Source organism: Panthera onca, chromosome B4 (genome assembly GCF_046562875.1).
Source record: "Panthera onca isolate mPanOnc1 chromosome B4, mPanOnc1 haplotype 2, whole genome shotgun sequence".
NCBI lineage: Eukaryota > Metazoa > Chordata > Mammalia > Carnivora > Felidae > Panthera > Panthera onca.
In genome coordinates, this window is record NC_138345.1 from 95,747,275 (window position 1) to 95,819,363 (window position 72,089).

At 37.4% G+C, this 72,089-nt stretch overlaps 2 protein-coding genes across 2 annotated transcripts in view; both read left to right on the forward strand.

Moving 5' to 3' along the window:
• The first annotated feature begins 410 nt into the window (after positions 1-410).
• On the forward strand, positions 411-42,353 carry RAB21 (RAB21, member RAS oncogene family). Its single transcript, XM_060656969.3, has 7 exons — positions 411-839; positions 12,542-12,601; positions 13,351-13,458; positions 17,196-17,259; positions 23,895-23,949; positions 24,415-24,503; positions 39,344-42,353. Exons 1-7 carry the CDS (start codon positions 690-692, stop codon positions 39,484-39,486), a joined length of 669 nt encoding a protein of 222 aa, XP_060512952.1. The 5' UTR covers positions 411-689; the 3' UTR covers positions 39,487-42,353.
• A 28,772-nt stretch (positions 42,354-71,125) lies between these two features.
• The window catches only part of TBC1D15 (TBC1 domain family member 15), a 75,257-nt gene continuing 74,293 nt past the window's right edge, over positions 71,126-72,089 (forward strand). Inside the window, exon 1 of the mRNA XM_081796213.1 lies at positions 71,126-71,250. Coding sequence (XP_081652339.1) covers positions 71,221-71,250 — 30 coding nt within the window. The 5' untranslated portion in view covers positions 71,126-71,220. The remainder of the gene's footprint in view (positions 71,251-72,089) is intronic.

Sequence of the window (72,089 nt, forward strand, 5' to 3'; positions counted from 1 at the left end):
AGGAGCCCTGACGGTCTGCGGAACTGAAAGAAGTTCAACAGCTATGATTTGGAATCCCACCAAGAGTGTCAAGAGATTGAAGGGCACCTTGGTAGATTTGGCTTACAGCGACCCCGGTGTGAGGGGTCATCAGCCTGGTGAACATTCCCTGGGCACGAACGATAACGTTCTGCCTTTCCACATTCCAGCAGAGCTGGGCTTCCTTCAAGTCATCTATCCCTTAATCCCGCAGACTTCCACCAACTGCGGAGTGGTGGTGACCCGCAGACAACCTAACTCAACCGGAGACTGCGCGGAGCCAGTCACAGCCAATTCCACCCCGGGAAGAGGCTCCAGAAACCCCACCCACGTCCAGGCACGTTTTCCTGGGCCGAGTCCCAGGGGCCGCCCGCGGCCGCCACGGTCACGTGACCCGAAGTGTGACGTAGGAGGAAGGAGACGCCATTAGAGGGAGGCGGAGAGGGAGTGCTCTTCGCCTTTCCTCGGGTGCCTGACGTGGTGGCTGGGGGGCCCTTCATTCTCGGACTTCCCTCGGCCCTTCCAGGCTTCGCCCGGAGGCGAGAGTGGAGACGGCGCCCCGGGTTGACGGGTCGGTGCGGAGGGGCCTGCGCCGGCCGCGGCTGTGAAGGCGCTGCGGCGGCTGCGGGGAGCTCGGCGCAGCTCTAGGGCTCGGGCGGCGGGGAAACGGGATGGCTGCGGCCGGCAGCGGAGGGGCGGCGGCGGGCAGAGCCTACTCATTCAAGGTGGTGCTGCTGGGCGAAGGCTGCGTGGGGAAGACGTCGCTGGTGCTGCGCTACTGCGAGAACAAGTTCAACGACAAGCACATCACCACTCTGCAGGTGCGGGCCCCAGGGAGCGGAAGGTGGAGCCTTGGGGCCCCTACCCCTCCGGGGCTGTGAGGACTTTGCTGCCATGGTCCCCTGGATCTGGGCTTACAGATCTCAGGCCTGTCACCGTCGTCTTCGTTTCGGAATGCTTTTCTGAATGCGTCCTAGGGACACGCGGGGTCGGGGCATCCTGTAGACGTTAAGGACAGGCTGTTGGGAAGGGAGTGGAAGGGCCCTGAAAAGTCCCCCGTGTGGCTGCGCATATTGTGGAGTCCCCATCGCTTGGCTAGTTTTCCCCTTTGATTCACTTCCGCTTGTGCCCTAGGTGCCTTCACCCTACAGTCACTGACTGTCTGCCCTTTTTCTTTCTTTCGGAATTAGGAACTTAGCTGCGGATTTTATTTTGCGAACCTAGGTGCTTTGTAACTTCAGCGCTTACTGATGACTAAGTGTTTACGCAAGTTCCATTTTGTCCTGGCTTCGAGTAACCTGCTGATTGGCGAAAGAGTCATCTTTGGAGGGTTTTTGAAATGACCGCTTGCGGGCGTGGGTTACGCAGTTTCCTTGCTGCCTGCATGGGTCTGACTTAAGGGGCAGTCATACTGTGAGGTCGGTCGACCCACATGCACTGGGAAACGTCATGTGAATACTAGCCAACAGTTGGTCCCCAAACTAACAGCTTCGTTGCTGCTGCTACTTACTTTCTTTGCTTGTAGCATAGGGCCGGCTTTCTTCTGCAGTTACCTTAAGGTTGGTAGGAAAAGTGTTAAAATGTAATCATAGATTGGGAGTGAAGCCAGCCCTTTGAGGCAGTTGTAGCCTCCTCCCTCTTCCAAAGAAATCAGTTTGCACGTGTTAGAAAAAAATATCCAACTAATCTAACTTTCTCCATTTAGTTACAGGTAGTAAAATCGAGTGTACTTTTTTTTCCCCCTTATGTTTATTTATTTTTGAAAGAAAGAGGCAGAGTGTGAGGGGGAAGAGAGAGGGAAACACAGAATCGCAAACAAGTTCCAGGCTCTGAGCTGTCGGCACAGAGCCTGAGGCGGGGCTGGAACTCACAAACGGTGAGTTCCTGCCTCAGCTGAAGTCAGATGCTTAACTGACTGAGCCACCCAGGCGCCCCATAAATCGAGCGTACTTTTGAGCCTGATTGTCCAGGTTCATATTCCACCTCCATCTATTTATCTGTGATCTGTTATCTATTTAGTATGTTCTTGGGCATGTTAATTAACCTGTTTGAGCCGAAGTTTCTTCGTCTGTTAAAATGGCCATAATAATAATACCTAGCTCATAAGGTTGTCAAGACAAGTATACGTAAAATCACTTAGGACTTGGTCTGTTGCAAGCTCTCCATCTTTACTACTGGCCCAAATTGCACAATAGACTTTCATTAGTGATTGTGTAGTGTGTAAGAACATTGACACTATTTAATAGAACACACAATCTCCTAATTGTTGTGACATTTGATATTTGATGCTATTATTAAACTACTGAGTCTAGAATTCACAAGGATGCTCTGATGATTCCATGTTCTATTTTTACTCCTCTTACGTAAAGCACAATATCTGAAAAAGTGAATGTCAGGAAACTCCTTTTTTTTTTCTTTGCATCCTTGTACAAGAGCACTTACACAATTTTAGTAGTTGTTATTGTTGAGTGTTGCTAGTGAAATCAAGGGAATTTGTAGGATAAATACCTATGATTATTTGGAACTTAGGAATTCATTTAGGTAAAGTAATAACAATAGTTAACATTTAGTGAATTCTTACTGTACCGAGTACTGTACTTTTCTTCTGTCATTTAATTCTTATTATAGCCTTTGAGGTGGTAGATAGTTTTATTAGCCCCATTTTGCAGGCAAAGAAACAGGCTTGGTTAAGTTGAATAAATTGCTGGCTGTCATTTTGCCATAAGTCACGCACGGTACCCAAGCTGAAATTTGAACCCAGGTCTGACTTCGGATTTTGAGCAAGTAAGTCACACTGCCTCCGGATATTGGTAAATCACCCCTTTAGTGGTTATCTTTGTGCTACAAATCTTACATAAAAGAGGAAATCATTATAATTGAGCCTCCCTCTTTAAGATAATTTAGTCCTTCAACCCAAAAATCGCACCTTCATTATGCATTTCAAAAACATCCTTGAAGCTAAAAGCAGCCTAAAGGTTTTTAAATATTAGAGACCACTTCAACTATACTGGAAAGGATGAAGTTTATGGTAGATTTTCAGTATCAAAAACATAGCAGTCCTGATTTTAGTATTTATATAACTCTTATCATAAACAGTGTCTGGATTATATTGTAGAATTGAGGATTTTGTTGCATACCAATGTATGGAAGCAGTATTTAATCTCTTTCTCTTACATATCAGTTCCTCTCATTTTAATTTTTTTAGAGAATTGTGACCTATTAAATAACAACCATGTATAATTTTAATTTCTAAATGGAGAGGAAATCATGCATCAGAACATCAGAAGACAACAGAGGAAGAGTCCCTCTTTCTTTCTCAACAGAACTACCTACTACCTATCTTTTGACATACTTTGTGTTTTGCAAGGTACACTATCTTACAATCATGTTCAAACAGTTATGAGACCAAGGAAACCTAAGGTAGTTTATGGTTCACTGTTTCAGTCTTTTGTTTAATATTTCAGTCAAGTGATTGTTCACTCTTGTCTGACCATCTTGGAGGTGAGGTGAACTGGTACAGAAAGTGGGAAACTTACTATGTCCTAAGATGGCCCATTTCATTTTTGGACAGTTTTAATTTTCAATAAATTTTTCTGTGTATAAAGCCAAAATCTGTTTTCCTTGTAGTTTCCAGTTCTGTCCTCTGAATCTTGATCACATAAGATATCCCTTCTGATAGTTGAGGACAGCTGTCATATCCCTTGGTCTTATCTTTTGGGTAAACAGCTCTGGTTCCTTTAAAGGAATCTCTTATGACATCTTTCTAAACCATTTCACTATTTAATCATTGTCCTCTTTCCTTAAAATGTAATTCTTTGAGCTGTAGAAATGATTCCAAGTGTGCTTTGAATTTAGTAAAGTACAGGCTATCACCTTCCCTATTGAGAATCCTTTTCCAACACTGAAATAGAAAAGATTCTATGTGCTTGTGGACAGCTGCTACATTTATTAATATTGGGCTTGCTGTCTTAATCTTAATCCCCCTCCCCAAAAAGGCATTACATCCCTCAAAATCTTTTTTCTTTTATAGCTTTTTTTTTTGGGGGGGTGGGTCCCTAAGGTATTTGAACCATTAAAATAGGCTTTGATAAATTTACTCCAGTGGTTAAAGCCTGTTAATGTCCTTCTAAAGTTTGATTTTAAGTTCAAGAAACGTTGAGCTCCTGTGGGTCAGATACTTGGTTGGGTTCTGGGCATGCAAAGAAAAAGAAGGTTATGTTCCCTACTGTCTGGGTTAACTACTCATTTTAGCTTTGTCACCTGAAGATTTGCTAAGAATGTCTTCATTGTTTTCATCAGGTCATTAATAAAGACTTTGAAAAGGGGAGACAGAGGGAAAGAGAGACAAAGCTCTGCGGCAGGTCTCATTATAGTCCAGTGATGTGTGACCAGAGATGTATTTTTCTTTAGTTGTGCAGTCTTAGGGTGGGGCTTTTTCAGACTATGCTTGAGCCGTAGTCTTTCTCTTTGAGTGAGAAACAGTTACTGGTGGAGTGTTGTACATATTAATGATAATGGAAACAGAAAACAGCCTGAGATTTACTGTTATGGGCTATTAACTAGTGGGTACAAAGCCTTTAATGAAAATGTTCTTCCAGCATTATAAATCTAGCTTTTTGCCCTAGCTACATCAGTCTTGCCCACAGGGGATATCATGAGATGCTTTGTCAAATGCTTGCAGAAGACAAGATACACTGTGTTTCTGCATTAGGAAGCCATATGATGTGGTTAAAAGGGACAGGATTTTGAAGTTAGACTTGGTTTCATATTTTGGCTCCTACTTCATAAGCCTTTATGAACTTGGCAGGTTATTCTAACGTTTGTAAGCTGGCTCTTGATCTATAATATGGGAGAATCTCACTTATAGGGTTTTTTTTTTTAGTTTAGTTTTTTTTTTTTTTTTAAGATTTTATTTTTAGGTAATCACTACACCCAGTATGGGGCTTGAACTTACAGTCCCGACATCAAGAGTCAGTGCTTACTGAACAAGCCAGCCAGTGCTTACTGAACAATTGGCATGAATTATTTTGAGAACCCATGCTGTCTCTGAAAGATCACTACATTGTCTTTTAAAATTGTTTATAATTTTATACTTAATATAATCATATATGTACACATATATATGTTATTTTTTATATACATTTATTATTACTATACATATACATATATATTTGCTTATTCATTCTAGAGTTTTGGCTGGGATTGGCTTTTCTGGAAATTAACTTCTTTCTAGAAAATTGTGACATTGGCCATGCTTTAGTGTTTTAGCACTGCTCCCTTTTTTGCAGAGCTCCTCCTAGGTTACTAATAATTAAGACATAATCTTGTAGGTGAGCTCTCTAAGAACTCAAAATCTTTTACCTAGCTCAGGAAACTTGATCTTATATAATGAGTCCCCAAGCTCTCTTACATGATTAACCTAAGCAATTAAAGTCAATGATTATTTCATACATGTTATATATCAAACATTGTAATAGCTGGGGAATATAAAGAATAAGGTACTTTGACCATTGTTTAGCTTTCTTGATTTTATTCTTAAATGTTTGTGCCATTTTGATTGTAACTACCTTTTCTCTTTGGTGATCACTTCCTTTTCTTTCGTTGTATGCCCTTTCCCCCCCTTATTTGAAGGTGTTTTCAGATCGTGCACTTAGAGTGTTTTCTGGCACTTTCCACCAGTCCCTTATATAAAAAGTAACATTTTTATAATCTGAACGATCAGTCATTTTCCGTTTTAGAATCCTAACTCGAATTCCGCCTGTCTGCCTTGTGTAGTCGGGTAGGTGGCTGTCACTTGATGAGCAAAGCAGTGCTGTAAGGTTGGCTAGGCAGATAGTATCCTGATAGTTTGGCAAATGAAGAAACTAAGCTTTGTGTTCAATTTCTGAGGTCCCACAAATGGTAATGGTGTACGTGTTTTCTTAAACTTGAAGTCTACTACTTTTATCCCCCATGCACCTTAACCTCCTGAGCAAAACTTGGCATTCAGATTCTAGCAGTTGATTTTACACTTGGCGTCATAGTCTCTAGTCTAGGAATCTTGGTTTGCTTACTTGTAAGATTAATGTTTTGAATGTCTGAAACATCTTCCAAGTAGTTCTGGAAGCCACACCAGTGTTGAACAGTTAATTCATTTACATTATCTTTTGGAGAGGGACGGGGGTGGGGGCGGGGGGAAGAGAGAGAGAATCTTAATCAGGCTCTATGCTCAACGGCTGATGGGGGGCTTGATCTCATGAGAGTGAGATCTTGACCTGGGCTGAAATCCAGAGTCAGATGCTTAATGGGCTGAGCCACCAAGCGCCCTACGTTATCTTTATAAATTAACAATAGTTGAAATCTTCATGTCACCCCCTCTTGGCATTTTACTAGATACATGTAGGTTATGGAGGGTGGGTGATTTTCTTTTCTTAAAATAGTTTTTCTGAATTTTGGTTTTAAGTTCCTAATATATAATGTCTGATTGCCATTTTCTGTTTTGTGTTTTGAGCCACTCCTGAGAAGTAACTTTTTGACTCTTATTTTCAAAGTAGTCACTTGGACTGTAAACTGATTATGATTCTTGTATTTATGGAAATTAAGGACAAGAAATGAAGTATTCAAACAGCCAGCTTAGTTTTCTTTCTTTTATTTAATTGAAATACATTTGACATACAACATTGTATAAATTTAAGACATAACATGTTAATTTGTTACATTTGTATGTTGTGATAATGATTGCCATTGTAGCAATGCAGCTTAGTGTTCTGATAGCTAATTTTTATTGCCTTGCTACAGAGGACTATTTTATAAATTATCTGCCTGAATCTTTTTATGCCTTTAGTACTTACATATTAAGTAATAGATACTTTAAACACTTAAGTCTGAAACAGTGTTAGTGACTGTAACAAAAATAATGTCAGTGTTGCGTTTTATACACACACACACACACACACGCACACACACAGACACACTTACTAATGAAGGTATGTTGAACTTAAAAGATAATAAAGACAGGAAAGTATTTGCCTACAATTCAGTTACTTTGCTGCTTTAGGTATATTACTTTGCCAGCGATTAGGAAGCACAGCAAGTGATCTGGCTAATAACAACAACAAATACAAAAAAATGATTAAGTTATGAAAAGACAGATACAATTTTTCTTATTATTTTCTATAATTCTTTTTTTTTATTTTTTTTTAACGTTTATTTATTTTTGAGACAGGGAGAGACAGAGCATGAACAGGGGAAGGGCAGAGAGAGGGAGACACAGAATCGGAAGCAGGCTCCAGGCTCTGAGCCATCAGCCCAGAGCCCGACGCGGGGGCTCGAACTCACGGACCGCGAGATCGTGACCCGGGCTGAAGTCAGACACTTAACCGACTGAGCCACCCAGGAGCCCCTATAATTCTTTTTTTTTTTTTAATAGAGATTTAAAAAAAAAATATCCACTATGCTTTTGGATAAGATGTCTGGTAAATAAGTATCAGGTGCAAATGATGGATGTGTGCCTCAGGTAATGAAATTGTTGATTTAATACCCCTAAAGTTTGGAAGATGAGGTCATTGGAATTATAAGTAGTGGTGCCGTAACTCAGGGTTTGGAGGAATAAGGTGGGACATCTACCATTACTCTGATCCTCATTACTTTGTGCCTACCCTGGGAATATTTTTGTGAGTTGAGTTGGCATCCAGGAACACTTAGTGTCCCACGTGGAGGAGTGCCAGGTTAGGAATGTGTATGTTCTAGAATAAACAGCTTTGTGCAATGGAAAAAGTACTGTGGAGTCAGACAGGCTTCTACCCACTGCAGTACCCAAATGAGTTGTCTGACCTTGAGTGAGTCACTGTATTTCTTTAAATCTCGGGTTCACAACTGTAAAATGGCTGTAAAATAGCTACTTCCCACGGTTGTTACAAAGAGTAAATGAGAAAGCCCAGCTTAGTGTTTGGCACACAGTATATATGTACTATTTATTTTCTTCCTATATTTCTAGAACCTTTTGAATTGATACTGTAATGCCACTTTCCCTTCCCCTTTCTAGACTGGGGATTCTTCACTGAGATGTTGCCAGGGATTTAGAAATCCCTTGGGTTAAGTGTGTGAAATTGTTTTTTGGTATGTGTATGTGAGCGGTTTTCTTGGGAGTAAATCAGTTCATAGCTCTCATCAGATTCTCAAAGAAGTCCCGTGATCATTTCTCCCTTACACATTCATGTAACAGAATTAAGAACCGCTGCCCTAGATTAAGTATAACTACAAGTGGCATCTGAGTGGTCTGCCCAAATTAAGTATGCCTCATAGAGGTGGTTAAAAAAGATAAGACAAATGTCAGCCTTTTAATTTTTTGCTATTCCATCTTGATATTATGTAAAATCTTTCACCTTTATTTTCCAATCTAATTGTATTTGCTTTTAAAACAGATGATATTTGTTCTTTAAGAAAATGTCTGTACCATATTACAAACTTAGAATATATATAAAATGGGATGGGACAATTTATATTACACGAGGAATTTTCCATATAGTGGGATTTAAGTAGTTCATTATGAAGGAGAAAAAAAAGATTTAGTGAGGATCCTTGGATAATATAGTAGATATTTGAGTTAAAGTAATTAGATTTGGGGCACCTGGGTGGCTCAGTCAGTTAAGCAGTGACTTTGGCTCAGGTCATGATCTCACGGTTCGTGGGTTTGAGCCCCGCATCAGGCTCTGTGCTGACAGCTCAGAGCCTGGAGCCTGCTTCAGATTCTGTGTCTCCTCCTCTGTCTCTGCCCCTCCCCTGCTGGTGCTCCGTCTCTCTCTGTCTCTCAAAAATAAATAAAAATGTTTAAAAAAAGTTAAAAAATACAAAATAAAATAATTACATTTACAAGGAAACTTTTAGAAGCACATCTCTTCATAAATTGAGTTTTACCTTCATCGATTTATCCAGGTACATTGTAGATATGTTTATCTGTAATAACAGTATTTGTATGTCTGTTGTATTTGTGTGTCAGCCCTGGCTTCTGCCTTTTCCATAAGAGAAGTATTATCTCAGATCTCAGTGTGGAAGATATGCTAGCGTAGTGGTTATGAGTCGTGTCTGGAGCCAGTCTACCTGGATTTCAAATCCCACTCTGTCACTTCCTATGTGACCTTGGGCAAGATACCCTTCCTGTGTCTTAAGTTCCAACATCTGTAATATTTGGATAATTATATCTAACTCAGCGTACTATGACATTGAATGAGTTAATATTGAAAAGCTCTTAGAATACTGACCATTTCATTGTAAGCCTCATGAGCATGTTAAATAAAAATGTGTAATCTAGTTGACATATTTCTACCCATGAAAAGGTAATTTACAATATAAGCAAGGCAGTATATAGTATATATTAAAGATTAGGTTCCCTGTAATTCTTCAGGATAGAGAAACTCATTGTGGATTGTATGGGTGGTATGAGAAAGCTTAAAAATTCAAGGAAGAAGAGTTTGGGTCATGAACTGGACTTGGATAGATGGGATTCAAATAGAGAAAAAAGTACATCCAAATTAGAGGGGAATTTTATGGGCAAGCAGAATTGGAGGAATGTATATAAACCATATAAGCTGGAAAGTAAGTGGAAAAATACTAGAAGCTATGGACATGGACAATTGTGGAGGCCCTTGGATACAAAAATAACACTTTGAGATTTTTAGTTGTAGATTATGGTTCCCTAACTTTTATAAAGGAAAAGCTTATGAATGATCTCATAAAAAGTACTCAGCACAGTTCTTGGTGGAAAGTAAGCATTTGGTAATTGTTAGCTAGTATTAGCAATAGTAGTAGAAATAAAAGTGTAGAGTTTCACTGTATGGATGGACTGTCTGTGTACCTTTTAAAAGTTGCATACTGAGGGACACTTAGGCTATTCCTTTTTTCTTTTATAATCAATATTGATGAGCAGCTTTCCATAAAATTGTATATCCAGGGTTCCTTAGGAGAGACTCAACACTGTCCCTTAAACTCACCATGGGAAGGTGGTGGTAAGTTTCCGAGGAAATGGTAAAAAGGGAAAGGATGGAGCTTTATCAGCTCTAATTGATTCCTGTCTATTGAGAAATCCTCACAAAACTCATGACAAAAAAGTTATTTTGATATTAGCTGCCAGCAGGGATATAGTTCAAGCAAACCTGTTAAAAATGATATCTTACTAGAATACTTGAATGAGTTATGGTAAGATTTTTTTTAATCATGGAGACTTTAGGAAGATAATTTGGCATGTTGACTAGAGTGTGAGGTGAGACCAAAGTTGTTACAGTAGTATGAGATTGGTTGTCAGAGAACTCCAGAAGAAATATGAAGACAAGTCTTGGTAGTTTTGTTTTTGTTTTTTGGAATATGGAATGTCAGAGGAGGAAGAATACTTAGAATATTTCTAAGAGTCTAAACGTCAGTGACTTGAGAATGTGATCAAAATACTGAAGTTGGAATGGAAAGCCAATTTTGTAAGGAAGGTCAGTTTAATTTTAAATATATTTGAGACAAGAGAGGCATTTAAGTTGACCTATATATTAAATATTTGGGTGGGATTCAGATTTTGAGTTTCTTCATATAGCATTGATGTTGAACCCATGAAAATGGTTGATGTCAAGTAGGTCACACAACTAATAAGTTGCAAGGTAAGATTCAAATCCACAGTTCTGATTCAGAGTTCATATTCTTAGCCCCTATGCTCTAATGAGTGGGAGAGGTCCTTTATTTAAATTCATTGTGGAAATATGTATTTGGTCTTCTCATTTTCCAAGTTATTTCTTTTGTTATTTTGCCATTTATTTTATATATGCCCCTTTCTATGTAATCTTTGTTTCATTTAATAAAATATCTTTAGTGTAGTTAAGGTTTTGAAGGAAGGCATTCCTGGATTTGATCTCCACTCTGCCATTTGTATCTATCTGTGTATTCCTTTGTTAATCACTAAATTCATTGGCTTTTTCTTAGTTCTAAATTTCCTTGGTGTACATACAGCAGAAAGCACTTCCTGAAATCTAGGTTCCTCCTTCAGTAATAATTCACCATCTTAGCTTTTTACCTGTTTTACCTTATTTCTCTGTACTTTCTTTTATATAGATACACCTAAATGTGACTGTCTCTGCATAACTTTGGACTTGGTTCTCTGTTCCTTTTTTTAAATGTCACCTGACTCTGGGTTCTGATTATATTTCCTCTTCAATCACTCTAGATTCTGTTTTCTCTTTTCTATCTTTGTGGACTTGGTTTTTGTTTTTCTCTCCCAACTCTGTAATAGTCTCCTGTTTCCAGGTCCAGTCCTGTCCTTTCCAGTCCAACCTCCTCTCCTATCACAGAGTCATTCTCTTAAAATATAGATCTTATACTGCCCCAGTGCTTAAAATCCCTTCAATGATTCTCCATCATCAACAATATTATTCTTAACACGTATTCCTTAGGATGAATTAGGCATTTCTCTAGGGGAAAATAGGTCAAATGAGTTTGGGAAATGCTCGTATAGATGCAGTTAGTTTTTTTTTTTTTTTTGGCAGAATCTTAGTGTGCCAGTGTGTATTATGAATGTACAGAGGGAATGCAGAGCAATATGCTGCATATCCCAATTACATCTGACTGTAGTATACGTTAAAAAAAAAAGACGTCTAGAGTCTTGGAACAGGTGTTATTAAGACCCACAAAGTAAAGTCTCTACATCTAGACATGGAACCCTAGCACTTTTTTTTTTTTTTTTTTTTAATTCATTCAGCCTTTGTCTTTTTCTGTAGTCTCATCTCTGGCATTGACCGTACTACCTTGGAGTTCTCCATGGGGAGGGAGTTATATTTTTCAGGCTTTGGTGGCTTTACCCATCTGTCAGGGAAAACCCATACTACTCCTAAAGGGGAGACCATCACCTTCTCTCTGAAGCCTTCTCTCATCCAGGCAGGCTTTACATTTTCTTTCTCAGTACTGTCTTTAGAGTGTACTTGGCAAGACCCTCCCATTTTAACAATTGTCACATGATACTACTTTTCTTTACATGTTTATTTCTGCTGTATATAGACTGTAAGCTCCTTGAAGGCTGGAACCATTTCCTTTCATTTCTGTGACATTAGTACTTAAGATAATTATTAGATATGAATTAAATAATTGAATTATAAAATAATTGCGGGAATATTTCAAGTAATATTGGTATTCATACAGTTAAGTAAACTGCCAGTAAATATATGTTTTATCTCACTTAGAAATCTCTTAGTTCTTTCTACAGTGATTGCATAAGGTGACATTAAATGCAATGCTCTAAGAGAAATTTTTATGGGGAAGATCTAGGAAAATGTTTAATTACCATTTTTTCTTCTTATTTTTCATAACTTGTGTCCATAAAACAAAAAACTATTTTTTATATTAGGATATAACTAATGTTTTGTCTTCAGTGAAAGTAATGTTTAGTCATTAATAAAAAATCAGTGATTACTTTTTCTCTCAGATAACTTGTTTCATATTGAGATTATTCTTCCATCTATAGTTTTTAGGGTAAGAAACATATGAAATATTGTTTAATGTATATCTCTTTTCTTAGGCATCATTCTTGACAAAGAAGTTAAATATTGGTGGGAAAAGAGTAAACCTTGCTATATGGGTAAGTTAACCTTTTCAATTGAGTTTGTGAAGTCTTCTGCTATTCTTGATAATTTAATAACTAATTGGCTGAAAGAATAGGAATTTGAATTTCTTTTTTTAAGTGAAGTTTAGCTGAAACTTTTTTTTAATAAACTTTTTTTTTTTATGAAATCAGGCTAAGAATTATACAGTTGTATACACGAATACTGCTTATCATAACCTTTGAGTTGGGGGAAGAGTAAACTCAGGGATTCCATATCAGAGAAAGAACAGGGTGGGTGAACAGCCTGACTGTCCTATTTTCCCTCTGTGTTTTCATGTTCCAGCTTTCCAAGGGAGTGCCTAGTAGAGAGTAGGGTAATGCGTCAGACTACCTTTTGGCCAGTGGTCCTGGTGTATACTCTCTTTCTTGTTTTCTCCCTTTGTGGGAAACCTAAATTTAGGGCAAGGCCTGTTTCTGGCTTACAATGCCATCTTGGGCATTCTGATCCTCTGGCAATTGAACTGTTTTTTTTTTTTTTTAGTGGGTGTGGGAAGATTGATGAGGAGTAAGAGGGTTGGGAGGGAAGAAGTAACCTTTGTATAATGGTAAAACATTATTGGTTATAACTTCTAAAGAATTTTTGTAACCTGCTCTTTTTTCTTTAAACAGTGCTTTGAGATTATCTGTAACTTTGCCACTTTCCAGTTAATTAAAAGTTAACTATAGTTGCAATAGCAGATTTATTTTTTTCTTCTGATCTAATAAGTATTTGTTGCTTTATTTAGGATACAGCAGGTCAAGAGAGATTCCATGCATTGGGTCCAATTTACTACAGAGATTCAAATGGAGCTATTTTAGTTTATGATATAACAGATGAAGATTCCTTTCAGAAGGTATTCTATTTACTTATAGGTAGATGATTTGAAGAACAACACTGATTTTTCAAGTCTCCATTCACATGCCTTTGTTTACTAATGTGGTTAATCTTGGTTTTAAAAGTAAAATATAGTTTGTACATAAATGATTACCACTAGTATTTAATGCAGTATTTAATTGATTAACAGAGATATTAATAGTTTATTACATGCTTTCTCAGATATTAGGAAAGGGAAATAATTTGAAATAAAACCAGAAAAATTGAAGGGCTTTTTTTCTCCCTGTTAAAGAAAAATTACGTATATTTCTTGATTCCATATATAGTAGGCATGTGAATACTTGGTATGGTTGCATGGGCTTTCTAATTGTAAAGACAAAAAAAGAAGAGGGGCACCTGGGTGGCTCAGTCGGTTAAGTGTCCGACTTTGGCTCAGGTCATGATCTTGCTGTTCCTGAGTTCAAGCCCCGCATCAGGTTCTGTGCTGACAGCTCAGAGCGTGGAGCCTGTTTCAGATTCTGTGTCTTCATCTCGCTGTCTGTCCCTACCCCACTCATGCTCTGTCTCACTCTCAAAAATAAGTAAACATTAAATCACCTTTAAAAAAATTTTTTTTTGTACTCTGTATATCTCTCTCAAAAATAAAAATAAAACATTAAAAAAAAAAAAAGAAAGATGATAAGAACTAAATCGAATTAAGCTCTTTCTTCTCAGTAAGTGTCCTGGAAGGTATAAGTTTTAAAGGACAGTCTAGGTAGTATTTATTTTAAAGTTTTTTCTTTTTCTTTTTCTTTTTTTTTTTTTTTACCCCTCTTTTAAATATACACCACAAAAGTAGAATTTTTAAAGTTGTTTGGAACCAAAAATAAGTTACCATTAAACTTACCTCTGAATTTTCATCACAGTCAGGATGGTGACTAATTGCTTATTTGAACCTTTCTCTGAGATCCCCTCTTAGAATAAATGTTCAAGGGTATGAACTAAAAGGGGCAATTTCCAAGGCAGAACATTTTCTTTCCTTAAGTTTCAGGTTTGTTCCTGTTGAAATTACTTGCTGTTATAGATTCAGGTGTGTGTGTGTGTGTGTGTGTGTGTGTGTGTGTGTGTGTGTGTGTGTGTGTTTTCCATTTGTTTCCCAGTAGTTAACAGATGAAGCAACTATACAAGTTAGTCTTTGGATTATTACATGTGGAAAAATTTAATTCAAGGAGTAGAAAAATGAAATGATAAGTAATTTGTAGATTTAATGATACTTGAAAATTTTATTTTGGGGCTGTTATCTGTTATCCCTTCCTACCTTTTGGCATAAATAGAAATGGTTTGAGTGTTTTATTAAGAGAAGGTTGAGTCTTTTAAGTTGAAAAGTGACCAGTTATCTCTTGCTGTATAACAAAACCCCCAAAACCTGGTGGCTTAAAACAATGATTTATTAATCTCATGATTTTGTGGATTGACTGGGCAGGTCATGTGGTGGCACTCGTGCAGCTGCATTGAACTTGGAGTTTGGCTGGGTGAAAACCATCCAGGAAGGCCTGTTCTCCCCCATACGGCCTCTCACTCCATTTTCTTTTTTTTTTTTCTTTTTTCTTTTTTTAATTTTTTTTTTTTAACGTTTATTTATTTTTGAGACAGAGAGAGACAGAGCATGAACGGGGGGGGGGGGGGGGTCACAGAGAGAGGGAGACACAGAATCTGAAACAGGCTCCAGGCTCTGAGCTGTCAGCACAGAGCCCGACGCGGGGCTCAAACCCACGGACCGTGAGATCATGACCTGAGCCGAAGTCGGACGCTTAACCGACCGAGCCACCCAGGCGCCCCACTCCATCTGTTTTCTTATCCTCCAGTGTTCTCTCCACATGCTCTCTCATTATTCCATATTTTAGCCTAAGCTGCTTATATAACAACTGGATACCAAGAGTAGCTGCCAGGCCCTCTTAAGTCCGAAGCTGGCATAGCATTACTTCTGCCACATTCTCTTGGTCAAAGCAAGTTAAAAGTCTAGCCCTGCTTCACAGAGAGGGGAAATAGAATCTGTCTCTTGATAAGAAGATAAAGAATTTGTGACCATCTCTAACTCACCACAGAATGTATAGGGGTAATGAATAGGATGCCTGCAGAAGGGGATCTAATTGCAGATGAGTAACAATTTTTTTAAAAAATTGGTTAGATATAGTAGATTGTGGTAGTATCTGTAGAGGGAGTAGAGTAATACATAATTGGATTCTGGCATGGTTCCTTTGAAATGATGAGGATGTACATTGTATATTGTTAAATTTTTCTTATGTGAAATCAATTGTGGATGGAAGTTCATTGCTTCTCTGAAAATTTTATACAAATGTGATTGAAACAAAAAGATGTGGCTGTACTGAGAAAACTATGGTTCAGTGCTAAGAGAAAGATAAGGTGATAATATTGATTACCTTTGCTTTTGTAAAGGTTTGGGGTTTATTAAAGATAGTTCCTCTGCATTCTTGCAGAGAGCAGGAGTATGGAGCTGTTACATTTGTACTACATTTGTAGGACCAGATGCACAATAAGTGCTTACTTACCACGTATTTAATGTAATTTTTATAATATAAAGAAGTGTGTGAATTTTTTTTAGGAAAGTGTATAAGTTCTGTGTGATTTGATTACATACAAATTAAATTGCATTATAAAAAATGAAAGGAGGTATTCAAGTTTGTTCTTTATCCTATTTTATTGTAATCAATATATTTAAAATCATGAGTTCAAAAGATTAATTTACTTAATTTGAATTTACTCTCAACTGTGCCTACTGCTGTACTTCATCCATGGTGAAGAATTTATTACTGGAGTCTTTGTACACCCGTGGTTTTCTATCAGGAGGTGACAGTGACTGGAGACATCTTTGGTTGTCACAGCTGGAGGATAGTACTGAATGATATCTAGTGGGTAGGAGGCCAGGAATACTGCTAAATATCATACACTGCGCAAGATAGTCCCTCACAACAAAGAATTAATCTGAGCCAAAATACCAGTATTGTTGAAGTTGAAAAATACTGTCATACACTAAAGGATGAAAATTTATTTTGCCGCTCTTTTTGGTGTCCATATACATTTTCCCCCTTTTAAGTGTGTGATACAGAAGCTCTGTGCCCTCTATTTGGAACCAATAAAGACTTTTTAAACAAATTTTTAGATGTTTATTTATTTATTTTGAGAGAGCACGCACACATGAGCAGGGAAGGGGCAGAGAGAGAGGGAGAGAGAGAAAGAATCCCAAGCAGGCTCCATGCTGCCAACGCAGAGCCTGACGTGGGGCTCAAACTCAGGAACCGTGAGATCATGACCTGAGCCGAAATCAAGAGTCGGACACTTAACTGACTGAGCTACCCAGGCACCCCAACCAATAAGGACTTAATTTTAAGCCTGATGTTTTTAAGTTCAAAGTGACTCTACAAGCATCTGTTATTATCAGAGGCTGGAGTTGACATGCTTTTGCTCGGGTAACTAGCTTTGTTTGGATCTGTGCAAGATTTATGAAAATTTATAATTAGAGGTGTCTCTGTCTATACTATATGTAGATATAGAGAGAAATTGTTCCATTGGATATTTGTGTGCAGTTTGCAATATAATCTGTCAAAAAATGATCCTACATTAATCATTTCTAGTAACACCTAAATATATGGGCTGTTAGGCAAATTCTTGGTACTTTGACAGGGTGGGGCTTGGGATATTGTAATGGTGGTCATTGTAACAGGAATTGTTTTAATATTTACTCTTTTGTATACACAGGTAAAAAACTGGGTCAAAGAATTACGGAAAATGTTGGGAAATGAAATCTGTTTATGTATAGTTGGTAAGCATCATCACTTTTTAAAAAATATGTCCTCTATTTTCTGATGTTTTATTAGAGAATAGCAAATAAGTAATTCTCATTTTTAAAGTTATGTGAGAAAAGAAGAATGACATTTTAATATTCAAATATTTTAGAATAATTTAGGATTTGGAAGTGATCTTTCAGAAGATTCAAACTTCAGGGAAGGCCTTGGGGAACAGGTGGGAAACTAATCATGTAAGGCTTCAACTGCCAGCCTTGCTTCAGTTTGTTCTTTAGTTTTTCACTGTAAGATTTTTTTTTTAGAAAAAAAGAGTTTAGGATCTAATTTCAAATAAAATTAAAGCTAATGAATTCAGCGAGCATTCTTGTTTTATACATTTAACTATGCACATTTTTGAGTTAAGGACAAATTTGACTCCAAGGATATGAGTAGATTATGATACTAGTGTAGAGGAATATTCTTTTTTTTTTTTTTATAAAAAATTTTTTTTTTAACGTTTATTTATTTTTGAGACAGAGAGAGACAGAGCATGAACGGGGGAGGGGCAGAGAGAGAGGGAGACACAGAATCGGAAGCAGGCTCCAGGCTCTGAACCATCAGCCCAGAGCCTGACGCGGGGCTCGAACTCGCAGACCGCGAGATCGTGACCTGAGCGGAAGTCGGACGCTTAACCGACTGAGCCACCCAGGCGCCCCAGAGGAATATTCTTAATGGGAAAAATAAAGGAACTGTAGAACTCATCCTTGGACTTCTGGAATTTCTCTTTGGTTCCCTTTTTCTTTAGTTTATTATTTCTATGATCTAGTAACTAATTATTGAGCAGGAAAGTATACCAGACACTATCCTGTGTTCTTAGTAGATATTATCTCATGTAATCCTCATAACCTTATGAGGGATTTATAGAGGAAGCTGATCCCTGGAGATATTTAATAATGTGCCCATTATCAAGCAGCTATCAGAGATGGAGTACAAATTGAAATCATTCTGACTCCTGTGCTTTGTTATTAATTCTTGTGATGAATAACTTCATAGTGCTTTCTTTCTTTCTGCATGACTGGTAGGGTAAAAATGGCCTCGGAGAAACCAGGGTGGGTTTAGTGGAGGACTTAGAATGGAATGATTGATGTGGGTGTATTTGGCTTTTTTAAGAATATTTTTTTTAACTAGAATTTACATTTCTTACATTGTGTCACCATTAAATCGGTAAACTTTACAGTTCCAGTTCAGGATGCAAGTCTGGGGGAAGAGGACACAGAGATGATCTGGCCTGTTTTTTAAGTCTAGATGCTAGATGGTAGGCTAGATGGCAGGAGTATTTCAGAACAGAACCCTGGAGTAGTAGACTACATGGGAGTTTGGGCCAAAGCTGCAGCTAGTCATTACTGAGTTTGGCCTGGCTTTGTCTAGTAACTGGGACTTACTGGGAGTGGAAGTGGCCACAGTAGGTGAATGACTGAAGATTTGATTATTTGAGATTCTGGTTATCTCTCAGAAGAGGGAAAAAAATGACTAACATATAAAGTCAAAGAAGCCTCCAGTTTGTTATTTGACCAAGGTTACAAGTATTGTTTTTTTACTTTTTACTTTTTTAAATTTTATTTATTTATTTTGAGAAAGAGAGTGTGTGAACATGAGCAGGAGGGGCAGAGAGAGAGAAAGAATCCCAAGCAGGCTCCACACTGTCAGCACAGAACCCGACACAGGGCTTGATCCCTGGGGTCATGACCTGAGCCAAAATCAAGAGTGGATGCTTAACTGACTGAGCCACCCAGGCACCCCTAAAGTAACATTTTTTAAAACATAACTGGATAGGGGGCGCCTGGGTGGCTCAGTCGATTAAGCATCCAACTTCAGCTCAGGTCATGATCTCGTGATTCGTGAGTTGTGAGCCCCTTGTTGGGCTCTGTGCTGATAGCTCAGAGCCTGGAGCCTGCTTCAGATTCTGTCTCCTTGTCTCACTGCCCCTCCCCTGCTTGCGCTCTGTCTCTCAAAAATAAATAAAAACATTTAAAAAAATAGCTGGATAAATAAAGCTTATGAATAATTTGAACTGTGTATTGTTCATGTTCATACTATAAGAAGGTTTAGGAATAAATCTGGTAGCTTACTGCCCCTCGTAGAATCAGATAATCCTCATTTAATATCATACAGTGTTTAATAATTATTGGTATGAAGTATAAAAACCTCTCACTCCTTTTCTGTTGGCAAATGTGACATGGAATTTTGTTGTAATTCAGTGATGAAAGAATTTTGAGAGCCCACTTACCACAAAAGGAGAATTTCACAGTGTATCTGTTTAAACAGTAACTTAGAGGGCTCACCTGTTTCTTTTTCATCCTAACCCAGCTGCCTTTCCGTCACCAACGCCCACCTCCAGATACTTACTGTCTTGACTTTTTACTGCATGGACTAGTTTTTATTTGAATTTTATATAAATGGAATCGTATAGTATGAACTCTTGTATCTGGTTTTTTGTTTTTTTGGCTTTACATTATGTTTGCATGATTCCCCTCTGTTCTTGTATATAGTTGTAGTTCATTTTATTCTTTGCTCTCTGGTGCTTTATGAATATTCCACAATTTATCCTTTTGTTATTGGTAGCCATTTACATTCTTTTATCCCCTATTGATTTTCATTCTATTTTTTATAGCAGTTCAGTGTTTATTCTCTCTTCTGTTTTATTACTAAATTCAAAATAATAACACTACTTCCCAGGATTGTGGTGAAGAATAATAAACACTTGGCATAGAGAAGGCATTTGACAAATGTTTGTTCCTTTTCCTTTACATAACACAGTCCTTCAAATATTTGGACGGTTTACCTGAAGTGAAGGTCTTCACTTCACTTCTCTAGGTCTTCATTTGTTTTTCATTTGGTCTAACTTCTAGGCATTCTCATCATCCTGAGTCCTTTTTCCTAGGTTTGTTTCAGTATATAAGTGTGTTTTCTACACTTGAACACTAGAATCTAGACATTGTTGAGCCAGTGTATACTTACATAGCTCTCTTTAAAATTCTCCCGTTATCATTCTACCAACAATGGCCAAGATTGCGTACACTTTTTAGCATTAGCATCCATGTCAATTCAGTGTTTCTTTTACATAGATTATAGTTAACAAAAATCTGAATCACTGTTTTATAAGTATCGCTCTTCTGTCAAGCTTTTCCCATCTTGTTGTTGTATAATTAAGTGTAGGAACTTCAACTCATCATGTTTCTGAATCTTTATGTTTGATGATATCATCTCCTGGCTTTCTCATGTAAATTAAATAGTCCTTATCTAAACCACTTACAATGTGTTAACCAGTAATGGAGAACCCCATATTTGGCTAGCAAAGACTTTTTCCTCTCAATTTTAGTTAGTTCACTGATTAGCATTCTTAGCTGTGGTTGCTTTGCTTGATAGTATTTTGCTTCTAGTCTGTCCTTAACATTTGTATGTTTATTAAATAGTTACTTTTAATAATAGTTACCATTTATTAAGTTCTAAGTACTGTTCTAAGAACTACACATTTATGATTTCAGTAAGTCTTCTGGCAATATTACAAGAAGGTATCATTGCCATTTCCATTTCACACATGAGAAGTGGGCTAAGAGCTTGATACTTCCAAAGTACATAGCCAGTTAGAGGTAGACCTGGGATTTTAACTTAGGTCTGTCTGCTACATCAAGAATAAGTGAACAAAGGTGCCTGGGTGACTCAGTTGGTTAAGTGTCTGATTTGAGCTTAGGTCAAGATCTCATGGTTTGTGAGTTCGAGCCCCGTGTTGGACTCTGGACTGACAGCTCAGAGCCTGGACCCTTCTTTGGATTCTGTGTCTCCCTCTCTCTGCCCCTCCCCCGCTCGTGTGCTGTCTGTCTCTCTCAAAAATAAACATGAGAAAATAATTTAAAAAATAAAAATAAAAAAAAAGAATAAGTGAACAAAATAGATATGGTCCTTGTCTTCCCAGAGCTTATGTGTAGGAAGAGAGAGAAAAACAAGCTATTACTATATATTACAATAAATGCTATGAAAGGGGAAGTACAGAGTGCTGTGGTAGCACAAAAGCAAACCTAACTAAATTTGGGGGGTGGGGTGGGGATGTTAAAGGAAGATTTCCCAGAGTGTTGGATTAACTAAATAAGCTAGATGAAGCTAGTGGGGTGGTGGTAAAAAGTGTGTTGCCTATCATGGGCTTTAATTTTCTCCTAACACTGTTAATTTTCCATTTGATCATTCACTGTGATGAATATGGCGGATATTAATAACTGCTAATTACTGAGTATATACTACATACTAGGCCTTTTACATGTATTTTCACATCAACTGTGCTAAGTTTGTTAGCTACATTTGTACAAAGTGATACTAAGAGGTTAGTAATGTTCCCCAAATTATATAGTTATGAAGTGACCCAGGACAGGAAAACAAGTTTTATCAGGGTTAAAGCCTTTGAAGGCTTCCTTTGATTGATTAGGACACATACCATTGGGTCTCAGCAAAACAGGTTTCTAGCTCTTTATTGCTATTAGGCCATCTGCCCTTAGCAATGGGTATATCCTTTCCATGATCTTAATTCAAATGTGTTTTTATAAAAAATAAAAGTTTTTGCTTCTTAGCAGGGTGGCTTTTCACCTTCCTCTTCAATAGCTTCAGCCAATTTTTCCCCCTTATCTTTATAGTACTGTACTTTACTTGTTGGTAATCTTTCTTCAGGTGTTTCAAGTCTATTAGAAAGTTCCCTACATAGCTGTATAGTAATATTGAAACAGATACGAACCTCAAAGCCTTAATCCTTTAGATGTCTTGCTTTTTTTTAATGTTTTTATTTTTAAGAGAGAGACAGAGCATGAGCAGGGGAGGGGCAGAGAGAGAGGGAGACAGAATTTGAAGCAGGCTCCAGGCTCTGAGCTGTCAGCACAGAGCCTAATGCAGGGCTCGAACTCATGAACTGTGAGATCATGACCTGAGCCAAAGTTGGATGCTCAACCATTTGAGCCACCCAGGCTCCCCTAGATGTCTTGCTTTTAAAAGAACTGTAGGCACTAAAAAAATTTTGAGTTTTGGAAGGATGTCAGTCACCACAATGTGTTTTTTTTTTACTTAATCTGTGCTGTCACTCCCTATGAATACCGATTGTTCAAAGAACTAGTAGTAAACAAAAATTTTTTGTTTAAAAAAATAATTAGGTTATTAAGATAGCTATTTTAATGATAACCAGATTTATTAAAGTTAGGTAAGTTTAAAATGTTATTAGATAATATTAGATCATAGCAGTGTCTGAATAATTTCCCCCAAATATTCATTTGAGGCAGTACTCAAATTTTCTACTTTCTGTATCCTCATTTTTTAAGAACAGATGTTGAAAATCCTGGTGGAATTTGAAAACAGAGGCATTAAAGATTGAGAAAAACAGCTCATAAGGTTTTAGGTAATTGGGACAAAAGTCTTCTTGATCGGAGACTCGTGGCAGTCTTGTGCCTCTGTTGGAACCACAGACCACTAGGTGGTGCTTTTTGCTTTCTTCATAGCATAAAACAACTTCTGGTGACTGTCCGCTATATTGGCTGTAATATTTAGCAAATTTAAATTTTTATTGACAAGTAGAATGTAGAAAATCAGAATTAATATGGTTTTCTTGCTAAGGTAAACAATCCCCAAAGAAGGAACAGTTCATTATAGAATTTGTTGATAATCACTGATCTTTAGTATAATCTGTTTCCCTCTCCTGCTTTGGCTATGTTGTAAAATAGTGACTTGCAGCTGCCCACAATTGGGTGCTCAGTTTATTTGAGGTCCTCCATGTACAGAACCTCCGGGCTTCTACTTCTCAGTTGTAAGCATCTTTCATTGGGTGCTTATTGTGCTTTATCTGAAATCATCTAGATTCTCTAATGTCCCAAGAAAAGATGACCTTATTTACAAAAGTTTCTTTTCTTCCTCTATAAGTCAAAATAGAAGATATTTGTTTGAAGTATCCTTCCTTTAGTGTTGTCTGTCCAGCCAACTCACCTTAACCTCTATTCTGTATTTAAATAGGGAATCTGCATTTTGCAGTTTCTTCACTTTTATTCTGGTGGCTTTTTTAGCATAATTTCGGTTTCGTCCCATTGTTTAAGAAGAGTTAAACTTATTTTCAGTAATTTTAAATTCGCATGATATGCATATATTAAGCTCTCTCATGTTAAATAAACAGTGCAGTTTCCTCTCCAGTGGTGGTGAAATGCTTAAAGAGCCATAATACCAAATACCCTTAGGTTAGCCTAATATCTTTCATGAATAGTAAGATAGCCTTGCTTAATTATTGACTGTCTCTATGTTGACTGGGGACCATTTACACTTGGCTAAGAATCATAGGTTTCCAAGTGTATGTTGTCTCACTTATCTCCTAAATCAAAGAATAGTGCCCATCTCTTTGGAAAAGTTATTTTCTCTGCTTCAGGAGGGATTTGCATTGAGCCATTTGAAGGAGGTTGAGGCATTTACCTTGACAGTCATGATCTGCCCTTATATTATAGGGTTTAACTTTATAGTTTCAGGACATGTAGAAGTTTGATGGGAATTTGTATTTTTCCAGGTGATTAAAATGGCAATTGTGTATTTAGAATTGACTTAGTTCTGTTATAAAAATGAATCAATATTAAGAATTGGCATCTTTACTTTTTCAAACTAGGTAATAAAATAGACTTGGAAAAGGAGAGACATGTTTCCATTCAAGAAGCAGAATCGTAAGTGATCACCCTTTCTCCCTCCCTCCCGTCACTCCCTGGTAGAAGTCCTTTTCTTTGCACAGTGTATTTTACCATTTATGTAATACTGAAACCTCTTAATCTAAAATGAGCTATTGGAATCAGTGAAGCATATTTACATTGGTAATTTCTGGACTTTTGACATTTAAAGTTACTCCATTCTCACTTCTCTTTTTGATTTCAGTAAAAAATATAAAGAGTGATGCGAAAGAAAACTATCAGCAAATAGTGAATCACAAAAACTTGTATTTGGGTTCCAAATTAACTTAAACATTTCAAGTGTTGTTATTCTCATGTTCTTAATTAAAATTTGGTTCAGTGCATCTTAATTTCACTAAATGTGGGTTAATTAGTAATAAGTCACTAAAATTGCTACTTAAAACATGACAAAAACATGAAAAAATTTTTTGCATCAATCACTGACGTTACTCTTTTTTTTTTAAGGTATGCAGAATCTGTTGGAGCAAAACATTATCATACTTCAGCCAAACAGAACAAAGGAATTGAGGAACTCTTTCTTGATCTTTGTAAAAGTAGGTGTATTCAGACTTTGTATATTTTAGAAATAGCTCTTTTAAAAATATTGGTAATATTTTTTAAGTGATGTTTTACAGTCTCAATTAATGACCACACTGATGATTTATCACATCTGACAGCACTATTATTTACTTAATATTTTTTTCTTAAACTCATTATTTAAAGCTTAAATACCTATTTACCTCTATTTCAAGCACTAGTTAATGGATATGAAATCAGCAGATATGATATGTGCTAAATACACATTAAAATAAATACATAACTGTCAAAAATAAAAATAGAGGAGAGTATACAGATTAAAACAGATTTAAGAGATATAACAACCTGTTGCACTGGATGGACCTTATTTGGATCCTGATTTGACAAAGTAGTGAAAAAGGACATTTGTTAAACAATAGGGACTATATGAATACTCACTGGATATTTGATGATATTATTAAGGGGTGTCTGGCTAGCTCAGTTGGTAGAGCATGTGACTTTTGACCTCAAGGTTGTGAGTTGAAGCCTCACATTGAGTATGGGTGCCTGGGTGGTTCAATTGTTTAAGCATCTGACTCTTGGTTTCGGCTCAGTTCATGATCTCACGGTTCATGAGTTAAAACCTCACATCAGGCTCTGTGCTGCTAGTGCTCCCTCTCTCTCTGCCCCTTCCTCACGCTCTCTCAAATATAAAAAAAAAGAAAAATTAAAAGAAAGAAATTATTGAGGTTTTGCTTCAAGATGGTAACATCAGAAGATCTTGAACTTACCTTTTCTCATTGATACACTGAGTCTAAAGGTACATATGATACAATTTCCTCTTTAAAAAACATAAAGTCTTACTGAATGACAACTATACCTTGGACAAATAATAAGAAAATGACACTGAAGAAGGTAGAAGAGGCTGAAACACAATCTTGCCATAAACCACATCCCTGGTGTGATGACCCACAACTAAAAGGGAACTCAAAACCTATAGCTTCTCCGTAAGGAGTGAAGATTATGAACCCCACAGTGGGCATCTCAACTTTTAAGACATTAATGAGATGAGTCCCCCAAATATCTAACTTTGAAAATCAGCATGTCTCACATCCCAAGACCTACAATACTGAAAGTCTGAAAAACTGTTTTTTGGGTTTGTTTTTTTTGAGATAGAGAAGAGAAGGCTCAAGTGAGCAAGGGGCAGAGAGAATCCCGTGAGGGGCAAAGAGAGAGAAGGCGGGACTCAAGCTCACCCAATGCAGGGCTCAAGCTCACCCTGTGCGGGACTTGAACTCAGTGAAAAGTGAGATCATGACTTGAGCCAAAGTCGGCTGCTTAACCGACTGAGCCACTCGGGTGCCCTGAAAAACAGTTCTTAAAGGGCTGTGTGCTTGGACTCACCTGCCCCAGGGCCTAGGTCAGAGGCAGCTGATCACACTAACTTAAAGTGAGGGAGGCTTAGGGTACCTGGGTGGTTTAGTTAGTTAAACATCCAACTCTTGATTTCAGCTCAGGTCATGATCCCAGGGTCATGGGATCAAGCCCTGTGTCAGGCTTAGCACTGAGTGTGGAGCCTGCTTGAGATTCTCTCTCTCTCTCTCTCTCTCTCTCTCTCTCTCTCTCTCTGCCCCCTTCTCTGTTTATGCTCTAGTTCTCTCAAATAAAAAAAAAATGTTTTAAAGTGAAGGAGATTCACCTGCTTAAAAGTGTCAGCCCGCAGGGCAGGCATCTAATCTAACACACACATCTAGGAGCCTGCTGGTGGAATACTCTCCTGGGACGGAGGCTGGCGGGTGTCATCTTCATGCTTTTCCTTTGCTGCATTCCCACTTTGCTGTGCTCCAGAGTACCAGTATCTCTGGTAGGAGAGCTTTTGCACACATTTGGTGCCCCAATTTTTGCACCTGCCACCCAGGAAACACCTCTTAATCACCTGGCCTAAAGGCCAGGGGAGCTTATATTCTTAGTCCTATTGGACTATAATAATTGGTGTTACTCAAAAAGGAGCTCATACCCCTGTCTGGCACCCCAATTTTTGTAACTGCTGCCAGGGGACCCTTCTATATTACCTGGCTCTGGTGGCCAGTGGGGCCTATGTCTGTGGGTCCCACAGGACTGTAATCAACAGAGAAAGAGCTCTTAAACAGCCACCACCCACAGGACACAGCAAGAAGCAACAGATCCACAAGCTCAATTTTTTCGTGAAGGAGGCCCATTCACTAATCGTCATGACTGTGGCCTGAGGGGCAGGTTTTAGGTTTGGCACACATTTAGTGGCCTGTGGAACTGCATTCAAGGAATGTAGGCTGTGGGCACCATCTTTGTGCTCTTCTTCTACCTTGTTCTGGCTTGCTAGTATAACCTAGGAAAGAGCTTATACATTTGTCTAGAGCCCTAATTTTAGTGACTACTGCCCAGGGGACACTTCCAGATCACCTGGCCCTGGTAGCCAGTGGGGCTTCTGCTTGCAGTCCCAGAGGACTGTATATCTGCATACTTTTAAAAGCTGATACCTAAAGATCGGGCTTCCGGTCAGCCTGAATCTAGGTGCTGAGATCCTCCCATTTGGGACACTGATACATCTTGGCACATCCTCAACTACTGGGAGCTATTAAAAATACAATAGGCTGCTTGGAGAAGCAGCCTGTTCCATTTACTATGCAGAAAGCAACATGGAGAGTCACACAAAATGAAGAAACAGGAATATGTTCCAGATGAAAGAACAAGATAAAACCTCAGGAAAAAACCTGAATAAGACAGAGATAAGTAATTTACCTTACAAAGAATTCAGAGTAATGGTTATAAAGATCCTCACAATTTCAACAGGAGATGGAAGATACAACAAATAGAAGTCAGAGCTGAAGAAAACAGTAAATGAACTGAAAAATACACCAAAGGTATTCAACATCAGCCTAGATGAAGCAGAAGAAATGATCAGTCAACTCAAAGACAAGGCAGTGACACCCAGTCAGAGCAGCAAAAAGAAAAAACGTGAAAAAAGGTGAAGATAGTTTAAGGCATTTATGGAACAATATCAAGCAGTCTAACATTCGCATTCTAGGGATCCCAGAAGAAGAGAGAGAGAGAGAAGGGGGGCAGAAATCTTATTTGAGGAAATAATGGCTAAAAACTTCCCAACCTGGGTAAGGAAATAGACATCCAAGTGCAGGAAGCCCAGAGAGTTCCAAATAAGAGAAACCTAAAGTGATCCACACTGAAGATACATTCTAATTAAAATGTCAAAAGACAAGGAGAGACTATTAAAAGGGGCAAGACAAAAACAACTTGTTACATACAGGGCAATCCCCATAAGATTATCAGCAGACCTTTCAGCAGCAGTTTCACAGGGCAGAAGGAGTGGCATGATATGTTCAAAGTACTGTAAGTAAAAAACCTTCCAACCAAAAATTCTCTACCTGGCAAAAGTATCATTCAGAAGTGAAGGAGAGATAAAGGATTTTCCAGACAAGCAAAAGCTAACGTTCATCACCACCAAACTTGCCTTAAAGATATGTTGAAGGGACTTCTTATATCTGAAAAGGAAGGGTGCTAATTAGTAGCAGGAATACACATAAGAGATGAAATCTCACTGGAAGGTGAATAGTAAAGGTAGTATATTAACTGATTATAAAGTTAGTGTGAAAGTTAGAAGACAAAAGTAGTAAAGATAACCATAATTGTGATAATTAGTTGAGGTATACGTAAGATGAAAAGATGTAAAACATGACATCAGAAACATAGGGGAGTAATAATGTTGAGCATTACAGTAGGATCAAGTTTAAGATGTTATCAACTTAACAGGGTGCCTGGGTGCTCAGTTGGTTAAGTGTCTGACTTTGGCTCAGATCATGATCTCACAGTTCATGAGTTCGAGCCCCGCGTAAGGCTCTGTGCTGATAGCGCAGAGCCTGGAGCCTGCTTTGTATTCTTTGTCTCCCTCTTTCTCTGCCTCTTCCTGCTCATGCTGTGTCTTCCTCTCTCAAAAATAAATAAACATTAAAAAAAATTTTTTAAGATGTTATCAACTTAAAATAGACTATTATAAACACAAGCTGTTATATGTAAGCCTCTTTGTAACCACAAAACAAAAACCTATAGTAAATATACAAAAGATAAAGACAAAGGAATATAAGCATACCACTGAAGTATGTCATCAAACCTTAAAGGAAAGAGTAAGAGAAGAAGAAAGAAACAAAGAGGAATTACAAAAACAGCTAAAAAATACAATGGCAGTAAACATACCTATAACTACTTTAAATGTAAATGGACTAGGTTCTCAAGTCAAAAGACATAGAATGGCTTGAGTGGATTAAAAAAAACAAGACCAGGGTGCCTGGGTGGCTCAGTTGGTTAAGCATTGACTCGATTCAGCTCAGGTCATGATCTCATGGTTCACGGGATCAAGGCATGGGTTAGGCTCTGCACTGAAAGTGCGGCACCTGCTTGAGATTCTCTCTCTACCTCTCTCTTTGCCCCTCCCCCACTCACACGTGTGGGCACACACTCTCTCAAATAAACTTAAAAAAAAAAAAGTCTTAAAAAAAAAAAAACAGACCCATGTATATGCTGCCTATAAGAGACTCGGTTTATTTATTTATTTTTACTTATTTTTAATTTAAATCCAAGTTAACATACAGTGTAATAATTTCAGGAGTAGAAATTCATGATTCATCACTTACATATAACGCCTAGTGCTCATCACAACAAGTGCTGTCTTTAATGACTCTCACCCATTTAGCCTATCCCCCCATCCACCATCCCTCCAAACCTCAGTTTGTTCTCTATATTTAAGAGTTTCTTACGGTTTGCCTCCCTCTCTGTTTTTATCTTACTTTTCCCTCCCTTCCCCTATGATCATCTGTTGAGTTTCTCAAATTCCACATTTGAGTGGAATATGATACTGCTTTTCTCTGATTGACTTATTTCACTTAGCATAATACACTCTTCCATTCACATTGTTGCAAATGGCAAGATTTCATTCTTTTTGATCAGTATTCCATTGTGTGTGTGTGTGTGTGTGTGTGTGTGTACACCACATCTTCTTTATCCATTCATCAGTTGATGGACATTTGGGTTCTTTCCATGATTTGACTGCGGTCGATAGTGCTGCTATAAACATTGGGGTGCCTGTGGCCCTTCGAATCAGTATTTTTGGAACCTTTGGATAAATACCTAGTAGTGCAATTGCTGGGTCATAGGGTAGTTCTATTTTTAATGTTTTGAGGAATCTCCATACTGTTTTCCAGAATGGCTGCACCAGTTTGCATTCCCACCAGCAGCAAAAGGGTTCCCTTTTCTCTGCATCCTCACCAACATCTGTTGTTGCCTGAGTTGTTAATTTTAGCCATTCTGACAGGTGTGAGGTGGTATGTCAATGTGGTTTTGATTTGTATTTCCCTGATGATGAGTGATGTTGAGCATTTTTTCATGTGTCTGTTAGTCATCTGGATGTCTTCTTTGGAAAGTGTCTAGTCATGTCTTTTGTCTATTTCTTCACTGGATTATTTATTTTTGGGTATTGACTTTGAGGAGTTCATTACAGATTTTGTATACTAACCCTTTATCCAGTATGCCATTTGCAAATATCTTCTCCCATTCTGTCATTTGCCTTTTAGTTTTGCTGATTGTTTCCTTCACTGCATGAAGGCTTTTTATCTTGATAAGGTCCTAATAGTTCATTTTTGCTTTTGTTTCCTTCCCGTGCCTGTGGGTGACATGTCAAGTAAGAAGTTGGTGCGGCTGAGGTCAAGAGGTTGTTGCCTATTTTCTCCTCTAGGACTTTGATGACTTCCTGTCTTACATTTGTTTAGGTCTTTCATCCATTTTGAGTTTATTTTTGTGTATGGTGTAAGAAAGTGGTCCAGGTTCATTCTGCATGTCACACTGTCCAGTTTTCCCAACACCATTTGCTGATGAGACTGTCTTTTTCCCATTGGATATTCTTTCCTGCTTTGTTGCAGATCAGTTGGCCATATATTTGTGGGCCCATTTCTGGGTTCTCTATTCTGTTCCATTGATCTAATGTGTCTGCTTTTTTGCCAGTACCATACTGTCTTGATGATTACAGCTTTGTAATGTAGCTTGAAGTCCGGAGTTGTGATGCCTTCAGCTTTGGTTTTCTTTTTTCAACATTCCTTTGGCTATTCAAGGTCTTTTCTGGTTCCATATGAATTTTAGGACTGTTTGTTCTAGTTCTGTGAAGAATGCTGGTATTATTTTGATAGGGATTGCATTGAATGTGTAGATTGCTTTGGTAGTATGGGTAATATTTTAACAATATTTTTTTTTTCCCAATCCATCAGTGTGGAATGTTTTTCCATTTCTTTGTGTCTTCTTCAATTTCTTTCATAAGCTTTCTATACTTTTCAGTGTGTAGATCTTTTACCACTTTGGTTAGGGTTATTCCTAGGTATTTTATGGTTTTTGGCGCAACTGTAAATGGAACAGATTCCTTGATTTCTCTTTCTGCTGCTTCATTATGGGTGTATGGAAATGTAACCAATTTCTGTATTTTATATCCTGCAACTTTGCTGAATTCATGTATCAGTTCTAGCAGTTTTTTGTGTGGAGTCTTTTGGGTTTTCCACATAGAGTATCATATCATCTGTAAAGAGTGAAAGTTTGACTTCTTCCTTGCCAGTTTGGATGTCTTTTATTTCTTTTTGTTGTCTGATTGCTGTGGCTAGGACTTCCAACACTATGTTGAACAACAGCAGTGAGAGTGGACATCCCTGTCGTGTCCCTGACCTTAGGGGGAAAGCTCTCAGTTTCTCCCCATTGAGGATGATGTTAGCTGTGGGTCTTTTGTATATGGCCTTTATGATGTTGAGGAATGTTCCTTCCATTCCTACTTTCTTGAGGGTTTTATCAAGAAAGGATACTGTATTTTGTCAAATGCGTTTTCTGCGTCTATTGAGAGGATCATTGTGGTTCTTATCCTTTTTTTTTCTTAATGTGGTGTATCACATTGATTAATTTGTAGATATTGAACCAGCTCTGCATCCCAGGAATAAATCCCTCTTGATTATGGTGAATAATTGTTTTCATGTATTGTTGGATCCGGTTTGTTATCATCAGTTTAGATGTAAGGATACACACAGACTGAAAGTGAAGGGATGAAAAAAGACATTCCATGTAAACGGAAACCAAAAGAAAGTTGAAGTAGCTATTCATATATCAGACAAAATAGAATTTAAAACAGAGACTGTAATAAGAGACAGTGGCATTGCATAAATGATAAAGGGATCATTCCAACAAGAAGATAAGACATTTGTAATATTTGTGCACCCAACACAGGAGCACCTAAATATATAAAGCAAATATCAACAGACCTAAAGAAAGAAATAGCAATAAAAATAATGGTGGGGGACTTTAATTCCCCATTTACATCAATGGATACATATGCAGACAGAAAAGCAGTAAGGAAACATTGGCCTTAAATGACATGTTAAATCAGATGTACTTAACAGGTTTTTAGAGGACATTCTATCCAAAAGCAACACAATGCACATTTTTCCCAAGTTCACCTGGAACACTTTCCAAGATTGTATATCATGCCACAAAACAAGTCTTAATAAATTCAAGAGGACTGAAATATCAAGCATCTTTTCCAACCACAATGGTATAAAATTAGAAATTAGCTACACAAAGAAAACTGAAAATTTCACAAATATGTGGAGAATAAACAGCATGCTAATGAACAGCCAGCAAGTCGAAGAAGAAATCAAGAGAAATAAAAATATACTTTTAGATAAACAAAAATGTAAATGTAACATACCAAACTTTATAAGATGTAGGAAAAGCAGTTCTAAGAGGGAAGTTTATAGCGATACCTAACTCAGGAATCAAAAAGAGTCTCATATAGGGATGCCTGGCTGTCTCCGTTGGAAGAGCATGTGACTCAATCTCAGCGTTGTGAGTTTGAGCCCCATGTTGGGAGTAGATATTACAAAAAATAAATAAATAAAACTTTAAAAAAATCACAAAGAAACAACATGACTTTATATATCAAGGAACTAGAAAAAGAAGAACAAAGCCCAAAATTAGGGGAAGAAAGGGAACAACAAAAATTGGAGTAGAAATAAATGAAGCAGAGACCAAAAAAAAAAAGAAAAGAAAAGAAAAAAGATCAGTGAAACTAAGAGCTAGTTCTTTAAAGATAAAATTTTAAAAACTTCAGTTAGACTCACCAAAAACAAAGAGTACTCAAATAAATAAAAATGAAAGTGGATGGGTGCCTGGGTGGCTCAGTTGATTAAGTGTCCAGCTCTTGATTTTAGTTCAGATCATGATACACAGTTCGTGAGTTTGAGACCCATGTAGGGCTCTGTGCTGACAGCACGGAGACTGCTTGGGATTCTTTGTCTCTCTCTCCTCTCTCTCTGCCCCTGCTCCAGTCACACTTTCTCTCTCCAAATAAATAGACATTAAAGGAGAAGAACCAGCATTTCCCAGATGGATTGGATGTCGAACCCCTTGTTTAAGGAAGGAGGGGAGGGAGGGAGGAAGGGGAGGGAGGGAAGAAGGAAGGAAGGGGAGGAAAGGAGGCAGTGAGGGAGGAGGGGAGGAAGGAAGGAAGGAAGGAAGGAGAGGGAGGGAGGAAGATGTGAAAGCAGACGCTTTACAACTGATACCACAGAAATACAAAGGATCACAAGACACTACTGTGAACAATTATATGCCAATAAATTGGACAACCTAGAAGACATCAACAAATTCCTAGAAATATATAACCTACCAATAATGAATCATGATGAAATATAAATTCTGAACAGACTGATTACTAGTAAGGAGATTGAATCAGTAATCAAAAACCTCCCAACAAACAGAAATCCAGGACCAGATGGCTTCACTGGCGAATTCTACTAAACATTCAAAGAATGTTCTACTAAACATTCAAAGAATACCAGTCCTTCTCAAATTCTTCCAAAAAGTAGAAAAGAAGGAAACTCCAAACTCATTTTGCAAAGCAAGCATTACCCTGACACCAAAGCCAGACAGGGACACCACAAGAAAAGAAAATTACAGGCCAGTATCCTTGATGAACATAAATGCAAAAACCCTCAACAAAATATTAGTAAACTGAATTCAGCAATACACTGGAAAGATCATAACACCATGATCAAATGGGATTTATTCCAGGGATGCAAGGATGGTTCAACATCCATAACTTAGTCATTGTGCTACACCATGTTAACAAAATGAAGGATAAAATCATATGATCATTTCAGTAGATGCAGGAGAAGTATTTGACAAAATTCAGCATCCATTTATGATAAAAAAAAAAAAAAACAAAACTTCTTAACCAAGTGGGTATAGAGGGAATGTACCTTAACATAATAAAGGCCATATGCAGCAAACCCACAACTAGCATCATACTCAATGGAGAAAAACTGAAAGCATTTCCTTTAAGATCAGGAACAAGACAAGGGATGCTCACTTTTGCCACTTTTATTCAACATAGTATTGTAAGTCCTAGTCAGAGCAGTTAGGCAAAGAAAAAGAAACAAAAGGCATATGGTTAGAAAGGAAGAAGTAAAACTGTCAGTATTTGCAGATGATATTATATATAGAAAACCCTTAAAGACTCCCATCAAAAAACTGTTAGAACTAATAAGCAAATATAGTTCATTGTAGGATATAAGAAATCAATAAGCAAAAATCAGTTGTGTTTCTAGACACTAATAATGCACTATCAGAAAGAGAAATTAAGAAAACAATCCCATTTGCAGTTACATCAGAAATGATAAAATACAGGCGCCTGGGTGGCTCAGTCAGTTAAGTGTCTGACCTCAGCTCAGGTGATCTCACAGTTTCTGAGTTTGAGCCCTGCATCGGGCTCTGTGCTGACAGCTCAGAGCCTGGAGCCTATTTTGTATTCTGTGTGTCCCTCTCTCTCTGCCTCTCCCCAACTTGCGTTCTATCTCTGTCTCTCTCTCTCAAAAATGAACATTAAAAGAATGATAAAATGCATAGGAATGAATTTCATGAAAATGAGGTGAAAGACTTATATGTTGAAAACTATAAAACATTAAAGAAAGAAATTGAAGACAAATAAATGGAAAGATATTCCATGCTCATAGGCTAGAAGAATTAATATTATTAAATGCCATACTAGTCAAAGCAGATTCAGTGCAGTCCTTATCAAAATTACAATGGTGGGGCACCTAGATAGCTCAGTCGACTTCAGCTCAGGTCATGATCTCCCAGCTTGTGAGTTTAAGCCCTGCATTAGACTCTCTGCTGTCAGCACAGAGCCCACTTCAGATCCTCTCTCCCCTTCTCTCTCTGCCCCTCCCCCCACTTGCACCCTTTCAAAAATAAACAAACATTTAAAAAAATTACAATGGCATTTTTCATAGAAGGAGAATACCCAACCCTAAAATTTGTATAGAACCATAAAGGACCCTGAATAGCCAAAGAAATCTTGAGATGAGGAACAAAGCTAGAGGATCACACTCCCTGATTTTCAACTATATTACAGAGCTATAGTAAAACAGCTATAGTAAAACAGTGACATAAAAACACACACAGATCAATGGGACATATGCAGAGCCCAGAAATAAACTCATTCATATATGGTCAATTAGCTTACGACAAAGGAGCCAAGAATATATAGCTAGGAAAGGACTGTCTCTTCAATAAATGGTGTTGGGGAAATTGGACAGTCCCATATAAATGAATGAACCTGGACCACTATTCTACACCATAGACAAAAATTAATTTAAATGAATTTAAGAGTTAAGCCTAAGACCTGAAACTCCTAGAAGAAAACATAGGCAGTAAGCTCCTTGACATAGGTCTTAGCAATGATTTTTTTTAATCTGACAGCAAGAGCAAATGCAACAAGAGCAAAAAGAGACATTAGACTACATCAAACTAAAAGGCTTCTGTCCAGCAAAGAAAACCATCAGCAAAATAAAAAGGCAACCTACCAAATGGGAGCAAGTGTTTGCAAATCATGTCTCATAAGGGGCTAATGTCCAAAATATATAAAGAACTCCTGCAACTCAATAGATTAAAAAGAAAACCTTACAGAGAATCCAATTAAAAAATTGGTCAAAGGTCTGAATAAACATTTTTCCAAAGAAGACACAGAATTGGCCAATAGGTACATGAAGAGATGTTCTTTTTCATTAATTATCAGGGAAATACAAACCAAAACTTATGAGATGAGATAATACTTCATACCTATTAGAATGAATGGCTAGAAACAAGTGTTAGCGAGGATGTGAAGAAAAGAGAACGCTTGTGCACTATTGGTGGAATGTAAATGTGTCCAGCCACTAGGGAAAACAGTATGGAATTCTTAAAAAAATTACAAATAGAACTATGACATGATTCAGCTACTCCTGGATAGTAAGTGGAAGAAAACAGAAACATTAACATTGGAAGATAAACCTTATTCGTTGCAGCATTATTTACAATAGCCAAGATATGGAAACAACTTAAGTTTCCATCAATGGGTGAATGAATAAAGAAAACGTGCTGTATATATAGAGAGAGAGTGGAATGTTATTTAGCCATAAAAAAGAATGAACATCTTGTCATTTGTGACAACATGGATGGACTTTGAGGGCATTATCCTAGTGAAATAAGTCAGAGAAAGATAAATAACATGATCTCTCCTGTATGTAGAATCTAAAAGTAAATAATAAAATCAATCTCATAGATACAGAAAACAGAGAGGCAGGGGTTTGGGGTGGGGGGGAGAAATGGGTGAAGTGTTTTGTTTGTTTTTAGTATGTAAATTGAATTATTCTTTATTTTTAAAATTATAAAAATTTTAAGTTGTGATTATAGTTATTGTGATTCTGCTTTTTTAAAAAGTTCTTTTTATTTTATTTATTTTTTAAAGAATATTAACTTAAAAAAAATTTTTTAATGTTTATTTATTTTTGAGAGAGACAGAGACAGAATGCCAGTGGGTAAGGGGCAGAGAGAGAGGGAGACACAGAATCCGAAGCAGGCTCCAGGCTCTGAGCTGTCAGAACAGAGCCCGACGCGGGGCTCGAACTCACGAGCTGTGAGGTCATGACCTGAGCTGAAGTCGGACACTCAACCGACTGAGCCACCCAGGCACCCCTAAAAAAGTTCTTTTTAAAAAAGAGTTCTTATTTTTTAGAGACCTTATTAAAATAATTTATAAATAAAATTATGTGTCTAGAATTTGATTCAAGATAGTGGTAGGGGGCCACCTGGGTGGCTCAGTCAGTTAAGCATTCGATTTCGGCTCAGGTCATGATCTTAACTGCTGTAAATTCAAGCCCTGCGTCGGGCTCTGTGCTGACAAGCTCAGAGCCTGAAGCCTGCTTCAGATTCTGGGTCTCCCTCTCTCTGGCCCTCCCAGCTCGTGCTCTGTCTCATTCTGTCTCTCAAAAAAAAAAATGTTAAAAAAAAAAATAGTGTTAGGGATGCTTGCTGAATATAGATGAAATTGTATGATGGACATAAGGATTTTCATTATGCTGTTTTTTCTCTTTTTATATATGTTCGAAGTTTTTCAGATTAAAAAGTTTTTTAAAAGAGAGAAGGGAAAATGTTTATCACCAATAGAATGTATACCATAGTTAGGAAAACCCTAGTCTGTGGAATATTGGATTGAAATGATTTTGTCAAATTATATTCCTTAATTTATGGACCACACACTCTTGAGAATTTGATGAAACTATGGTTTTTGTCTCTAGAAAAATGGATATAAACACAAACTTTGGAGTAAATTTCAGTTTTACAAAAAACTGAAGGTCATTCATAATTCTTGTAGAGCTTTAATTCTCTAATGAGGTCTCCTGACCAACAGCATCAGTATCACTTGAGATTTTTTAGAAATGAAGATTCTTCTGCCCTACTAAACCAACTGACTCAAAATCTCTGGAGGTGGTACCTAAAATCTATGTTTTAACAATTTTTCCATATGATTGTGATGCACACTGAAATTTGAGAGTTTATTTGTATTCTTGCTGCTTGTGTATACATATCAATCGCTTGGGGATCTTGTTAAAATACATATTTGATAGAGTCGGTTTGGTGTGGGCCTGAGCTTTTCATTTGTAACAGGCACCCGTGTGGCGATGATGCTGGTCCTCAGACCATACTGTGAGTACCACGGTTCTAGCTCTATAGCTTAGAAGTGTTATAAATCTCATATATCTTCCTAGAAAAAAATTTGAGTATTTCTGATATGCTTGTTTAAAAACTATTGAACATACAGAAATACTAATATATTTTACACATTTTTGTAAAACAAAAAATAGAGATTTTGAAAGGTTGAAGAAAAATAAGTAGAAGTTAGAATTTGTAATGTTTTCTAATTTCATCTCATTGGATTTTCCTGTACAACTAAATTTGGAAACCATTGTTCTAAGGACTCCCTCTTTTCTTTCTTCGTTTTTCCCGCTACGTATTTTGTGAATATTTACTTCTAATCTGTGCCTTATATTTTCATTTTTTAACTGTGTCTTCAGAGCAGAAGTTCTAAATTTTAATAAGGTCTTATTTGTCATTTTTTCTTTATGATTTGTGGTTTTTGTGTCTTATATGAGAAATCTTTGCCCAAATCAGAATCACAAAGATTTTTTTCCTACAGAGATTTCCTCCTATGTTTTTTTTCTAGATATTTCTGGATAACTGTGCACACCTTATGTTTTACATCTAGGTTCATAATTCATTTTTTAATTTTTGAATATGGTCAGAGGTACAGATAGATCAAGGTTTATTTTTTATATGTAAATGTTCAGTTCTAATACTGTTTCTTGAAAAGATTATTCTTTCTTCATTGAATAATCTTGGCACGTACATCAAAAATCAAGTGACCAGGGGCGCCTGGGTGGCTTAGTCAGTTAAGTTTCTGACTTTGGCTCAGGTCATGATCTAATGGTTCATGACTTTGAGCCTCACTCACATCAGGCTCTGTGCTGACAGCTCAGAGCCGGGAGCCTGCTTTGGATTCTGTGTCTGCCTCTCTCTCTGCCCCACCACCCCTCTTGTGCTCTGTCTCTCTCGGTCTCTCAAAAATGAATAAATGTTAAAAAAAATTTTTTTTACTAAAAAAAAAAAAAAAAATCAAGTGAGTATATATGTGGGGGTCTATTTCCAGACTCTGCTCCATGATCTTTAGAGCTCTCCTTTCACCAATATCTCACTCTCCATTGGGGTAACTATGTACTATATCTTTAAGTTAGATAGTATGAGTGTTCCAGCTCTGTTCTTCCTCCCTCATCTTAAACTCTTTCATTCTTTCAAATATTATTTGCATAAAAGTATTACATTATTTGTTGACGAGTAAATCTTGTTCCCTAAATATCAGTTGTACTTAGAATAATATGAACTATTTTTTTTTAATTAATTTTTTCTTTTAGTTTTTTTTTTTTTTTCTTTGAGATAGAGAGGGTGTGATGAGGGAGGGGCAGAGAGAGAGGGAGAGAGAGAGAATCCCAAGCAGGCTCTGCATTGTCAGCATAGAGCCCGATGCGGGGCTCAAACTCATGAACCATGATGAGATCATGACCTGAGCTGAAGCAGGTGCTAAACTGATTGAGTCACCCAGGCACCCCAGAATAATACAAACTTTGACAAATCGCCAAGTATATTAGAAAATCTTGAGGGTATTACTTGTATACAGACATTTGTTCAAAGTAAAAACTTTTTTCTCTCTCTTGATGTCACTGTGGCCATTATGCAACTGGACAAATGCAGTTGCTATTAAGTTTTTTAAACTTGCAGGAAAAGCTATTCAGTGAGCTGACAAAATGTTCATTATATTTAGTTTTCCTGTTGGTTGGAAGTCAGAAATGGCTATTGTGGTGGCATACTGAAATTATAGAGAGAGAAAATTCATAGATTGTGGTCTTAAATTTCTGTTTTCTCCTTCTCTTAGGGATGATAGAAACAGCACAAGTGGATGAGAGAGCAAAAGGCAATGGCTCCAGTCAACCAGGAGCCACAAGGCGGGGTGTACAGATTATTGATGATGAACCTCAAGCCCAGAGCGGTGGCGGAGGGTGCTGTTCTTCTGGATAACTGATCACACTTAAGAGATTAAACAAACAAACTGTGGATCATTGCCCTCAACATGAAGACTGCCATATTCCAAGTCACATTATTTTACCAATGGAATTATAGAATTAACAGTATTTTAAATTACGTTTATAACACTGCAGAGACCTTAAGTGCTAAACTTAGTGGAGTTTGTGACCAGAGAATTGGCATTTTTCTACAAATGTTAACAAAGCAATTACCAATGGCCTTTTTACATATTTTTTTCTTTAATAAGGAATAATATGCATGTAGAAAAGACCTACTTAAAGGCTTCATTTATATTCTTTTAAATCAAATCTTTATTTAATAACTTATATATGTTGTTGGAATGGTATACATTTTTGCAGCCCTTTGTATTTTGTGGTAGTTTGAATTGTATCACTTCTAAACAGCAAACTGTTTTTGTTTTTTTTTTTTGTTTTTTTTTTTTAAATTAGCAGATACCTGAAGTACTATTTTTGCAGGGTTTGCACAGGCCCCTTAACTGTCTACTACTTTGATATAATCTATATACAACCTGTATGCTGAGCTGGTAAAATACATTGTAAAATTACATATTAAATATTTTATCTGCTTTTACAAGCGCAAGGTGCAAAACTACATACAGTAGTCTCATTGATGACTGTAAAGTGAATTAACATTTGGTGATAATGCCTAAGCTTTTTGACTCTGACATAAAGATCATAGCTCCCCTTCACTTTTGTCTTAACTTGAAAGTGGCGTGTTTCAATTTTCACATATACTTTACTTGAATTATTGCTGTTGTCATATTTTTGCCTCTGTAAGTCTTTCTGATGATTGAACAACAGCATTTGCCTTTTGGTTTGTTGGGGTTTGGGGGGGCTTTTTTTGTTTGTTTTTATTTTTGTTTGGGGGGGATTTTTTTGGATAAAAGAGATGAATTCTGCTGATTTTGTTTTAGAGTGGTTACCTTAGAAGTATTTGAGTGGAGCATGCTGAATTTCACTTCTGCAATGGCTTTAGTTTTCTCTTAGGCTTTATATGAGATGGGTTCACTGGTGTCAGAAGAGAGGAAGAGGTACCAGACAGTTGCCACTCACCAAGACTCATTCATACAGCATGTTAATGGGTAGTTCTTGCTCCTGGGGCAGCACTTTTAAATCCTTTGTGAGCAAATTGTATTTGTTCATTGCTTGCCAGAGATGAACACAGAAAAGTTTGTTCCATTTTATAAGAGCTGTCCTGAGTTTCTGTGAAGGGAAACATTTCATGTAATGCGGTTATAGCAAACACTGGAAAGATTTATTATAAAATTATATTCTTGTATACTTTGTAAATTAGTCTCATTAGGTTTTTTTTTTTTTCCTAAGCATAGGACTGAACTTAAATTTGTTAATTTTAATAGAATCAGACAGTGCTCACAGAAGGATCACAAATTGTGGAAATTAACATACATTGTTCTTGTTCTAATATATATATTTTTCCATTTCTGTCATGCTTGGAAAACTAGTAAATGTTATGTCTAAGATAAAATGGAATGGTTCCTGGATTTACTTCTTACAAGAAGCAGTAGTACGCAATAAAGTCGTTGGCATGAGCAATTAAGAGGATGTAAAGAGGTTATAGTTACTAAAGAAGTACTACCATATTTTTAAGTTAAGAGCTTAAGGTTTCCCAAATGGGTTTAAAGTTGAATGGATTGACACCTTTATGCTATGCTGTTAAAATTTTAACTTAGTATTAAGGGTTCTGTGAGCCCTCACTTTATCTTCTTTGGTTACTCTCCTTCCCAAACTCAACAGACTGTTCTCTCTGTTGTGTGTGTTTGGGGAGGATGGTATGGGAAGAGTCAGAGAGATAAGCTAACATTTGTTTTATTTTGTTTTGTTTTGTTTTGTTGATTGTATAGTCTCTCAGTTTCCTATGAAGTTTGTGTTTATGCAGGGCATCATGGGAGACCAGAGGAATCATGAGTATAAATGCAGGAAAAATTGTTTTGCTCTTCTGGTTCTTCCACAGGTAGTTAAGAAAGCCTTGCCATTTCTACTATCATATGTGCAGATGGGAAAGAAGCTCTTGTTCAGAGTGAACTGTTTTTTAAACTAATGAGAGATGAAATTGAGCTTGATTTCAAAAAGTAAAATCATAAAGCCTGATAATTGAAGAGTTGTACTCTCAATTTTTGACCCTATATTAATGATATTAAGTCCAGATAAGAACCTCTGCTCCAAAGTTGCCAGATAATTATTGATGGGGTACAACCACTCTCCATATATTTTTTTCTTTTCTCTCCCTTAGTTTTTGTGTATCATTCTTAACCTTAAGCATTTCATTCTGTTTTTTTCACCTTGTAATTTAAGCTAATTCAATAGCAACAATAAATAATAGGGAATACCTGTCCTTGCTCTAAAGTCTGAGAGTTCTTTAGGTGGGATGAAGGAGGAATGAAAGAGGACCAGCCAATTGTAGTATGTGCATAAAGGAGCGATAAAGAGATGAGAAACTAAGGCTGAGGAAATTTCTCTGATACTTTCTTCACTTCTTTAACATATCTTTTGTGTTCCTGTCCTTATGAATTGTACTATTAGGAAGAAGACATGAGTTGTTGTATTGTATATTAAAAGTAGTAGGTAGGTAGAACCAATATATTTTTCAACTAGTAAGTGTATACATTTAGTATATATAATTAAAAATTGGTATAAGATAGTCATTAAAAATACCTGAATATTATGTTAAAAGTATACAATCGTTTCTGTAATGATGAGTATTCTGCATCTCGTTTTGCTTTGTGATTATAGAGGAAGATCATTGTTTTTAAAAATGTATATTGCAACAATTTGGGGGTAAACAGCAATCTCAAAAAAAAAGCATCATGTGATTGTATGAAATATGAGTGTTTGAATTTGTTTTGTTCTGGGGAAATCACCTGAAAACACCCTAAAGCTATGGCTGTTATAGCTAAATTGAAGTCCTTTTTTTGTTTGTTTGTTTTTAATATTAGCTATATGTTATTAATGATTACATTTTATTTGGCATTAGAGTAAGAAAGAAGAATGATTTAGGTTTTCAGCAAGAAAAGATAAAATTTGGGATATATGACAGGAGGTTAGTGAGGAGTAGACTAGAAGTCAGGTAGATATGAAACTCTACAACCTGACATTTTTATAATTGTTTTGAAATACATTATCATTTCTAAATAAGGCAAGTTATGCATTGTACCAAATATTTAGAACATACACAAAATGAATTGGCATACTATTTAATATGATTTGCAATTTTCTGTATTGTAAATGCTACCAGGAATCTAGATCATTGATGTTATCTCCAAATAATAGAATTTACCCTTATAATTACCACTTATATTCTCTCCAGAAGTGAGATGTTGATCTGTGCCTTTAACTTTTGAAATTCATCTTTTGACCTCCGTTTGCCATATAGTTTTCTTCATAGATGCAGTCTGGCAAAGAGGGAATACATATTTTGTGGCTAGTAAAGCTGTTGAGATCTTCCAGAAAAGGGTGTAGATCGTTGCAACCAGCAGGAGCCTTACAATAATGTCTAAAGTACAGGGACTAAGTAGATCTTTATTCTTTTCTAAATTTCAAAATGTATTAGCTAGGTTTTAATAACTAAAAGCTGGGATTCATTGAATATATACATTCACTTGATTTTGTAATAGGCGTTGATTCTAGTATTTTGCTGTTCTATAATTTTCAGTCAACAAAAACAATAATGTATTTGGACCAAAATTTATGTTACATATATGTCTGGCTTCGATGTCTTTTCCCTTTTCAAAGAAAACAAATCACTCAGAATTCTGAGCAAATTTTCCTAAGTGCAAGTATTATTATATTAATCATATGTAATGAAAAAATGTAAAAATACTCTTTTAAGAGTTTCCACTTTCAAGCAACAATGCTTCTCTTCTAAACAAATACCACTTTAATTTGATAGACTTTTAGCACTGCGTGTGCTCTCTGATTTATATATCATCTCTTCTGAGAAGCTGAGCGTGCTTTTAAATATTAGCCTTTCTACCACAAATTTTCAGTAGATAAATTAACATGGCAAGTTGATGTTACATGGCACACCCAGTAAGAATCTTATTCTTTAAGCATCTTGTCCTCTTCAGAGGCCTGCACGTATTTCTAAGTGCTTTACATTAAAGCCAAAAGATGAGCCTATCTTTATTCCCAGTGTGTCAGTTCTCACCTTGATTTTGATACTTCCAGACAACTGTATCATCTCTTCATTATCAAATACTCAAGAAAAAGCTAATACGACTTCCTTAAGTTCGAGCTTGTGTAGAGCAATGAGAGAAAGATGAGGGACAGCAGAGATAAAGTACGGTAATGTTGAAATACAGACAACAGTGGTATTTGCTAAACTGTATCGTTGGTAGCAAGCTCTTTTAAGGAAACCATCACATGTAGTACTTCCTAGAAATGTAAAAGCTCATTTTTTTTTAATTATCTGAGAATATATTCTAGGAAAAAAAGAATAAATATTGTGAAAGTGCCCCTCAGGCACCCTCTCCCAAATGGAAAACATTGCTTTGTAGTATATACTCTCTTCAATTACCTTTTTGCTGTGCATTTATATACATATATATTTACCTATAGAAATACATAGTTTTGTGGGTTCTAAATTTTTATATAAATTCTGTCTTACTACGCATATGTTTTGCAACTTGCTTTTTTCTCTCACCAACATGTTTAGGAACTGTTAAGTCAGTATATGCATACTTTCATTTTATTTTCTGTCACATCTCTTTGGGATGTTTGCCTTTCAGGATAACTTCTGACTTTCCATGAAACCTTCCCAAAAGGAATCTTGTCACTTAGGTAGATTTCACTAGACTCCTAGAATGTAGATGCAAGCCAGCGCTTAGACAGAATCAGGGTCTTCCTTAAGCATGTGAATTGGGATATTAGAAAGGCATTTGCTGGGGCACGTGGATGGTTCCGTCGATTAAGTGTCTGACTTTGGCGCAGGTTATGATCTTCACAGTTTGTGGGTTTGAGCCCCGTGTCGGACTCTGTGCTGACAGCTCAGACTCTGGAGCCTGCTTCGGATTCTGTCTTTCTCTCTCTGCCCCTCCCCAACTCATGCTCTGTCTCTGTGTCTCTCAAAAATAAATGAACAGTCGGGGGGAAAAAAGGCATCTGCTTATAATTCATTTGAAGTACATTACTTTTGGTCTACTGTTGACAATATATACAATTCAAAAATTTAGCAGTCTTTATTCAGAATAGGTTTTTATTTGAGGGAGGGAACGAAAAAGAGGGAAGGTATAGCCGACAGGGAAAGAGTACAGAGCAAGATAAAACAAGTCTCTACACAACTCGGAACAGTTACATAACAAGACTTCATGGCACCAAAAATTAAAACTTATGTTTGGTCTGTCTTTAATAAAAACAAGAACAGTGCCTTTTCAGATTTCCCTTCCCCCAACATCCCCCATCCCTATTCCTTTTTTTTTTTTTTTTTAGAGTTTATTTATTTATTTTGCGAGAGAGACTGTGTGCTGTTAAAGCAGAGCCCAATGCGGGGCTCCATCTCACGAATCTTGAGATCATGACCAGAACCAAAATCAAGAGTCAAGAGCTTAACCTACTGAGTCACCGAGGCGCCCCTCCCCATTCCTCTCAAAAGGTAACAATTGTTAACAGTTGATATGTGTCTGTATCTCTCATATATGTTTTTATTTATATTTGGCCTTTATGAATTGTCAGTTTTCTGAAATCAACCTCTATCAAATTCCAACCTCAATCCAACTGACCTATTTACCGAGAACAAACCAGAATCATATTTCTTTAAAGGACGTTAAATCAGTGGCAACAGTTCTTGAACTAGAAGTTAACTAGATTCTTAATATGTTTTATGTTTATCATAAATTAAGCTTGAAGAATAACTAGCATTCTGGGAAAGTCGAGTCACTGGTTTCTATATCTTGTGGAAATAGGGTTGGGAAAGAGGAGTGTGGTAATACCTGTGTAAGTCTGAGCTGGCCTTGTTCTCTTAGCATACTGTCTTACTTGAGCATTACAGTTACCCCCCACAATTACTTTCCAGGTATTTCTGTCACTGTTAGGCTCTAGCTTAGCATGTGAGTGCCTTGACACAAAGTTAAGTGTATCGCCCCAGAACAACAAATTTATTCATATTTGACTTATAATGAAAATAATTCAAGGGGGAAATTAAGCAGCAGTTTACATGATTTTGTTAATTGTTTCTGGATGGTCTTATAAAAAAAATTAAAACACATTCTGCTCATCATGACTATTCTATCACTTTCACTCATTTATTGAGTACCTGCTCTGTTCCCAGTGCACACAGCAGAGGAACCAGCCTTCCTTTAGAGTTAGAGCTTAGAGATGGGGAAAGATGACTTTGCCTATTGTCTAGGAGGTAGGTAGTTTATCTGTAGATATGAGGTCAGCTGAGCACACGTGTTCACATTCTGGGTGTGATCAGATATGTACATGTCAAACTTTTGGGGTGAGGTAATTAGAATGACAGTAGCTGAAGCTGATAGTGAATTTAAGGTAAATCTGGACAGAATGATTTTGAGTCTTGCAAATAATACATTTTCAAGCCAAATTAAAATAGAATAACTTATTTTCTAGCTTCAAGGGGACAATTAAGTGATCCTTAAGCCCAAATTGCTTTTCCAAATTTTGTAATAGCAGTGAAGTAACAAATGCTTTTTGCTTATTTAGACGGCTGCTTTTTATTAAAGCTAGGGAAAAAGTGAATTTTAAAAAGCAATTGTATTGTTTTCTTTGCTTTTAACAGATGATATCTTGTCGCCAGATAATAATCCAGGACACAATCCATTCCTAAGTCATAGTAGGCCAATTTGGAGAGTGTATCACAGTATAATTTGTGTCTTTCTTTCCTTCTTGCTTTCTTTTCTTTTTTTTTTTTTTTTTTGTAGGCTCTCTGTGGGGCTTGAATTCATAAACCCAAGATCAAGAGTCACATGCTCTACCAATTGAGCCAGCCACGAGCCCCTAAGTTGTGTATTTCTTTTTTTTTTTAATGTTTATGTATTTATGTATTTATTTATTTATTTGAGAGTAGGAGAAGGAGCAGAGAGAGAGGGAGAGAAAGCATCTGAAGCAGGCTTCATGCTGTTAGTGCAGAGCCTAATGTGGAGCTCAAACCCACAAACCGTGAGATCATGACCTGAACCAAAATCAAGAGTCTGACACTCAACAGACTGAGCCACCCAGGCACCCCAAGTTGTGTATTTCTAAATGCACTTTTCAAATGAGGAGTATGGGTCCCTTTTTTCCTATCTGAAATTGAAGACCTAGGCCATAAAGATAGCTTAACAAATACCTGGATTTTCTGATAATCTTTCCAATGCCTTTTAAGGATATTAAAAGTTAAATTATCGGTTCCCTTCTTGGCTCTTTTTGGGAGAAAATAGAGTGAAATCATCAGTTTTTAAATAACTATTTCATGAGTTAGCAAGAAGTAACATACTCATCTGTATTAATTCATCTGCACTAATTCACAAAAGAATGATTGTAATGATCTAGTGACAATTCTTCAAAATATAAGTCCTGTGAAGGAAAAATGACATAGCAAGGACTTGATGATACTTTGAGGACCTTTTACTGTTTCCTGGGTGAAAAATTATTCATCTTGTCTAAAAGCTATACAATATAAGCTCCCCTTCACCCCCACCACCACAACGGAATCCCCTATTAATATTTTAAAGCCTGAAAATGTTTTAGCTGAAGAAGTGGCATGGGTGGTTCCTCCCCTTCAAAGATTTTAAGGCCAATAGTAGTGGCACAGGCCTGGGGAAGAAATACTTGCTTTATCAAGTGGAGCTACTGACGTAGTATCTTTAAGATGCACACATGACTGATTTATCCTTGCTATGTAGGCAACTGGTATAGTTTGGAAATATTCTAACGTAAGATTGTACGTGAAGTAAGAAGACTGATTTTCTTGTATAGTGTATAGAATTCAGTCTTCTGTCATGCATGTAAATATGTTTGGTTTGGATCTGTTTGATTTAAGCTCTAATTGCTATTCTCTCCTCCCACCTCACATTTTACCTAAAATATGTAATTTTTAAATGAAATCATACATTGCTTTAGGAAACCTGCTATAGACAATGTATGAATTTCACCAAGAATGTTTAAGCAAATCTGAGACTAAAAATTTTAGGTTTTGCCTGCAATTTCATATGTAAATTCAAGAAAAAAATTGTAGCTAAAAGGCCTACTTTGTTGCAAAATATATATGTGACACTTCAAAGGATTTCAGTTTTGGGTTCATTTAAAAGTAGGACCTGACAAAACAGGTGTGAATAAATAAGCAGATTCAGAATTTAGCAGGCGCTCGGTATTTCTGTTTTCCTAACATTTTATGTAGAGCATTTTACTGATGCTCAGATAGATATATAAAATGTACTACTATAATTCATGCCTTCAAGGAACTTAAAATCCTAGGGGAGAATTATCTAATAGATGTGAGAGAATTTAGAGACATTAAATATGGAGGGGGTAAAATTAGTATCTGTAGAAGATAGTGCAAAACTTAAGAATCAACTGAAAGTATCTTAAAACTAATAAAGTCACTGGGTATAAAATTGGTCACAGAAATTAAAAGCTTTCATTTATATAAACAACAGCCAATTATAAGATATAATGGAAGAAAAAGCTCCTTTTAAAGTAAGAACAAAGAAGAAAATCCCTAGTAATAAACAGTATGCAAGACCACAAAAAGAAAGCTATGTTTCTCCTGGAAAGAAAGCACAAAAACATGGGGAGGCATATCATATTCTTGGATAGGAAGACTTACCAACATATACATGCCAGTTCTTTTTAAGTTAATCTATAATGTAATGCAATCTCAAAAATACCAGGATTTTCTAAAATTAGACAACTGATTCCAAAGTTCCTATGAAAAAAAGACTAGCCCGAAAAGCTCTGAGAAGCAGTGAGGACAGACAAGTCTTACAAAATATTAAAAATAGAAACTCCAGTAATTAAAAGTTTGGTACTGGCATATAACTAGACAGATCATTAGAATCAAATAGGTCTAAAATAGACCCAGATATGGGAAGTTAGCACAAGCTAAAGATGACATTTCAATTCAGTGAAGGAAATATGGCTTATTCATTAAAAGGTGTTAGGACACCTGAGTAGCTATTTGCAGGAAAAAATAAAAGTTGGATTCATACCTCAACCAAAATAAAATCCAGTTTTAAATGTGAAAACTGAAAAGCTTAAAATACTTGAAGAAATCATAGGAGAATCTTAAAAGATTTTAGTGTGGTGAAGTGTTTTCTAAATTTGATGTAAAATCCAGAAGCAATAAAAATGGTATGCACTACAAATTTATAATAATGTAGTGATATATATACATATCTCACTATATAAAATAAATTCTTCATCACAAAAACTACCATAAGCAAAAAGAAATTACATATTTGAAAAAATTGCAAATCATATCATGCATATTTTAATATATAAAGAATTCCTAAAATTCAGTAAGATAAAATTCAACAGTCCAAAAGGAAAAAGATCCAAAACTATAAACAGAGTTTCCACAGAAAATGATACAAATGACATAGACTGAAAATAAAAGTTCAACTTCACTGTTAAGAGAAGTACAAAATAAAACTATACTGTTATACTAGTTTTTAACCTATTTGATCAAGGAGATTTTTTTTTAAATTTTATAAAAACATTGTGCTACATCCTAGATATTATTCATAAGAATTGGGGAACAAGTATTTGCGCTGGTTGAGGTGTAAATTAAAACAAGCACTAAAAATGGTGTGCTTATGTATTGTAGATTTACTCTTTCGACCACCAATTTTATTTCCTAGTCAGAAAGGTTGGGAAAAAATTAATTTCCCGGACTTTTTTTTGTGCTGCTAGTGTTCTGGAAGCTAATTAGATTTTCCCAATTATGTGTTCTCCGCATGACTTGAAAAGAGAAATGAGGTAGAGGCGATCTTTTGAGGTTCTTGCATGTTGTAAGAATATGGGAAATGTTCCCATGCATGGGAAATGCAGATCATGCAGCAGTGATCAAAGGTCTATTCTCCAACTTTCTGGATTTGGAGAAGTAGTGATGGTGGCAGGAACAACTTCTGTTCTTTCTTTTCTTTTTTTTTTTTTTTAATATTTTTAACGTTTATCCATTTTTGACAGAGAGAGACAGAGAACAAGCAGGGGAGGAACAGAGAGGAACATAGAATCCGAAGCAGGCTCCAGGCTCTGAGCTGTCAGCACAGAGCCTGATGTGGGGCTCAAACCCACAAACTGCAAAATCATGACCTGAGCCGAAGTCAGTTGCCTAACCGACTGAGCCACCCAGGCGCCCCTTTTTTGTTTTGTTTTAAATGTTTATTTATTTTTGAGAGAGAGTGTGTGCAAGCGGGGGGAGGGGCAGAGAGAGGAGGAGACAGAGGATCCTGAACAGGCTTTGTGTTGTCAGCACAGAGCCCAACACGCAGCTCGAACCCACAAATCATGAGATCATGACCTGAGCTGAAGTCAGACGTTTAATCGACTGAGCTACCCAGGTGCCCCAGTGGCAGCAGCTTCTTAAAATAACATTTTAATCCCTGGATTGTGGTATATCTTCTTTCTCCAGTTTCCCAGGAGTGAGAACAGGTGGTGATAGCCTCTGGCTTCCAGCATGGCTCCACAATGACTCCAGAGGTAGTAGCCTCCAGTGAATCAGTTCTGTATCACAGTGGGATTCATTCTGGGAGGCTCCACTTAGATTTCTAAACCCTGATCTTTCAGCCCTTCCAATGACCTTTTAAGTACCAAGGTGCCTATAACAAGTGCCTTCATGTTTAAAATATCTAGAATGATGGGATGCCTGAGTGGCTCAGTCAGTTAAGCATCCGACTTCAGGTCATGATCTCACAGTTCATGGGTTTGAGCCCCACTTCAGGCTCTGTGCTGACAGCTTGGAACCTGGAGCCTGCTTTGGATTCTATCTCCCTCTCTCTGTCCCTCTCCCACTCACGCTCTGTCTCTGTCTCTCAAAAATGAATAAACGTTAAAAAAAATTTTTTTAATTAAAATATCTAGAATGGCGTCTGTTTCCTGCACTGAAAACTGCCTGATTGATTTGGCAATGGCAATCAGAACTGAAAATGTATTTCCTTTTGATCTTGCAGTTTTACTTCTAGGAATATATCCTATAGACATGCTTGTATGTGAAAGTAACGAGTTTGTAAGGGTTTTCAATGCATTGTTTGTAAACTGACATCAGTAGGGGAATCATAAAATCAATTATAGTGTATGTATGTAATAGAATCCTAGGTAACTATAAAAAAGAATGAGCTTTGTATATTTAAAGGAAGTAATTAATAAGGCACATGAAGTAAAAAAAAAAAAAAAAAAAAAAAAGCCCAAATGTCCATCAACGGATGAATGGATAAAGAAGATATAATGTGTGGATGGAACTGGAGGGTGGAGGGTGTTATGCTAAGTGAAATAAATCATACAGAGAAAGACAGATACTGTATGTTTTCACTCTTATGTGGATCCTGAGAAACTTAACACAAGACTATGGGAAAGGGGAAGGGAAAAAAAAAAGTTAGAGAGGGAGGGAGACAAACCATAAGAGACTCTTAAAAACTGAGAACAAACTGAGGGTTGATGGGGAGTGGGAGGAAGGGGAGGGTGGGTGATGGGCATTGAGGAGGGCACCTGTTGGGGAGAGCACTGGGTGTTGTATGGAAAACAATTTGACAATAAATTTCATATTAAAAAGAAAAAGATATGGTATGTATATACAATGGAGTATTACTTGGCAATCAAAAAGAATGTAATCTTGTCATTTGCAACTACATGGATGGAACTAGAGTATATTATGCTAAGCAAAATTAGAGAAAGACAAATATATGACTTCACTCATGGGGAATTTAAGATACAAAACAGATGTATAAGGGAAGGGAAGCAAAAATAATATAAAAACAAGGAGGGGGGTGAAACATAAGAGACTCTTAAATACAGAGAACAAACTGAAGGTTGCTGGAGGGGTTGGGGGTGGGGGATGGGCTAAATGGGCAAGGAGCATTAAGGAAGACACTTGTTGGGATGAGCACTGGGTGTTATACATAGGGGATGAATCACTGGTATCCATTCCTGAAATCATTATTGCACTATATGCTAACTAACTTGGATGTAAATTTTAAAATTAATTCATTAAAAAACATTTTTTAAAGACATTAACAATTAAAAAAAAGGCCAGGGAGCAGAACTGTGTCTACTGCTTTAAAAGAAAGTAATTAGCTTTGTTGACATAAAGTACACATATTTAAAGTGCGCAATTTGACAAGTTTGACCCATGAAGCCATCATCACAGTCAAGATAATGAATATATCCATCACCCCCAAAAGTATCCTTTTTTAAAATGTTTATTCATTTTTGAGAGAAAGAGAGGGAGAGAGAGAGAGCACATATAAGCAGGGGAGGGGCAGAGAGAGGGAGACAGAGGATCTGAAGCAGGCTCTGAGCTGTCAGCACAGAGCCCAATGTAGGGCTCAAACTCACAAACTGCAAGATCATGAACCGAACTGAAGTCAGATGCTTAACCAACTAAGCCACCCAGGTGCCCCACCCCAAAAAGTATCCTTATACTTCTTTGTAATCCCTTCCTTTCAGTTCCTCCTCATCCTTGCCAACACTTGATACGGGAAAATTTTAAAATTATAACCATTCAAATAGATGTATATATATCATTGTGGTTTTAATTTGTATTTCCCTAATGACAAACGATGTTGAGCATTTTTTCATGTGCTTATTTGACTTCTGTATCTTCTTAGTGACATGTCTGTTCAAGTATTTTGTCCGTATTTATTGATTTTTATATTATCTAGTTTTGAGACTTCTTTATGCATTTTGCATATAGGGTCTTTATCAGATATATGATTTGGGGGCATCCGGGGGGGCTCAGTCGATTAAGCACCTAACTCTTGATTTCAGCTCAGGTAATGATCTCATGGTTCCTGAGATCAAGCCCTACATCAGGCTCTGCACTGACAGAGCAGAGCCTGCTTGGGATTCTCTCTCCCTCTCTCTCTCAAAGTAAATAAATAAACATTAAAAACAAAAAGTTATATGACCTGGAAATACTTCCTCCTGATCTCACCTTTTCATTTTCTAATGTCTTTCCAAGAGAAGTTCTAAATATTGATGAAATCTAACCACTTTTCCTTTATGGGTTGTGTTTTGGTCTTGTTTCTAAGAACTCTTTGCTTAGCTCATGGTCACAAAGATTGTTTTCCTATGTATTTTTCTGAAAGCTTTTTACTTTTAGGTCCATGGCTCATTCGAGTTATGTTTTTTATATGACACAAGGTAAACATTGAACTTTTTTTTTTTTTTTGCTGCAGCCCATTTGTTGAAAAGACTATCCTTTCTTTATTGCTTTTGTTTGCATCTTTGTTGAAAATCATTTGTTCACAGATGAGTGGTTCTATTTCTGAACACTATTGATTTGTCTTTTTTTTAAACACATGTCTTTAATTTTTATTTATTTTTGAGAGAGAGAGAGAGAGTGTGCAAGAAGGAGAGGGGCAGAGAGAGAGGGAGACACAGAATCCGGAGCAGGCTCCAGGCTCTGAGCTGTCAGCACAGAGTCGGATGCAGTGCCTGAACTCACGAATGGTGAGATCAGACTTGAGCCGAAGTCCCACGCTTTAACCAACTGAGCCACCCAGGCACCCTGTTTTATTTGTCTATCTTGATGTCAACAGCACACTGTACTGATTATTATAGTTTTATAGTTGGTCTTGACATCAAGTAATGCTAGTCCTTGAGTTTCGTTTTTTTCCAAAATTGTTTTTGGCTACTTTAGGTTCATTTCCATATGAATTTTTTAGAATGTTTGTTAATTTCTATGAAAATAATTTCTAAAAACCCTGCCAGAATGCTGATTGGGATTGCATTGCATCTATAGATCAATTTGGGAAAAGACCTAATTATTAAATCTTTAAACCAATAAAGACAGTATAGCTCTCCATTTACTTAGGACTTCTTTATTTCTTTCAGTGATGTTTTATAGTTTTTAGTGCACAGGTCTTTCGCCAGATGATTTTCTAAGTATTTCATGTTTTTGATGTTATTGCAAATAATATTTCAAATTTTAATTTGTAAATATTTATTGCTAGCATATAGAAACAAATTCTACCACTTGATCTTGCATCCTACAACTTTCCTGAACTCATTTATCAGTTCTAATAACTTCTTTGTAGATTACATGGGATTTTTTTATACATATTATATCATCAGTCAATAAAAACAAAGAGATTTCTTTCTTTCTTTAAAAAATTTTTTTTTAAATGTTTCTATTTATTTCTGAGACAGAGAGAGACAGAGCATGAGTGGGGGGGTGGGCAGAGGGAGAGGGGGACACAGAATCCGAAGCAGGCTCCAGGCTCTGAGCTGTCAGCACAGAGCCCAACGTGGGGCTCAAACTCACAAACTGTGAGATCATGACCTGAGCCGAAGTCGGTCACTTAACCGACTGAGCCACCCAGACGCCCCGAGATTTCTTTCTTTCTAATTTGGATGTGTTTTTACTTCTTTTTCTTGCCTTCTTGCACTGGCTATAACTTCCAGTACAATGTTGAATAGAAGTGATTAGAATTGACATCCTTGCCTTATTCCTGATCTTTTTCATCATTGAAAAAGAAAAAAAGGGTAACCCGTATATATATTTGACTCCAGAGACCTAGAATGTCACCAAAAAGATACATAAGAAACTGATAATATTGGTTACCTCGGAAGAGACAAATTGAGTTAGATGGCAAAAGGGGAGAGAAACATTCTTCTTATTGGATATGTTTTTATTTTTATTTTTTAATAGGAGCCATGCAAATATATTGCCTATTCCAGAAAATAAATAAATAAAACTTAAGAACTAAAAATTAGGTGTATAAACAGAGCATTTGCTAAAAACAAAGCAAAACAAACAAAAAAACCAGTATTTTTGCAAAGAAATATCTTAAGAATGTGACACAAGAGATCACAAAGTTTAAAATTAACAAAGGTAGGTTTAATCATTTAAGAATACTTGAGAGTAGGTAATATTTACCATAGACTTTGAAAGCAAGACATGAATTGAGGATGAAGTAGACACTTTAAGAAGAAATTTGCAATGGCATGAAAATGGGAAGTGGCAAACTTTAGCAAGCAAATTGACTTGACTGGGGGCAGGGGGCACTGTGCCTGGTAGAAAAAATAGGAAGGAAAGGTAAGTCCTTCACAGAAGAATTAAGACTAATATAGATGGTAATTTTGTAACATTCAACCCAATACCAACCTAACCAGGCACATATCTACCTTCAATTTTCTTAACTCAGCTAACATATTTTTGATGATTGCCTGTTATTCACCAGGTCCGGTGCTACGTGTTGCATGTGTACCTAGCGGTGAACCAAATGGATGTGATCCCTGTTCTGATGGAGCTTAGTCTAGAGGGCACCTCTGGGCCTCAACGAAGTGAGCAACCTCCATGTTCCCCTTTGTTTCAAAATTTTGGCTATGTATTCGTTCAGTCTGATACTCTCTAAACACCCCTAACCCTTTGTCCATCCTTAGATATCTCCATCTCTGTAAAAACTCAAGTCATTACTCAAACCGCGTGACCCTCCTTCCTCCTTTCCATTCACACTTATCAGTATAGGATAGGAATTGAGACTGAAGACTGAAGCCAGATGCCTGGCTTTGATATTTTATGTTGTATTTCCTGGTGAGAAATGCAACTTTTTTGCTCTACTTCTTCATTTATAAAGTAGAAATAATAATAGTATGTGCTTTGTAAAGTTGCTGAAAATATTAAATGAGTTATTACATATAGAGTGCTTAGAACACACTCAGCATGGTAAATTCTTAATAAATATTAGCAGTTGTTACTATTAGCAAAAGACTTCGCCTGTATTATTTCACCCAAGGCTAACACTTCCCACCAGCTCTATCCTACCTCCTCCCACCTGGTGGTCTTTTAATAGATGATCTCATTTTTCTCACAGCATATTGAACAACATTCTCTCTACCACCCCTTTTTCTAGAATATAAACATGATCAAAAGCCTCCCACTCAAAACAAAATCCATCCTTAATTGTGAGCATCTCTTCTTCTTTCCTGTTTTATAATGAAATTTATTGAAAATCCACACTGGAACCTCCATGTTCTCCTACTTTCCCTTCATTCCTCAAAGTACTGCAGTCTTCAGCTTGACCCCATCATGTCACAAAATTGCATTTACCAAGGTTAAGCACAGCTATATTCAAGATGCCTCTCCTATGTTCTTCCATTGTACCCCAAGACCTCCTTACTACCTTAAAATTGTAACTTTTTCAACTATCCCCTCTAACATAGTATAATTTTTGCTTGTTTATTTTGTTTATATCTGTTTTCCCTGGTTAGAATGTAAAATCAAGGAGAACAGAAATTTTGTCTCCTTTGATTACTCCTGCATCCCCATCACCTAAAATAATGCCTAAACATTATAGGCACTCACTAAATCTGAATCAAATGAATGAACACTGAGTTGTGATTATCTATTTTTTCTGTCTTCTGTGTTAGACCAGGAGCTACTTTGAAGACTGGAACTGTTCCTCCTATCTCTTTACTAGCTCTGTTAGCTCAGAGCCTGACCCAAATGGGACTGTGAATATGATGGATTTGTGGGGAGTCACTATGTTTCCAGTATTTTTGGTAAATGCTTCTGGAGGATACTCCAAGGCCTGAGAAAGTGGTTTTTTAATTTTTTTAATGTTTAGTTATTTTTGAGTGGGGGGGATGGACAGAGAGGGAGACACAGAATCTGAAGCAGGCTCCAGGCTCCGAGCTGTCAGCTCAGAGCCTGATGCAGGGTCAGACCCACAAACCATGAGATCATGACTTGAGCCAAAGTTGGATGCTTAACTGACTGAGCCACCCAGGTGTCCCCCCCCTCCAAAAAGTGACTTTTAATTTCTACTCGGCAATCTTAGAGCTCAATGAGCTGGTATGAGGATTTTGCAAACAATGGAGATTTAAATTGCCTAAAGAAATTGTATTAGTCAGTGGTCTCCAGAAAAAACAGGACCGATAGGAGATTGATTATCTATCTATCTATCTATCTATCTATCTATCTATCTATCTATCTTTCTATCTAGAGATTAATTGAAGGAATTGGTTGAGAAGGCCCCCAATCTGCCATCTTCAAACTGGAAGCCCAGGAAAGCCAATGGTATAATTCTTTTTTTTTCCTTTTCTTTTTAAAGATTTTATTTTTAAGTAATCTCTCCCATGGGGCTCGAACAACTCCAAGATCAAGAGTTACATGCTACACCAAATGAGTCAGACAGGCACACAGCCAGTGTAATTCAGTCTGAATTTGAAGGCCTGAGAACCAGGGAAGCTGAGTGTATAAATCCCAGTACCAGGGCAGAAGATGAGAATTCACAGTTCTTGCAGAGGGACAGGAAAAATGGGATGAATTTTTCTTCCTCCACTGTTCATTCCATTCAGGCCATTAATGAATAGGATGATCCCTAAGCACACTGGGGAGGGCAATCTACTTTTCTGGGTCCATCAATTCGAATCCTAATCTCATCCAGAAACACCCCCTCAAAGATACACCCAGAAACAATGTTTTAGCTAGGCATCTTGTGGCCCACTCAAGTTGACACATACAATTAACTATCACCCTGTTTATACCTTTAATTTGTATTATTTATTAGAATTCCTTAAAAATAGTTCTGCACCCCTATATTTATTGCAGCATTATTTGCAATAGCCAAACTATGGAAGCAGCCTAAGTGTCTACTGATAGATGAATGGATATAGAAGATGTTGGGGCACCTGGGTGGCTCAGTTGGTTGAGCATCTGACTCTTGGTTTTGGCTCAGGTCATGATCTCATGATTTGTGAGTTCAAGCTCCACACTGGGCTCCGTGTTGATAGCACAGAGCCTGCTTGGGATTCTCTCTCTCTCCCTCTCTCTCTGCCCCTCCTCCCCTGCTCATGATCTCTCTCTTTCAAAACAAAAAAATAAACTTAAAAAAAAAAAAAGACATAGCACGCGCACGCGCACACACACACACACACACACACACACACACACACTGGAATATTACTTAGCCATAAAAAATAATGTAATCTTGCCATTTGCAACAACATGGATGAAGCTAGAGAATATAATGCTAAGCGAAATAGGTCAGAGAAAGACAAATACCATATGACTTCACTCATATGTAGAATTTAAGAAACAAAACAAATAAAAGGAAAAAAGAGAGAGAGAAAAAAAAAAAACAGATTCTTATCTGTAGAGAACAAAAAGGTAGTTACCAGAAAGGAGGTGGGTGGGAGGAATGGGTGAAATAGGTGAAGGGGAGTAAGAGTACCCTTATTATAATGAGCAATGAGTAATATATAGAACTACTGAATCACTATATTGTACACCTGAAACTAATATAACACTGTATGTTAACTATACTGGAATTAAAATAAAAAACTTAATAAAAATAGTTCTGCTGCTAAAGTAAGTTTGAAAATGTTAAATTTAAGCCAAAGACAAAGGAAGGAAAGCATAAAGAAAGAACATTGGACATAGTTCTCAACCCTGCGTGCACATTCAGATCACTTGGAGAATTTCCATACTGATACCTACACCCCATTCCCAAAAATCTTAGGGCTAAGGATTGAGCACAGATAGTTTTTATTTTACTTTTCTTCTCTTTATTTTATTTTAAATGTTTATTTATTTATTTTGAGAGAGAGAAAGAGTGTATGAGTGTGAGAGTTGGAGAGGGGCAGAGAGAGACAGAGACAGAGAGAGAGAGAGTGAGAGTGAGAGAGACAGAATTCCAAGCAGAACCCATGCTGTCAGTGCAGAGCCCGCCTGGGGGCTCGAACTCACAGACTGTGAGATCATGTCCTGAGCTGAAATCAAGAGTCCGATGAACAACCTACTGGGCCACCCAGGCACCCTGAGCATAGACAGTTTTTAAATTCTTCAGGTGATTTTAATTAACAGCCAGGGTTGAGAACCACTGGAATAGGTAATCCTTGAGAAATGGGGCAAGGCTACAAGGGAAGTCCAAAGTTCTTCTCGAGAGAGGCAAAATGTCCCCAATGGTTACTTAAGGTCCTCTTTAGTAATAATGGGCCATAGACAGACCCTGTTACTGCGTTTTTATAGGCATGACTAGTAATTGGATCCAGACACTCGAAGGGACATAAGAGCAAAACCAAGTAAGTACTTAATGGTTAGTTTATGGGACACTAATAGGAACTAAAAAATAAAATAAAATAAAATAAAAAACCATTCTTCTTCCCTGAAGCTTTCTAAAAGGTTAATTATCAACCAGTTCTTTCAACCCTTAAATTACTTTCTGAGAGTGAATTAGAAAGAGGAACATGAATTCCATTAGGAGACTGTGTACTACCACAGATTAATTCTTCTTATTAAATGATACTGTGTTGTTCATTTGTCACCACAAAGAGGCTAACTTAATCCTTGTTTTGAGCTTGCATATTGAGCAATTCTGGATAATTAATTGCATGTAGAATGATAACCTTTGTAATAGGCAGAATCCAATACAGAGAAAAATTCATTCTTGGAATGCAATTTCAAATTCATAAAGTGAAATTTAGCATCTTAGAAAGAGGGTATATGAGTTTAATAGTATAGCATCATTATTCCTAAGGGAAATTTCCAATATTCTGTGATTCAATATAGACTCAGGATAAACATATGCTACTGACACTACCCGAGACATTCTCACAACCACATTTGATTTATTAGTAGACAAGTATGATTAATCAAAGGTTATGTAACGTTGGTCACAGGTACTTTGGTTTTTTGTTATTATTTTCTTTATGAAAATTCATTTCAATAAAAGAAGAGCTCTCCATGTAAAGGACATGTTATAATCCAGTTCTTTGTAAAGAATATTTCATAAGATATATTGCACTTTTTTTCCTTTCAAATTAACAGGTTCTTGTGAGTAAATCTGATGAAATGGTTTACCATGAGAATTGCCTTTTACATTCCAAAACAAAAGCATTAAACAAAAGTTGACTTTAACAGAAATGGATATTGCATTATTTCTTCTGCGAGTGCCTGTACTTTTTATTTTGTAATGATTTGTGTTCTCTGATATGCTTTATCTCATGCTTGACTGATTACAAGTGTGAAGGGGGTTAAATGCATTCGCTATTGGCAATTTAGCATTAATTGTAATATGCTTTAATCCAAATTACAATCTGTCATTTCCAGTCAAATTGTGAAGCACTGTAATTGTATTTTAGAGTTCCACTGCTATTGATTATAGCTACCTCATTTGTGTTTTAATATACCATGACGAATTTGCGAATGGAAATACAATCTTGTAACAAGCCAGGAAACAAGTATTGTTCTTTCTATTATAACAGCTTGAAAATTATTTCTTAACAAATGAAAAGAGAAGGAGATGGTAAGACAGTAAAGACAATTCATTTAAGGATGAAAAAGACAAAAAGATTTCAATTTTCTAGCAGTGCATAAAAATAAGTGAGCCATAGATTTTTGAAAACCTTTTTAGACAAAACATTATAAAAATATTTTCAAAAATTAGTTTTGAAATCTACCGATACTAATACAAATTGCTTTATTTTATCCCTTTGAATGGGTGTATAGTATCCCACAGCTTATATAAAATTCTTTCCTTGGTGCTCTTTCACATTGTTTTTACTATTACAAATAATGCTGCAGTGAACATTCTTATATATGACTTTTCATAACATGGGGAAGGTTCACTAAGGAATATACTTAGTAGTGGGATTTCTGGGTTGCAGAGTATACCTATCCATTTCACTTAAAAAAATTCAGGTAAGAACACTTAACATGAGATTCACCCCCTTGACAAATGTCTAAGTACACATTATTGTCAACTATAAGTACAATATTGTACAGCCAGATCTCTAGAGCTCATTCATCTTGTTTGACTGTAACTTTATGTATGTTGATTAGCAATGCCCCATTTACCCCTTCTCCTATCCCCTGGCAACCACTGTTTCACTCTTGGATTCCATGAGTTTGGCTATTTTAGATACCTCATATAAGTAGGATCATGCAGTATTTGTTTATCTGTGAGTGGCTTATTTCACTTAGCTTCACTTGACTTATTTCACTGTTTTCAAGGTTTATCCATGTTGCCACATAGTTCACATTTCCATCTTTTTAAATATTTTTTTAAGTTTATTTATTTATTTTGAGAGAGAGAGAGCAGGAGAGGGGCAGAGACAGAGAGGGAGAGAGAGAATCCTAAGCAGACTCCATGCTGTCAGCACAGAGCCAGAACTTACGAACCGTGAGATCATGACCTGAGCCGAAACCACGAGTCAGACGCTTAACTGACTGAGCCACCCAGACACACCCAGATTTCCTTCTTTTTAAAGGCTAAATAGTATTCTTGTACATATACGCCACACTTTCTTTATCCATTTACCTACCAATGTACATTTAGCTTCTTCCCACATCTGGTGATGGTGAATAATGCTGCAATGAACGTAAGAGCACTAATATCTACTTAAGATTCTGATCAACGTTCTTTGGAATGACGTTCTTTGGAACTCCTAGAGAAGGATTGCTGGACCATAGGGTAGTTCTATTTTTAATTTTTTGAGAAATCTCCTTACAGTTTCCCATAGCAGCTATATCATTTTACATTCCCACCAACACCGTGCAAGAGTTACATTTTCTCCACGTCCTCACCAACATTTCTTGTATCTTGTCTTTTTGATAATAGCCATCCTGACAGGTATGAGATGATAACTCATTGTAGCTTTGATTTGCATTTCCCTGATGATTAATAACAATGAGCATTTTTTCATAGGCCTGTTGGCCCTTTATATGTTTTCTTTGGAGAAATGTCTATTCAAGTTCTTAGCCCATCTTTTTTTTTTGGCTTTTTAAGTTTTTATTTTAATTCCAATTAACTAACATAGTGTTATATTAATTTCAGGTGTACAATATAGTGATTCAACAATTGCATACATCGCCAGGGCTCATCATGACAAGTGCATTCCCTAATTCCCACCACCTATTTAACCCTTCCTCCCACCCCACCCCCAACCATCAGTTTGTTCTCTATAATTAAGGGTCTATTTCTTAATTTCTTTCTGTCTCTTTCTTTTCCCTCTGTTCATTTGATCTGTTTCTTAAATTCCACATATGAGTGAAATCACATCGTATTTGTCTTTATCTGACTATTTTGCTTAGCATTATACTCTCTAGCTCCATCCATGATGTTGCAAATGGCAAGATTTCATTCTTTGTTATGGCTTAATAATATTCATTGTACACATATAATCATTCATCTCTCTATATAGATATACAATGAATGTTATATGTATAATATCATATCTAACGAATATTATAAATCTAATGAATATTATATATCTATCTCTATCTGTATCACATCTTCTTTATCCATTCACCAATCACTGGACACTTGGACTGCTTCCATATCTTGGCTATTGTAAATAATGCCGCTATAAACATAGGAATGTGTGTATCCCTTTGAATTAGTGTTTTTGTATTCTTTGGGTAAATACCCAGTAATGTGATTGCTGGATCATAGGGTAGATCTTGGGGAACTTCCACACTTTTCCACAGTGGCTGCACCAGTTTAATTTCTACCAACAGTGCAGAAGGGTTCCTTTTTCTCCATATCTTCATCAACACTTGTTTCTTATGTTGTTGATTTTAGCCATTCTGACAGGTATAAGGTGATATCTCATTGTAGTTTTAATTTGCATTTCCCTGATGATAAGTGATGATGAACATCTTTTTATGTGTCTGTTGGCCATCTGTATATCTTCCTTGGAGAAATGTCTGTTCATGTCTTCTGCCCATGTTTTAATTGTCTTCTGCCCATTTTAATTGTTTAATTGTTTTTTAATTGTGCGTGTGTGTGTGTGTGTGTATGTTGAGTTGTATAAGATATATATATATATATGTATATATATATATATACATATATATACATATATATATATGTATATATATAATGTTTATTTATTTTTGAGAGAGAAAGGGACAGAACGTGAGCAGGGGAGGGGCAGAAAGAGAGGGAGACACAGAATCTGAAGTAGGCTCCAGGCTCTGAGCTGTCAGCACAGAGCCCCATGTGGGACTCGAATTCACAAAACACGAGATTACAACCTGAGCCTAAGTCACCGCTTAACTGACTGAGCCACCCAGGCACCCGGTTCTTTATATATTTTGGATGCTAACCTTTTATCAGATATTTCGTTTGCAAATATATTCTCCCATTCTGTAGGTTGCCTTTTAGTTTTGTTGATTGTTTCCTTTGTTGGGCAGAAGTTTTTTATTTTGATGTAGTCTCAATAGTTTATTTTTGCTTTTGTTTCCCTTGCCTCAAGAGACTTACCTAGAAACAAGTTGCTATGGCCATTGTCAAAGAGGTTACTGCCTGTGTCCTTTTCTAGAATTTTTATTGTTTCAGGTCTCAGTCTCACACATTCTTCAAATGAAAGAGCAGAAATATGGCAAGAAGCTTAGTCTTTGATGACCATGTTGAGGTGGTGAGTCAATCAGTCCTGAAACTGCCCTATCTCTTGAATTTTTATGTAAGACAAAACAAAATCCACTTATTTAATGCAATTTTATTTGAGTGGTCTGCTATTTGCAGCCGAGGTATCCTAACTGATATGTATGTGAATATGTAACTGAATTTAAAAATACCCAATATGCAAACTTTAGAAATTTGCAAAAAAAAAAAAAAAAAAAAAAGGTCACAGGAAATCCCATATACCTTCCACTCACTTTTCCCCAATGGTAATTTCTTATTTGACTATAGCATGATACAAAACCCTGGAAATTGTTATTGGTACAACCCACAGAATTGACTCAGATTTCACCAGTTTTATATGCACTTATTTGTAATTGTACGTGCACAGTGTGCATAGTATGCAACTTTATCACATGTGTAGATTCATGTAGTCATCACAATGATCAAGATATGAAACTATTCAGAGGCGCCTGGGTGGCTCAGTCAGTTAAGCATCCGACTTCGGCCCAGGTCACCATCTCAGAATTTGTGAGTTTGAGCCCCACATCAGGCTCTGTGCTGACAGCTCAGAGCCTGGAGACTCCTTCAGATTCTGGGTCTCCCCCCTACCTCTCTGCCCCTCCCCTGCTTGCACTCTCTCTCTCTCAAAAATAAATAAACATTGGGGCGCCTGGGTGGCTCAGTCGGTTGAGCGTCCGACTTCAGCTCAGGTCATGATCTCACAGCTGGTGAGTTCAAGCCCCGCGTCGGGCTCTGTGCTGACAGCTCAGAGCCTGGAGCCTGCTTTCGATTCTGTGCCTCCCTCTCTGTCTCTCTGCTCCTCCCCCACTGATGCTCTCTCTCTCAAAAATAAATAAACATTAAAAAAATTTTTTTTAAATTAAATAAATAAATAAATAAATAAACATTAAAAAATTTTTTTAAAGATATGAAACTATTTCATCACTATCAGCACCTCCATACTCACCCCTTTTTCTTTCCTCCCCAATCCCCAACTCCTGGAACCACTAATCTGTCCTCTGTATCTATAATTTTGATATTTTGAGAATGTTATGTAAATAGAATCATACAGCATAGTAATAATTCGAGATTTTTTTTTTTTTTTGCTCACCATAATTATCTTGAGATCCACCCAAGTTGTTGCATGTATCAACTTCATTACTTTTTATTGCTATGTAGTGTTTTATGGAATAAATGGATCACAGCTTAATCATTCATCTGTTAAAGGATATTTGGGTTGTTTCCAGCCTTGGATATTATAAATAATGTTTCTATGAATGTTAACATAAAGGTTTTTGTGTGTACGTAGTTTTCATTTCCTGAGTAAATGCCCAAGATACAGTTAGTTGCTGGGTCATATGGTGAGAATATGTTTAGTTTATATGCCCAACTGTTTCCCATAGTGGCTGTACCATTTTATATTCCCACTGGAAATGTATTTGCTTCTGTTTCTCCACATCCTTACAAGGATTTGGTGTTACCACTATTTTTTATTTTAGCCACTGTAATAAGTATGTGGTGATATCTCATTGCAGATTTAATTTGCATTTTCCTAATGGCTAACAAAGTTGAGTATCTTTTATGTGTTTATTTTGCCAATTTTATATCTTCTTTAATAAAATGTATAGGGTGCCTGGGTGGCTCAGTTGGTTAAGCATCTGACTTCAGCTCAGGTCGTGATCTCGCAGTTCATGAGTTCGAGCCCCATGTCGGGCTCTGGGATGACAGCTCAGAGCCTGGAGCCTGCTTCAGATTCTGTGTCTCCCTCTCTCTCTGCCCCTTCCCCACTCATGCATGCTCTCTCTCTCTCTCTCTCTCAAAAATAAACATTAAAAATTTTTTTAATGTCTGTTTATGTCTGTGATAGGCAAAATAATGGACCATCAAAGATATCAGGCCATAATACCCAGGACCTCAGAATATTTACACAGCTAAGGCACTTTGCTAAGGGTATGGAACTTGAGATGGGGAAACTCATCCAGGAGTTGAGTTATCCTGGATTATCCAGGTGTGGATTATCCAGGTGGTCCCAATCTAATCCCATGAATCCTTAAGTGGAGAAACTTTCAGGGAGAGCTGTGACTAAAAAATAAAGACCAGAGATGGAGAGATTGCAAAGATGGCATATTGCTAGCTTTTTTTTAAGTTTTATTTATTTATTTTGAGAGAGAGAGAGAGAGAGAGAGAGAGAATATGCACATAAGTAGGGGAAGGGCAGAGAGGGATAGAGAGAAGCCCATACAGGCCCAGAGCTGTCAGCATAGAGCCTGATGTGGGGCTCGAATTCACAAACCATGAGACCATAACCTGAGCCAGGATCAAGAGTCGGACGCTTAACTGAAAGGTAGGAATTTAAAGTGCGGGAAGAGAAAAAACAAAGTGGCATAAATGGACAGTTATTAAAATCAACCAAGACCTCTAAAACAAAGGAACCTCAGTGTGGGGAGGTAGCCTGCCTCTTCATCTAGTCCTGTGGCTAGAAATGTATTTATTTGAAATAGCCATCAATGAAGTTGATTCCTTTGTTTTTCTTTTCAAGTTTTTGTATAAATTCTATTTACTTAATTGTTCTGTATAGATGTTGTCTGTGTGACTTGTCATGCATTTCTGCCCAGAGCCGCACATATACAATCATGGGGGCTTAGTTGGCTTGTACTCATTCCGTATCTGGCCTCAGGATAAGAAGTGAGCCTTCTGTTCCTGACGCCAAGAGGGCTAAATTTGCCTCACCTCCTTAAGCCAGACCAGGCTGGGCCCCTGGAATGGATCATAGAGAGAAGAGAAATATGCAGATGCCAAGGCTCCTAAGATTGTGAGATATGATAAAAGAAACAGAAAAAAACAGCTTGCCGAGGACTGCACTTAGGCAAACTTAATGACTAACCATAAATCACACAGGGGTAGTGTATATGTTGCCCTGGTGAGAACACCTTCCACTTCAGGAAGTGTCACCTGAAGGGAGGACATTCCACCCAGGACCCTTAACTGGGACTCCAACCGGGGTGTGGGCTGTTCACCGCAGGGCTTCCTCAGCCAGAAGGTTGAGTGTTGTGAGTACCCGATTTGATATATCAACCCTTCTTTGTTCTCTATACTTCTCTCCCTCTTTGTGTTTATTATAATTATATATTCCCTTTCCCTTATAATTAATAAAGTTTTCCTCCACGAAACAAAGTGCAGCTATCATGAATTACTATTATTCAAAACATTAACATACAGTGTAATATTGGCTTCAGGAGCAGAATTCAGTGACTCATCACTTACATACAACACCCAGTGCTCATCACAAGTGCCCTCCTTAGTACCCATCAACCATCTAGCCAACTCCCCACCCCCCTCTCTCCATCAATCCTCAGTTTGTTATCTATCTTTAAAAGTCTTTTATGGTTTGCTTCCATCTCTTTTTCCCCCCTCCCATACGTTCAGCTATTTTGCTTCTTAAATTCCATATATGAGTGAAATCATATGGTATTTACCATTCTCTGACTTATTTCACTTAGCATCATACACTCTAGCTCCATCCACAATGTTGCAAATGACAAAGTCGATGCCTCTTTGCAGTGGATGCTTCTGCAGTCAAAGCTTAAGTCAGGCACCTGCATACAAAGAAAAAACAACCTGTCAGGGTTTATACCACAGAAATAGAATTTCCTCTAAAGCCTCTAGCCACCTTGATCTTAGGCCAGTGAGATCTGTGGTTGACATCTGATGTTTGTTTTCCAGCAATTAAGTTTGTGGTAATTTGTTACAGCAGCAATAGAAAATTAATGCAATTTCTTTTACCAATTGGATTTCTTAAAATGTTCAGTTTTGAGAGGTCTTTATAAAGTCTAGGTTTTAGTTCTTTGCTGGATTTGTGGTTTGCGAACATTTTACCCTAGTCTACAGCTTGTTTTATTTTCATCCTTTTCAGTCTTCTGCAGAGCAAAAGTTTTAATTTTGATAACATTTTATTTATCAACTTTTCCTTTATGGATCATAATTTTGATGTCAAGTCTAAGAATTATGCTTCACCCTACATCCTGAATATTTTCCTCTATTTTTCTAATTATTTAAGAGATTGTAGTAAAATATACATACAACTTACCATTTCAGCCACTTTTTAAGTGTACAATTCAGTGGTATTTATTGTAATTAGAAAGTTTTCTTCTGTTCTCTGTATTGTTTGTATCAAATTACTTTTTTTGTTGGTTTGTTCATTTTGGCCCCTGCCTTTCAGCCTAACTGGGTAATGATTTCTGTTCATATTTAAGGAACTAAAACCAAAAGCTGATTGAAAGCTTTAGGTATACAGGTGGGGTTTGTTGCTATTTGGTGTTTACTGTAGGATGATGTGGTTGGTAATTTCAATGGAGATTTCTAACTGTTGGTACCTATAGGCCTGATTTCTTCAGCTGGTCAATTTACCCAGAGAGAAGTCCTACAGTCTTTGGCTGTCAGCTCTTTGGTCCTACTTCGTATAGTTAAGCACAAAAACAATGTTTTTAGTCTGACTGTTGTAAGAGTTCAGGAAAGGTGGAGGTCAGTGAGTTGTGGCAAAGTTGGTAAGTCTTAATAGATGATGTGTGACATGGGATTAGCCCTGAAAGACAAATAGGTCGGTTGGAAACTGAGGTGAGAGGGAATCAAATTGAATGGGTAATTAAATGTTGTAGTTTACAGAGGTGAGTAATCACTTTCAGCTGATAGTGTGGTACAGCTGACCAAGACATATATCAGCAATGAAGTCTCTAATTTCAGCCGTTAAGCTGCTTGCCACTTTGGCAAATCATTAATCTCCTAAGAGACTCAATTTCTTCAAATGAGAACATGGGGAGACTACTGCTAAGTCTTGGCCAGGTATAAATTTGCTTTAAGATACTTCCTAAGATTCTTTTACATCTTTTTGAGTGATGACTTTTTGAGTGATAAGTTATAGTTAGGGAGTGACTACATAGTTTATGGGAGTGAATTTAGGACTATAAAATTACTCACTCCCATGAAAACAGTAATTATTTTAATTTATAGGGAACACCATAACTTTATTTATATTAAATTTATATTCATGATTCTTTAAAAAAATGTCCATTTGTTTCATGTAAGTGTACTATGATTTTTTTCTTCTAATACAGTAAAAAACTAAAACAAGAAAACAAACTACACTGAAATTCTGACCTTGTTTCTTCCCTTTGCATATATACAGAGGACATCACCGAAGAAGGAAAATGGTCTCTTTTCTCTTGAATGTAAAGCATAACTGTGCCATTTGTAAACAGAGAATTGAGTTAATTTGTTAAACAAACCCAGGGTTAGTATCTACTATGGGTCTGGCATTTGTGCCAGGTTTGGTGGTCATCGCAAAGAAAAGCATAGTCCATACTTTCCATTAGTTTACAGCCTACCAGGGAAAGAAAGGCAGGTCAGTAAACCAAGTATTTTACAGTGTGATACCATGGATCACAAAGATGGATCCTCTGTAATTGATGTCTGCTTTGGCTTGCCTAGCAGCCATTCTCCTTTTTTGTAGAATGGTTCCTGAATTCTTCTCTGGGAATTACCCTTCCTTTCATTCTCTGTACTTTGGCGCTGTGGGCATATGAGTCAAATCTTGCCAATCAGAATATCATATATACTTTGGGCCACAGTGATTGGTATAGGGATGGTCCCACGATCCAAATTAAGCCAATCTGCTACAATTACAAAGAATCTTGGGACAGACACAGCATGGTATTCAGGGAACAACAGATATTTGGCTGTGGTTGGAAAATTGGGTCTCAGTGGCAAGAGTTGGGAAATAAAGCTAAAATGGTAGGCAAGAAGAGTTTATGAAGGGCCTTGCATGTTATGCGGGAGAATTTAGACCTTTTCTTGAAGAGATGGAAAGCCATAGGGAATTTAGGCAGCGAGTTCACATGATCACATTTATGCTTTGGAAAGATTAATCTGGTGTGGTTATGAATGATGGATTAGGGGAAAGATGAAGCAGAAAGCAAATGAATTAAGAGGCCACAGTAGTTGTCCATACAAGAGGTAACCAGAGACCTCAACTCTAGGATTGGTAGTGGGAATAGGAAGGAGACCCAATGGGGGGATGTTTGCCATGAGCTCTCCAGAAGACACATCAGAACTGGGTAACATGATAGCAACACCTTCGTGGAGAAATTGTGTTCTGGCTGCAGCTCTAATTGAGGAAATGGTAGTGAATTTCAGAGAACAAAAGCAAAATGTAAGTTTCATTTAAGACTGTGCTTCTTAAAGTTTAATGTGCATACAAGTCAACTGGAAATCTTGTGAAAATGCAGGTTTTGATTCAGTAGTTCTGGGGTGGGACCTGAGATTCTGCATTTCTAACAAGCTTCCAGCTACTGCAGGTCTGCAGACTACATTTTGAGGAGCAAAGATTTAGGAATTTTTTGAGGTGTGATGGGTCATTCAAGTAAAAAGGTCCAGTGGGCAGTAGGTGTTGGGCCTAGGCTTCAGGAAAGAGTGAGAGACTTGGGCTGGAGATATTTCAGAGTCATTAGCACATATGAGGTGTGATGTCAGAATATAAAGATAATAGTCTAGGAAGAGTGCTTGGAAAAAAGTAGAAGCCCAAGGATAGCCCATGGGTAGTGCCAGCATTTAAGGGGCATCCAGAGGATGGGGCTTAAAAACATGGAAGTAGCAGATGAAACTAGGATGCCAAGTTTTCAATGAGAAGGCTTTAATTCCCAAATTTATTATATAAATAGTAACTGCCATTTGTGGGATATACTATTCGAGGCACTGTGCTAAGGGCTTAAACTTTTCTCCGAAACACAAGGTGTAAGAAATGCCATATTAAAACATTCCTCTAACCACACCCCATTACTCTGAGTGGGTGGAAAGTTTAGTGTGGGTCACTATTAAGGATCCACACACCACACCTAGGATGGTATGAAGGTTCTAGGGGGTCTCACTCAGCCCAAAACTTTTGGGAAAGGCCTCAAGTCTTCACTCAGTGTTGATTACTGCTAATATGCTTGCTTCCCCAGCTCATTTATCCCTTGGTGGTGAGCTGCTTTGCTGATTCAATGACAAGCGTAGGCATGGGGTCTTGGCCATGGTTGGAATCTGTGATGCTTAGTGTGCAGCCTCTTTAATGGAAACTATACATCTATTCCTTTTGAAGGTCTTGCCACCTTCCTCACTTATAAGGTTCCTGATATTCACAGAAATTTCAACCCTCCTTTTCTGTTATTCCCTTTGGTTGCCACTTATTCGACTAACCTCACAAGTCTCTAACCTCTCTCTATAGTTTGGAGAGAGAAGTACCTCAGTGGGTACAGGTGTTTTGATACAAATGGGTCATTTATTTTTACTGGGGCAAGGAAAGTCCCAGAGCTATCAGGAGTAGTACCCAATCATCTTCCGGCATTCCCCCCTGCCCCGCCCCCCGCATTCTTTTAAAGCACTGATCACATCTTAGTATCTCAACAAATCGTCTTAACACACGTGTACTGTCCTATGAGATTCGTACAACCAATCCATGGGTAATTCTCATTTTACATCCTGAAGCTTGGATGAATTTAGAAACTTGTGTCACGTCACAGTTAAGTAAGTGTGGAGGAACTATCAGCTATGTGCTTTCGACTTTGGAGCAACGAGGGCGTGGTATTATCGCAATTCCTATCAAAATGCCTCCTCAAAAGGCCATGTGTGAGTTGCAGTGAGCAGACTCATATTCAGAAACGTCACATACAGAAAGGGAAAGTCTCTGTATGGGGGATTCCTTTAACCCTCACCACAGTCCTACTATCCTGATTTTCAGATGAGAAACAGAAGCTGAAGGTGTGACCTACCCATGGCCACAAAGCCAGGACCACGTTTGCTGGCTCCCAATTTGTGTTCTTACCATCAGACCAAACAGAACTGGCTTGTGAGTGGCTCAGAGTCTCGTCCCAGGCAAACCCCGCTGCAAAAACACTTCAATTTAGGTTACCTCCTGGTAAAAATAAATTGGTACATGCGCGGAACGCACCAGAGGCTCCGCCCTAGCGGCCTCTGAAATCTACTCAGTGCGCCTGCGTCAGGCTGTTCCTCCCACCCGCCCCTTCACTCAGCGCGGTTCCCGCTACTCCCCGCCCCTTTCCCGCCCGGATATCAGCCTAGTTTTGGCGGATGTTGTTGTGAATCCGAGAGACACGTGAGGCTCTGCTACGTCATCACAAGCACGCGAAGGAAAAATGGCGGCGGCGGGTGTTGTGAGCGGGAAGGTAAGTAACGGCCGCGGCGAACGCCCCTACTTTTCTCTGGGACAGGGGTGCTTTGTTACTTGGAGGCCGGTCGGGGAGGGACGTGAAGGCCACTCTGCCTCAGGAACAGCGTGTGGCGGATGTAAGAGGAGAGGAGTTGGTCGTGTCAGCTGTTTTCTCGATATTGCCGGCTCAGTCTGGGAATTAGAGACCGGCTCCTGCTCCAAGGCCAACTAGGCCTCGGCTCTCTTCTCCCCTGCACTGCTCCGGAGCAAGGGGACATTTATTTGTATTGCCTTTTGTAAGGAACAGGTAGTTGCCTCGTTCCTTTCTTTTTTGTGGCTCACTTTTTCCTAATTCTAGGAAATTTTTAGATCTACTCTTCTGATTCCACTGTCTCTCTCTCTCTCTTTTTTTTTTTTTTTTTTTTTGTCTTCCTTTGAGGCGTTAATCTAACTTGCCCCTGGCTTTCCCTGCTTCACTCTGCTGAAGGCATCTTTGTCCCTTTCGGGAGGAGCTGAAAACAGGTGCTGTGCAGCTGGGCACTTAGAAGAAAAGAGTGTATTGGATTCATTTTACCAGACTGCCGAGTTGGCTGGTGGTTGTGAGCAGCAGGGCGTGTTTCCACTCAGGGAACAGGAGATTTACACCATCCTACGCTTGTCTAGGAAGGCGTTAGTTAAGGTATTTATTTCCTAGGCGTCTCTACGATGTTCTTGTGGAAGTATCTGTGATGCTGTCTTAACACCTCCTAGTTAGCAACTAGGATTAGGTGCGGAGGAGATTTCGTTGTATAGTGCATATACACCTTCCGAGAGCATATTTTAATGCCTGTTATTTAGGACTGTCAGGACATGCCA

What these genes read in the sequence shown, in the direction of transcription:
- RAB21 (XM_060656969.3), top strand. Translation starts at nt 690, where the DNA reads ATGGCTGCGGCCGGCAGCGGAGGGGCGGCGGCGGGCAGAGCCTACTCA. An exon ending in ATGAAGATTCCTTTCAGAAG is followed by an intron (nt 13,459 to 17,195) that starts GTATTCTATTTA and finishes TTGTATACACAG; the next exon opens with GTAAAAAACTGGGTCAAAGA. An exon ending in AATCTGTTTATGTATAGTTG is followed by an intron (nt 17,260 to 23,894) that starts GTAAGCATCATC and finishes TTTTCAAACTAG; the next exon opens with GTAATAAAATAGACTTGGAA.